Here is a 50,828-nt window from a genome sequence, read left to right on the forward strand (position 1 = left end):
GTACTGCAGTTCGAGCCTCGTTGACCAGATTTTATTTTATTTTCAATAATGCCAACCACAAGAGGGTTGCCGAATGGAGCGAGCACCTAGTTTCTCTAATATGCTAATGTACACATCCTTCAGTTCGTTTAATTTCCATTCTGGCTTCCAAGTTCCAACAAGAAGAGAAATCTAAAGAAATACACCGCCTTCAAGTTTTTCGCTAATTTACTACGTGCACGTGCATGTTACTTCCACCTTAAGTAAAATAAATTGGGTTTACGTAATAAAATATTATTTTTTAATATTATTATTATTTTAAAATTAAAAAAATTAAATTATTTATTATATTTTATATTAAAATTTTAAAAAATTATAATATTAAATTAAAATAAATTAAAATGAATTAATGATTTAAAAATACCATTAGAGTTCCAGTACTTCAATCGGAACGGTGTCTTAAAACCCACAACAAAATCAATAAAAAAATACCTAGTAAGATAATCCTCTTCAAGTTGTAAACCAGCAGTCAAAGATGGATCGACTCGAGATAATCATATTTCGGACATGACTAACTAATTAGACTAGTATATAATTAAAAAAGATAGAAAATATTCCATTAAAAAAAAAAAATATTCTTTTTCGAGTTTTGTTTCTTCACTTTTACAACGTATACAGCCAACAGGGACCTCGGAGACGGTGCTGCTTATCCTCTCTTGCCAACGTTTTTGTCGTGACTGTCCGCCTCGAAAACAACGCTGCTTTTTCTCTCACGCATGCACCGCGTCTACAAACGCCACCTGTTTGGACCATTTTCACTAATTTAAAGTAAACAGGCTTAACACTAAACATCCCGGTAAGTAGAAAATAATACTCTTTTCTGGAAGGAAAAATGTTGTAGGGTTACACAGATCATAAGGACAGTTTAGTCTTTCCAGTCTCATTAAAGAACACAGTTCAAATCGCACTCAATTGGCATCAAGCTCCTTCCTCATCTTGCCTATAAAAATCCAAGCAAACCCTATGCAATTCTCTCGCGTCAAGAAAATGGCTTCTCTCTCTCTGCGTTTTACCCTTTTTTTCACTGCCACATTTCTTATCTTGTGCATCTTCACCGAAGCTACACCTCACCACCCAGAGTTTATTTTAACCCTGGTCAACAACTGCCCTTTCACGGTCTGGCCTGCAATCCAGCCCAACTCCGGCCATGCCGTCCTCGAGCGCGGCGGCTTCGCGCTCAACACCCTGACCCACCACTCCTTCCCCGCCCCGGCCCAGCATTGGTCTGGCCGGATCTGGGCCCGCACTGGCTGCAGCTACAACCACGGCCACTTCTCGTGTGCCACCGGCGACTGCGGCGGTCGGCTCGAGTGCAACGGCCTAGGTGGAAGCTCCCCGGCCACCCTAGCTCAGTTCAGCCTCCACCACGGCCACAACGACCTTTCCTCCTACGCCGTCAGCCTCGTCGACGGCTTTAACGTCCCCATGACAGTGACCCCTCACGAGGGCAAGGGCCTGTGCCCCGTGGTCGGTTGTCGCGCCAACCTTCTCGCCACGTGCCCCGACAGGTTGCAGCTCCGTTCGCCACCGGGTCACGGTCCGGTGGTGGCATGTAAGAGTGGGTGCGAGGCGTTTGGGACGGACGAACTTTGCTGTAGGAACCACTACAACAGCCCGCAGACGTGTCGGGCATCGAGCTTCTCTGAGTTCTTCAAGCACGCATGTCCAGCTACGTTCACGTACGCACATGATAGCCCATCTCTCATGCACGAGTGCTCTTCGCCACGTGAGCTTAAGATCATCTTCTGCCACTAGACACCTAGATTATGCTGTCATCGCGTTGTCTTGCTTGGAAAAATAAGTTCAGTTTGGTTTCTTATTCTGCGTCTTTGACACTCTGCTGTGTCTTATGCTGTATGCGGCGTCCGTGGCCGCTTAGCTTTTAAGATTGGAATGGAAAATATTGTGCTCTTTCGGGTCTGTTTAATATTTGTTAATTAGTAGATCTACGTATTTTCCGTTCTCTTTTTTCATTTTTTGTTTATAACGTGAGGGAGTGAATGATATGGACCGACTAATAACTAGGGCATGCTCCATTACGAAGAAAGTGAGTTCATTCATATCCCCACGAGAATGAGGATGCATGATTGCTGACCAAAGTATACTTTAGGTGATTCAGCTATACAGCGAATTTACTTTACAATTTAAACGGAAATCTATTTCTGTGATTAAAATAATTTTTAAATTATTAAATAATTTTTATTATCCCTTAATAATTTGTAATCCCGAATTTTTATTTTTTTATTTTCTCTCGGTAGTTCCATGATTTGGTGAAAACATTGGATGCGTCCAAGTTCGAACGCAAGAACTCATTAGATAAAGACTGTTTGTCCGGTCACCATCACGAAAGAGATTGGGGAGTGCAGGAACGAATCTCTGAAGAATATCTCGTGGGAGCAGGAAACATTTTTGACAGTGTTCTACCGTACACAAATGATGCTGCAACTTTAAAAATAAGTAAAAAAGTGTCACCAGCATCTTCAGAATCACATCATTGTTATTACAATATTAAAAAAGTAAAAAAGAGAAATTATTAGTCAAATCTCCAAATAATAATATCTCTGGGAGAAAGTTTAAATTTTAATTTTTTTTGAGTTAAAATTTTTGTATTAAACTAATCAAATAGATATTTATGAAATTCTGAATTATAATAATTTAGGACTCTTATTTAAAATGATTAAATTAATATTTTATAATTTTTTCACCAACAACATATTTCTTTTAATATTAATAAAAAATATTAAATATAAATATATTTATAAAATATTTTTTTAAAATATTATTAAAATATATAATATTATATTATTATTATTTTAAGTTTAAAATGATTAGTCTAATATAAATTATCTTCTCTAAAAATTGACTATAATCAAAATTTTAAAATCTAGTCAAAATTTAGATTAGATCATTACTAATACTCTTACATAACTGATTCCTATCTAATAGAAAGGGGAGCCTTCGCGAACGTACAGCACTCGCCTCACTCTCTTCGCAGCAGGAGAGTAAGGACGGTAAAGTGAAAAAACTACGCTGGATTGGTTTCAAAAGGCATTTTACTTGTGTATGTGCGAGGTACAGACTGCAAAGCACCTATTGATTACATGCCAGTTCACTGTAGGGAATTCCCATGGCCTATAAACACTTCAAAGTTCCAGCAGATGCCAATCACAAGCTAAGATCAACTGCATCATACAACTCAAGCAGAAATTTTTTTTTTTTAATGAAAATTATGCTTTTATTACTCCTTTGAAGGAGGAAGAAATACAAGGAGGAACGTCTTTGATCAATCAAATCATCATTAACCCTAAGACATTTTTAGTTAAAGTATGAGCTACATTGTTGGAACCTCTTGGAACATGCTAGATAAACCAGTTATCCACCATTGAAAGGACTTTCCTTATATCATTAATTATCATTCTTGTACTGTTCCACCTCTCCTTAGATGCCTTAATTGCATTATCAACTTGCAATGAATCTCCTCCAATATGATATGCTTTATTAAGGGAGAAGAGAATGGGCCAAATTAAATTAGTCAAGACAGAGGCCCATGATTGTGCACAAAGCAAAAACATTACGGCAGCCATAGCAGAGAACACACATGCATGGCAGACAACGTGGAAGCACAGCAGAGACAAAATCCTCACAGCAGACACAGCTCATACAGCAGAAAAATTGTGAATCTTCTAGAATTGTAAATATAGGACAAGTGTCAAATAACCCTATGTAATTCTATTAACAGCAATACTTGTCTATATATATAGATTGTAAGTTCACGGAAGTTGACATGTGAAAAAACAGAGGAAATATTCATTCCAGCTTCTCTTGGATATTGTGTCAAGCAGTTGATATACATTCTGAAAATTTATTTCATTATGGTATCGAGAGCTAGTTAAGACCAACGTCCTTTTTTTTTTCTTTTTCCTTCCTCTTTACACAGCCATATGGCTTCTGCTGCATCTTCTTGTGAACGTCTTCTTCTGAATCGTCTTCCTTTACCTTCAAGATACAAAAACCATCTCCTAATCCCATTCCCACCATATTCAACTCTGCAAGTAATTTTGTCACTGTTAAACTTACAGTAGACAACTTCCTCTTATGGAAAGCACAGATGGTTCCCTTCTAAAGGGCCATCAGCTTTTTGATCATGTGGATGGTTCTACTCCCATACCTCCCACCATGATCAATGGCCAGCCAAACACTGAATACAATCAGTGGCTACTGTTGGACCAACGTATATTGTCTGCCATAAATTCATCTTTATCTGAACCTGTCCTTGCACAAGTCTTGGAGTGTGCTACAGCTCGAGAGGTCTGGGATACACTAACAACCTTGTTTGTATCTCAGTCCTCTGCTCACATTATGCAGACCCAGTACAAACTAGCCACTCTAAAAAAAGGTCCCGAGTCCATAACACAATATTTCAATAAAGCCAAAACTCTCTCCTCATTCTTGGGAGCGGCTGGGCAGCCATTATCATCTTCTGAGTTTTCGGTGTACTTGCTTGCAGGGCTTGGCACTGAGTATGATGTGCTTGTCACCTCCCTCACCACTCGTGTTGACCCTCTTTCACCACAACAGATTTATAGCTTTCTTTTAAATCATGAGTCTCGGCTACAACATCAAACCAACACTCTTCTCACTGGTCCTTCCTTTGCTGCCCATCTCACTACCTCCAAACAAACACCAACTTTTAATGGTTCTAATCATGGGAGAGGTGGTAGAGTTTTTAGAGGGAGACGTGGAGGAGGTAGGCAGAACTTTACCTCCTTCTCCACTCGCCCAAATAATCGTCCTCAGTGTCAAGTTTGTAACAAATATGGGCATACTGCCCTTTCATGCTATCAGAGGTTTAATCACAGTTATCAGTCAGCACCCCCTCCCTCTTTATCTGCAAACTTGACCACCATGGCTTCACCCACATCATATATTAATTCTTGGTTTCCCGACACTACTGCCACTCACCATTTTATACTTGATTTCAGCAACCTCATTTTGGATTCATCATCATATCAGGGCTCCGACCAAGTGAACATTGAAGATGGCTCAACCATGCCCATACAACACACTGGTTCAGCACAGCTTCATACCTCTTCTGGCAATTTTCTTCTTTCTAAACTCTTGCAAGTTCCCTCAATAACAAAAAATTTGCTATCTGTTCATCAGTTTTGTTCTGATAATTCTGTTTATTTTGAATTTTACTCTGATTGTTTTCTTGTGAAGGATTTACAAACTCGAGGGTTCTACTTCGGGGCACCACTAACAATGGTATGTATGTCTTACCTGCGAAGGCCAGTACTTCATCGTCACAATCTGTGTCTCCCCAAGCCTTCATTGGTGAACGAACCTCTTCCTTTCAATGGCATCTTCAGCTAGGACATCCATCTCAATGTATCACAAACTTTGTTATTCATAGTTTTAATTTACCCACTAGTTCAACCGCACCTACTCATCACTGTAATGCTTGTTTACAAGCTAAAACTCATGCACTTCCACACCTTTCAACTACTTCACGATCCATCAAACCGTTTGAGTTGCTATTTCTAGATGTGTGGGGTCCGGCCCTAACTTTATCCATAAATAGTTGTAGGTTCTATCTTTCTATTGTTGATGATCACACTAAATATATTTGACTTTTTCCTATTCAATCAAAATCAAATGTTTGTCACATTTTTATTGCCTTTTTGCGTTATGTGAGTAATTACTTTTCTTTAAATGTAATGGCTGCTCAATCCGACTGGGGCGGTGAATTCCGACCTCTTAAAAAAATTCTTCAATCTTTTGGTATTGTACATCGCATTACATGTCCCTATTCACATGAACAAAATGGAACTATTGAACGTCGTCACAGGCATATAGTGGAGACTAGCTTGTCACTTTTAGCTCAAGCTTCCATGCCTTCTCAATATTGGTTAGATGCGTTCCAAACATCTGTTTTTTTTATTAATAGGATGCCTACACCGGTTTTAAAAAATAAATCCCCTTTTCAAATGCTTTTTTAAAAAAATCCCGATTATAATTTTCTTCGCATCTTTGGCACTGCATGTTGGCCAAATTTACGACCTTATAATAAACACAAAATGGATCTTCGATCCACACTATGTGTGTTCATGGGCTATAGTCCTGATCACAACGGGTATAAGTGTCTTCATCTTCCATCAAGCCGGATCTACACATCTAGAGATGTCACCTTTAATGAAACTTAATTTCCATTTGAATTTCAGTCCAATATCTCAAGTCGTAACCAACTGACAATTTTACCTCACTTAAATTGCATTCCTTCCACACAACCTGGGCCCATTCCTCTACACTGTACCACACAAACAAACTTAAACACTCCTCATTTTGTTGAGCAAAACATTTCTTCTCAGCCCAACAACTTTAACACTCGGCCCATCCCTCCACAAATTATTCAAAGCCCAACTTCACCTCATACCCTTACATCGTCTTCACCTCCCAATTCAGAAACTTCTCCAAATTCAGACCTCCCTCAATCCCTAGATTTGAGTTCCCCTCGTTCTGCTGCACCTGCTCCCTTAGCGCCATCTCCTCCAATTATCTTGGCTCATACTCACAATCAGCATCACATGGTAACTCAAGCAAAGGTAAACATCCTCAAACCTCTCCTTCGCACAGATGGCACGATGCCATGGCCTACACGAAAATCTTCACTCTCACTCACAATTTTAGCACCTACACCAGTTCTTGATGAGCCCATCTCTTACACAGAGGCATTTAGGTTTCCTGAATGGCGAGAAGCCATGCAAACTGAATTTCATGCACTTCTTCACAACCACACGTGGGACTTAGTTCCCCCATCAGATTCATTCAATGTTTTGGGACCCAAATGGATCATCAAAACAAAATGGAATGCTAATGGTACTCTGGAAAGGCGTAAAGCACGCCTAGTAGCTAAAGGATTTCATCAACAAGCTGGGGTTGACTACAATTAGACTTTCTCTCCTGTAGTCAAACCGACCACAATTCGAATCATACTATCCTTAGCAGTTTCTTATAATTGGCCATTGCAGCAGTTAGATATACAAAATGCATTCTTAAATGGTGAACTGGAGGAAGCAGTCTATATGCAATAACCCCAAGGTTTTGTTCATCCTGATTTTCCTCTTCATGTGTGTAAACTAAAAAAGGCCATTTATGGCCTAAAACAGGCCCCTCGAGCCTGGTTTTCTAAACTGAGCACCAAGTTATTTTCCCTTGGTTTTCAAAAGTCAAAATCTGATACTTCACTCTTTATTTACTGTAATTCATCTCATATTATTTTTGTTTTGATATATGTGGATAACATTATTGTAACTGGTTCTAGCTTTCAATTAATTTGTGAGTTCATTTCTGACCTTGGCATGTCATTTCCTATTAAAGACTTAGGACACCTTCATTATTTCTTAGGAATTGAAATTTCTAGAAATAATCAAGGTTTGTACTTATGTCAATCCAAATATGTGTCAGATCTCCTCAAAAGAACAAATATGCATAATGCCAAATCAGTTTATTCTCTAATGTCCTCATCACTAAAACTTTCGGCCTTTGAAGGAAACTCTTTTGAGGATCCTCATCTCTACCGTAGTGTAGTTGGTAGCTTACAATATTTGTCTTTCACTCGTCCTGACATTTCTGCCGTCAACAAAGTTTGTCAATATATGCATAGTCCAAAAATTCCACATTGGCAACCTGTCAAACGTATTCTTAGATATCTTAAACAAATTCCCAATTTTGGACTTCATTTCTCTCCATCTTCAGAATTAACTCTTTCTGCTTTTTCTGATGCTGACTGGGCCGGTAGTCCTGATGATAGAAAATCCACTAGCGAGTTATGTGTCTTCTTTGGATCTCACCTTGTCTCGTGGGGCTCCAAAAAGTAACCCATGATTGCCCGATCTTCCACTGAAGTAGAGTATAAAGCAGTGGCTAATAGCACATGTGAAATCCTTTGGATTCAAAATCTTTTGATGGAGCTTGGAATTTTCTTGCAAAAACCACCAACACTGTGGTGTGATAACCTGGGTGCAACCTACTTGTCAGTAAATCCAGTTCTACATGCTCGCACCAAGCATGTGGAATTAGATTACTATTTTGTAAGGGATCGGGTGGTGCCAAAACTCTTACTGTTTCATTTGTTTCCAGCAAAGATTAGCTGGCTGATATTCTCACCAAACCATTGTCTACAGCTCGATTTATTTTTCTGCAATCAAGCCTCACTGTTTCACAGGTGCCGCTTGCATCGAGGAGGGCTATTAAGGAAGAAGAGAATGACCAAATTAAATTAGTCAAGATAGAGACCCATGATTGTGCACAAAGCAAAAACATCACAGCAGCCACAGCAGAGAACACACATGCACAGCAGACAATGTGGAAGCACAGCAGAGATAAAATCCTCACAGCAGACACAGCTCATACACAACAGAGAAATTGTGAATCTTCTAAAATTGTAAATATAGGACAGGTGTCAAATAACCCTATGTAATTCTATTAGCAGCAATACTTGTCTATACATATAGATTATAAGTTCACGGAAGTTGACATGTGAAAAAACAGAGGAAATATTCATTCCAGCTTCTCTTGGGTATTGTGTCAAGTAGTTGATATACATTCTGAAAATTTATTTCATTATGCTTTAACTCCAGTTTCGAGCAAAGAGTAGTAGCTTGTAAAGCACTGATGGATTCTGCAAGAAAAATATTTGGATATAGGAATCTTCTCATTCTATGAGTAGCCACCATGACTTCCTAGTTATGAACTACAACTCCTCACGTCAGCCCTACCAGAAAGATTGCATTATTCTGTTTAGCTCCTACAGCAGACTTTTTGGGATTTTGAAGATTATCATATGCTATGAGTTGGAATTACCTGGATAACTACCTTCATCAAGATTTCCTTACCAGCTTGAGATAAAAACTTTACTTTCTAATTACTGATTTTGCTCCTGACTTTGTCCAAACATTCTTGAAAGCTTTTAATCTTGATCAACCTAGGAGAACAGGTAATCCCAAGTATTTTTCATTTGAGAAAAAGGCTCGAATCCCTGCTATAGCCAGGATAATGTCTTGGACATCTTGCTTAGTGTTCCTGCTAAGAAAAATTGAAGTTTTTTCCTTGTTGAGCCTTTCATAGATATATATATATCCATCAATCTTATAAGTATACTCCACTCCAAAGGGTTAGCCTTGCAGAATAACAGATTGCTATCTACAAAAAATAAATGGTTAATAGAGATAGAGCCTCTTGTAGTTGGGATCCATGTAATGTGACCTCTTGAGTCGGCATTGTGAAGGATGGAGCTAAGTACTTCTGAGCAGATGATGAAAAGATAGGGTGATAGAGGGTCTTCCTGTTGAATACCTTTATAAGACTGAAATTTATTTTGCGGAACACCATTAATAAGGATAGAGTAGGATACAACACTAACACATTTCATTATGAGCTCTATCTATTTGTTATCAAATCCCATCTTTTTCATTTCTGCTTTAAAAAAACTCCATTCGATCCTGTTGTAAGCTTTACTCATTGTGTGCATAGTTTTACATGCCACGATTATGTTGTCTGAGATTAACCTTGCAGGACAAAAGTACTTTGATTTGGAGAAATGATCTTGAGAATGATAGATTTAAGCCAGTTTGCCAAAACTTTTGCCACTATTTTGTAAAGTACATTGCATAAGCTTATTGATTAGAAATCTTAGACTTCAATTGGTGTTTTCTTTTTGGGGATCAAAACAATGAAGGTGTCATTTAAATCTTCTGTCCAGCTTCTTGAATTAAGAACTTCCAATGTAGCTTCACAGACACTATGCCCCACTGTTCTTTAATGATCTTGGTAGAAACTAGCAAGAAATCCATCAGGTCCAGTGAACTCAGTGCATTCATCTCAAAAATAGATTTTTCAACCTCCTACATTATAAAAAACTTAGTGAGATTGGAATTCATCTGACTGGTTACTCTTGGTTGTACCAAGGACAAGGCTTCTTCAGTTCCATCTATATGAGTGTGGATGCAAACAAATCTGCGAAAAACTTCTGGAAAATCTCACTGATTTCCTCCTTCATGGTAGAAAAACCACCCATTCCATTCGAAATCATGGTGATTTTGTTGACTTTCTTTCTTTGGTTTGCACACGTGATAAATTGTGTTCCTATTCCCCTCTTGTAACCACCTCTATTTTGCCCTTTGCTTCCACCTTATGTCCTCTTCCTCTAGCCACACCCACACTTCCTTTTTCAGTTCTCTGGTAAGACCTTAAGAGCAACCATTTTGTGAACTCTACAAATGTTTAAGCTGCTCCATTTTTTTGTTTATTAACCCCTTTTGCTTTCCCAGTACTGTTTTGCTCCATGATTCCTAGTTGAGCTTACATATGTTCAAACCCTTGATGATGACTTCAAGTTTACTATAATAATCATAGATGGGCTCCCATGCATTTTTAATCACCTCTTGACAATCCTCCCTCTAGGACCAATTGACTTCATATATGAACAGCTTCCTTTTTGTCTTATGTCCCCAGTTTGGTTACATCAATTTATTAATAAAGGGCTATGGTGTGAGCTTTGATCAGCAAGAACATTCACCACAATACTGTTTGAAAAAAGAGAGTGCCATCCATTATTGCCCAACACTCTGTCCAATCTTTCCTTTGTGAAACTATTGCCTTCTCTATTGTTATACCATGTAAATTTTGCACTATGATAACCCATGTCGCTCAGTCTACAATATTCAATAGTTTCTCTGAACCTCTCCATCTGGAATTCATTAAAGTCCCTCATGGATAACCATGGTAACTGCACATCTTGTTTGAGCAACTTCAGTAAGCTCCACCCTTCATCTCTTCTTGCTGTCACAGGATGTCCAAAAAACCCTGTTAAGAACTAGTTATGATCTTCAACCGTATATGTTATCTCCAAAGTAATCTGCCTTTGAGAGAGAGAATTTAGAGCAACTGTGATGCTTGTTTTCCACAAAAATGCAATTCCACCACTTCACCCCTTACTGTCAACCACAAAACTAAAATCAAACCCCACTTTATTACAAATCTTCTCTACCTTTTCTCTATTACACTTAGTCTTAATAAGAAAGACCAGTGTAGATATAGAAAAAAAGAGAGACTTCACTCTTTGTGTAGCCATAATCATGGATACTATATGGTTTGGTCGAAACCAAAAAAATCCATCAAGACATTTTTTGGTGAAATACACAATAATATAATAAAAATTAAAATTAAAACAAAGTGAGTTTAGACTGAGGCACAGAAATATCGAATATCGCTCTCTTTAAGGATATTCAAGCCCTCTGTAGTGTACAAAGTCTCAAATTAACTGGTGTAGCAAAACTCCTTTTGACTTGACTCCTCTAGAATACAACAGTCCAACTGATCGTTATATAACTCAAACCTACTTTACACAAATGGTTGAGTCCAAAACTCCACTCAAAAGAACACCTCTCTTTTATCTGAAAAAATATCTCAAAAATACCCACGTACACACTATTATTATTATTGTCTAAAAGTATCACCCACACCGTACGAAAAAGAGAACTCATCTTATAAAGAAAGTTGCCCATCTTTCAAATGAAAACATAACCGTTTTTTCCAAGAGATCCGGCCACTAGTAATTCAAGAGAATTAATGCAGACTAAATAATGTTCAAACGATAAATTCATAACATCTAATAACTTAAAAAGTTTATAACTGTAGATTTTTCAAAAGGCTCGGCTTAAGCAATTGAATAATAAGACAAATATAATGAATAGTAAATGAGGATGCTTTTTATAACAGCCAACGTCAACCTTAAAACGTTTTAGAATTCTTTGTCGATTACCCACTTGAATGCCAAAAGATAATAGAAGGAAATACACGGTTATGACATCTTAAAAGAAACGTTATTGATCAATATTATTAAAAAAATACTAACAACATTCATCCAGGTGTCATGCAGTTGATCACTAGAGTTAAATACAGAACAGAAGAATTGTGTGGAGCACTGAAAGCTGAAGATATGGAAAAAGGAATTAGCTGGACCCCTGCAACGGACAAATGGAAAATCAACTATGATGCTACCATGAGAACAAAATACTCAGTCATTGCTGCAAGCACATATAATTGCTAAGTGGGCTGCGGATACCAATACTATAGGCTTGTATGAAGGAAATTGTATCCCTGACTCTTGTAAGATAGGTGGAAGTCTTTGATCCCCAAGAGTTAAAAAGTGAAATTGTAATATGTTTCTATTAACGATTGTCTTTTCTCAGCTAAAAAAAAAAAAAAAAAAGAGGCAATTAATAGCAAAATAAAAAGAAATGAAGAATTTTAGAAGGACACTCACATCAGTCCAATGGATTTAAGCCAGTTAGCGAATCCGGCCCAAAGGTCACAGACCAATGGTGTAAGGCTGAGTCAAAAGTTTCCTCTTATAGACTCGACAGCGTCACTCACATCAATCCATTCGACTCAGCTACAGGCCCATAAATTAAGAAAAATTTAATTGTAACGATTGTGTACATTAATACGCATATATTTTTAATATAATTAGTTAGAAAATAAATTTTATTAAAAATAATATTAATTTAAATTTAAAATATAAAAATAATAATATTAATATGCAGATTGTTACACAAAATTACTTGTACATAATAAAATCTGAACATATTTACTGCTACCATAACTCTAAAGCAAGAAAGAAAAAAGCATATTTTTAATATGTTTTCAATTTTAATTTGTTAAAAAATATATAATTTTAATTTTTTTTATAAATAAAATCTTAATAGTGTCCAATTGATATTAATATAAGAAACTCTACTGGTGTTCTGTGGCTTCGGGAGGGTGAATTTGGCATATGCCTGCGGATGCAAGTAGAAAATTTGGAACTGATATAACAGTAAGAGATTAATTAAACCAAATGTAGACCTTTACATGTTTTAATAGTTATAACATAACCTTAATAATTAAGCACAAACATTAATTGTTTGTTTTCGCAAATGAGATGAGATGAAAGTTGAATAAAATATTGTTAAAATATTTTTTTTTAATATTATTTTTATTTTGAGATTTGAAAAAGTTGAATTATTTATTTTATTTTATGTGAAAATTTGATAAAGTTGTAATGATTAGATGAGATGAATTAAAAATGATTGTGAAAAAAAAAGGTAGAAAATGTTGATTTTCTAGAGTACAAGAGTGCTTGAAAATATTGATTTTTAATTTAGAAAATAAGAAGACAAAAAATTGCATTTTCGTGTGTTTCCAAACTAGATAAATTAGGATCCTCTGTCTCCAATGTATCAAGATTATATTCATTAGATACTCAAATAGAATAGGGATCTTCTATGATCCCCTTTTGATTTATATATATATATATATATATATATATATATATATATGAGAAAGAATAATATTATATACAAGTTCTAAATAGACAAGTCATATGCAAACTCTTTGTAAAAAAATAAATCTCACTAAAAAACGATAGTTTTTTTATACACATTTTCAATGTGTGGTCCACGTTTTTACAAAGGCATGGGCAAAACTTGTTTATTTAGGACTTGTATAAATTATTTCTTTTTGTCAAAACAAAAAACAACCTTACTTAGGGTATGGCTCTTAAGATGAGACAGAAAATTCTCACATGATTTCATTTCATCTTATATTATCTTATCTTATTCCTGAACATAATTCAAATACAAAATTTTCAAACTAATCATTACAATTTTTTCAAACTACTCATTACAATTTTTTCAAATTTTTAAATAAAAAATAATTCTAACTTTTTCAAATCTCTAAACAAAAATAATATTATAAAACTATATTATTACAATATTTTAATTTTATAATATTTTTTATTTAATTTTTTCTCTCTCCTATCTCAAAATCTAAAAAATATTTAACTCAAATTATCTTACTACTATTTACAAATTATCTAATTATACACCAAATTTTTATCTCATATTATCTCCCTCTTCAAACATGAGACTACTATCGAGCAACGCTTAGGTGGTCCAAATTGAGTACAAAAGTGGCTGCAGTAGCAATCGCCCAACAAAGGCCATTCCTTGTCGGTGGTCTTTTTTATTTTTCCTATTATTTTTTATTTTTTATTTTTATATTTTGGATACATATTTCCAAATTCCAATATATAACTTGAGATTCAATTTAAAAAATAAATAATAGTTTTTTTAAAGTAAAATAAAGATTTTTCCCTCGAAAAGAAAAAGAGTTGGGCCTACAGCGAGGTTGGAGAACCTTTTCTTTTCTGTATATTCGTTATCATGAAGATACCCAAAAAAAAAAAAAAAAAAACAATATTCGTCATCATGAAAGCCAATGAAATCGAATCTAATAGATGAAAATATGAAATTTCATATGCATATTCATATAAACTAGAATCTATAAAGTATTTCTGTTGAATGTAAAGATTATGGGGGCATTGGGGGCTGAATCTAACACATGTTGCAGCCCTAAATTCACATTTGTTGTATCTACATAATGATTAATGTTTTTATTTTTGTGAAATCTCTTTATAATTATAAAGATTATTCTTTCTAAAAATACAATCAAATATGAGTAGTGTTAGATGCATGAATATTCATATATGAATTGTGTGTGAATTGACGTGGCATTGCCACATCACCCTAATTAATATTTATTGCGGACATTAAATGCTATAGTGTCATGTTCATCGGAGTTCTTGCACCAACCATTATTAATTAAATAGAGAAATAATATTTATAATTTTAGACTATGTAAGTCTTGCACTTTTGAAAAAGATGATTAAATTTGAAATCTACATATTTTTTTATTGGTAAACTCTACTTTTTTAAAGAAAAGTGTCAGATTTACACATTCTAAAATTATATTTAACATTACTCGATCAAATATTATTACTAATGTATTTGTCTTATGTTGAAAGGTTGGTTAATTACATCATTTAAATTGCTTAAGAAATTAATACCAAAATAATAATCTTACTAACAAATAATAATGATGACGACAATAATATATATATACGATGATTTAAGATTATTTAGATCTTGATTATTTCATACATATTACTTTATTGCTATTTTGTTTTGGTATGAACTATTTTTAGGTAAGAATAAGTTTTATACATGTTACATAAATCGTTATGTTATTTTAACATGATCTTTTTAAAGAAACACATGTTTTCAGTTCCGATTCTTTTTAAAATATCTGTAAATTATAATGAAATGATTTGAAAATAGTAATGAAATAGTTTGAATTAATATATTTTATTCGATTTTAGAAAATGAGGGATAAAATATTGAATAAAAATATTATAAAACTAAAAAATTATTTGAATACTATTTTTGTTTTAAAATTTGAAAAGATTATATTGCTTTTTTGTGTTTTGTTTATTATAAGTTTGAAAAAATTGTAATATTAAATAAAAAAATTAAAGATTTGAAATTTAAAAATGTTTTATATTCTAATGATGGTTGGAAAGAAAATATAAAAGAATACGTGAGAATAAATATATTCCCACCAAAATAGACGTAACTAGTAAGAAGAATAATATAAAAAATAGTCATACATGTTGTCTTTGTCCAACAAATTCTTTATCTTTCTTTCACTTTTTTTTTTTTTTTTTTTTTTTGGGGGGGCTTTTGGTCCCAAATTTGTATTCATAAAAATAACTCAAAGTTAACAATACATTTATCTCTTTCAAATATAATTTTCCATTAGATACAATTAATAAATTTTATCATGCTTAATTAATGTATATCTTAACATTATGAAAAGGAAAACATTATATACTACACATTTATCGCGTCGCATGGTTTCCATTAAAAAAAAATTAATCAATTTGCAATAGAAGTTTTGCAAATATCATTCTCCTTGGATCAAGTTTTATGACAATTCTTTTTCTCATTTTTTTTTTCATTTTTCATTTTTTTTAATGGAAAATCAGTTATGAAATCTATTTTTTATTCATACGGAAAAATAAAATAAAAAACTACATTCGGTCACTCATTGGGCACTCTTTTTTTATAGTCAAAGTAGTATTTACCTTTTGCAAATGGGTGCGGCTCCTATGCTGCCCCATGTTGACCGCTGGACGTACTGTCCAGTATAAAGTTTTTTTTTAATATATTTAAATATTTTTAAAAAATAAAAAAAATACTAATACACTTAAAATTACTAAATAAAAAAAAATTGACTAGCAGTCAAATGAAATAGACAAAATGGAGAGACAAAATAATTTTTTCCTTAGAATGAAAAGGGACGTAGCATTCATATTAACAAGTCTAGGGACGTTGCATTCATATAAACAAGTCTATGAAAAAGAAATATGAAAAATTATTCTCATCTGTCACTATTTATCATCTCACACTCTATATCTTATGAAAAATATTCATATACCTTGTAAAAAATATTTATATATCTCATGAAAAACATCCTTATATTATATGAAAAGTTACAAATATAGAGTCTACGACGTGAACCGTTGTTGATTTGTAACAAAAGTCAAGAAATATACATGTATGTGTGGCGATAATGGACTGGATCTAACCAGGAGGGAGGACACACCGACCCCGACCCCGACCCCGACCCCAACCCCAACTTATCTATAAATACAAAGCATGCCTCAACTGTACAACTCTCTCTTTCTCTGTGTCTTTTTGCCTCCCGCATACACAGAGCCTGATCAGGCTCCTCCCCCATCCTCTCTCTCTCTCTCTCTGAAGCCTTCTCTCTCTCATGGCTTCCCAAGCAAGCCTCCTCCTTCAAAAGCAGCTCAAAGGCATACAAATCTCAATAATCTCTTCCCCCCTCCCCTCTCTCTGCGTTTCGTAGAAAATTTAAATTTAGGTTTATTTTTATTTTTTGTGGGATTGGCTATGAGTGGTTGTGTGATTGATCTTTTTCCGTGGTGCAGATCTTTGCAAGAATCCTGTAGATGGGTTCTCCGCCGGCCTGGTCGATGAAACCAATATCTTTGAATGGAGTGTAACCATTATTGGACCTCCAGATACTCTTTAGTAAGTCATTTAAATTGTTTTCTAAGCATAAATTTCGTGTCTTTTTTGTCATGGGATCACTGATTGGGTTTTGAGGTTGAGCTATAATGAGTGAGGCGGTAAATTTTGGTTGTAGGATTAGATCGAGGCCTGGGATTGTTGTTTCGTGGAGACTTTGCCTATAAGTAGTTATTGGGGTTTGGAATTTGATTGAATTAATTGGGTCTTTGGTGATTGTGGATACTTTGATTTGACGTGTTTTCATATGGTTATAGGCCAGTTGATAACTTGACATGGGGTATCCATTTATCAATGCTTGGGAAAAGAAATTTTAGAAGGAAACTTGAGCAACTCTCAGCTTGTTCCTAGGCTACGAACTTCTGTTTAATTTTGTTTCTGATAATTCCTAATCGGCTGGTTTGGGTTTGGAATTGTTGAAAGTTTCATATTTTGAAGTTAACCTTTTGTTACACACGGGTTTGTTTAAAAAGATGAGGGCAAAGAGAGAGAGAAGAAGAATTTCTCATAGAAGCTAAAGAGTATTACCTTTTCCAGTTATAAAGGTTGATATTTTTCTTCTATTTGTCCCACGGCTTCTAAGTCCGGGGATGTATCAATTGCTGCTGTTTTTGGTTATTTAGTTGGTTACTTGGATAGCTTGCATAAGCCAATAACATTGGTAAAGGGTTTGGTTCCTTGAGTGTTGCGTTTGAAATATCTACCTAATGGTCCCAAAAACATAGATATCTACCAAATGTTTGCTATGTGGTTGAGTATTTTTTTTTCATATTGTGATTATTGTGTGCTCTATAATTGCAGTGAGGGCGGTTTTTTCAATGCCATTATGACGTTTCCATCCAACTACCCAAACAGCCCTCCGACAGTGAAGTTTACTTCAGAGATATGGCACCCTAATGGTTGGTTACTTAATGAAGTATAATCTGTTTGGTCTTTTTTATTTCGCTAGTGTCATGCTTCCTAATACTGATGGTTTGGTTTTCACCTATCAAAAAAATACTGATGCTGGTTTTAAAACTTTTTTCTTTTTTCTTTTTTGAAAAAAGAAACTGATTTTGGTTGCTGCATCAATTGCAGTATATCCTGATGGCCGTGTTTGCATATCAATCCTACATCCTCCTGGTGAGGACCCGAATGGCTATGAGCTTGCAAGTGAACGCTGGACACCGGTTCATACGGTATGTCATAAACACTTCAAACTATAGTGCTCTTGCTTTCTTTTTATAAAGTAGGTAAATCTGAGCTTGGAAGTCTAAGTTCTGGTTCAGGGAAGGTTGTGCTATGTTCATATTCTAAAGTAGTTGTTGAACTGTAGATTAAATTGCAAAATGTTTATAATATTTCTTTGCAAGTGCAAAATACTATTAAATATGATTGTGAGCATCGATGAGTGTGTGAATATACTGATGGCAGGTTGGTTTGGATACATTGAAGTATAAAAATAAAACTTGTGATGGTTCAATAAACTAATAAATTAATAGTGGTTCAGTGAACTAATATCTCTATTATAACTTACAAGAACTAAAGACTGAAGTAATTATTGTATTAAGCTTTAGTAGATTTCGTGTATACATATTATGTACTTGACAGGAAAGTGGTAGTTCTTGCTGGATTTACCATGCAATACAAGCATGATTATTGTTAATAATAATAAATGGAGGATCTCATAATGTAGAGCTATCTTGCAATGGATGGTGATCAAGTTCTATCTCCCCTTTATATAGCAGCAGATGTGATACATGCAAAAAGCTAGTGAATCATCTTAAATTCCTCATGTGAAGTATGGTTGAGCATTTGACCCAAAAGCCTGTGCCCCATACTCACTTTCAGACATTGAGTGTCGGTCATCATTATTGGCAGTGATCCACAAAATCTGACCTGAACAGTGTCCATTAAAACCTAAATACTTAAATCTATTTCCATTTTCCTTCCTCTGACCAGTTTGATAGTTCTTCACTTCCCCTAAATACTCAAATCCATTTTCCATTTTCCATTGAACTATTTTGTTGCTTGGTTTTAAAGGATCCGAGGCTTGCTTTGACTCTTATCCTGAATGCCCTAGGAACCAATTCAAGTCTTAGACCCGCCTGTTCAGGGTTCTGCCCTGGGATTTGATAGCAGACTAAAACAAACACCTAGATGCGTTTTAACCCAACCATTCCAGCTAATGCTTGCATACTTATTTCCCAAATACGTCATCACGCCTTCTTTGGGGAAAAAAGTTTACAACTTGTGGGCTTACTTCTAGTTCTTTGATTCAAACAATACCCATTTTTAAGACTAGATCTATCAACCACCACCTTGAAAGACAGTTTATATTTATATTTTTTCTTCCACCAAGTAGTTTATATTTATATTTTATATACCCTTGAAATATTATCCCAGGGTTCACCCTTGATTGAATGTATGGCAGAAGTTCTCACACTAGATATCTCTGGCTTGGTGCAAGTGATTGATCGATCTTTACTATAACCTTACACTTACAAATGTGTTCTCTCTTTCTTGGTTGCAGGTTGAAAGTATAGTTTTAAGTATAATATCAATGCTTTCCAGTCCTAATGATGAATCTCCCGCAAATGTGGAAGCTGCTGTGAGTGACTGTTAGCTATTATCTTTTATCTTAATATTGATTAAAGAACTTCTACTGTGGATATAGAATTGTTTTGACATGAACATATTTTAGTAGTAACCCCCACAGGGAGATCCATAATGTTGATAGCCTTGTGATAGATTACTTTAATCAGAAAGACAGTTAACAGATGAAGAACGTGCTAAAGCTTGTCATACTCATGAGGAAATTAATGGATCTTATAGGAATTCCCAGGCAAAGGGGGATTTATCTAGTGTTTTTTAAGCATCCGTTGAGGGAACTAAATTCTCTTAACTAGATTTTACCCAATGAATTATGAACATCATTTAGTGAATGAAGAAGAACACAAACAGGTTGATATCTTAATTTTAGTCATTCATATGGTGGCGCTTGTGTAGGTGGTAGAACTCATCAAAGAATACTGTGCTTGTGTGAGGATCTTGGGACAGTGGACATGTTGCAGATTACTCCGTTGACAATGATGAGTAAAATGCAATATGTGACTTTGTTCTCGGACACCCGGTGCCAACAAAAAAATGTAATATGTCATATAATCAGGGATCTACATGAGTCCAAGGCAACTGAGTGAAATTTGCTGATGATACTTGGAGAAGTACTCTTTTATGATGAATGTTTGAGAGAATGGAGGAAAATGTCTCAACAGATTTCTTCTCACTAAAAAAAGGTCCATGTAATCTGGTGGCAGAACATCAAGGAACATTATACTTCCGTGCAAAATCCAGAAACGTGGTGCCCGCCACCGTGTGGTGGGTTATTTCTCTGGTGTTGGCTAGTGCCGAAATGTTAATATGTACTGATTGCTGAGTATGAATTAATCTCATGCAGTAGTATTTACAAATGCTGATATCTAAGATGCCCTCAGGACTGCTTATTGCTGGCTCGTGTCGTAATGTTAATATGTACTGATTGCTGGGTATGAATTAATCATGTGCAATGGTATTTACAAATGCTGATGTCTAAGGTACCCTCAGGACTGCTTAATGTCTGGCTAATAAGTATAGGAAGCCAAGGTCTCAAGCACGTATGATTCGGTGCATTTGAAATAGCTTCCTTCTTATTCCTCTACTGATTTTCTGCTTTGATCCATCAAGTCCTTGTGTAATTTTGTTGACTATTTGTGATATGGTTGCTGTTCTTTTTTCTTCTTTCACGAAATTGACGTTTGATTTTCCTTTTTTCTCTTTTATGGCCGTTTATTGGTAAGTTAATGCTGCTCTTTTAATCTGCCCCTCCATACATGATTGGTAGAGCATTACTTTGGAATAGATACAGCCAAATCATTTATATTATTGTTGTCACATGTATTTTAATACTGTGAAGTTAATATGACAAACCCGTGCTCTATGATCTATGCTTTCATCTCTTATTGCAGAAAGAATGGAGAGATAGGAGAGATGATTTCAAGAAAAAGGTCAGCCGATGTGTAAGAAAATCACAAGAAATGTTATGATCCATTGTGCTATGCTCTTTTGTGCTAGTGAATGCCAGAGAGAGGTTTTAAGTTCTTGTGCTGGGGGGGACTGGTTCACTGGGCAATATGTTGGTTCTTTTAGCATGCTGCTGAAATTCTCACACCTATCTCTTATTTCGTTCATCGGCTTTCTCAGCATGGTCAATTGTATGACGTGGAACATCTATGTATTCAAAAGGCTTTGGTTAGTGGCGTTTGGTGACAAGCGGTCTTGTTGGGTACTTTATGTTATCTTTTTGTGTATCTTGGGATTAATCCTAGGAATCGATTTCGTTTCTTATCAAAATCTGGTATGTGTTTTTTTTATATTTTTTGTATTGCAAAACCAAAATGTGTAGACAAGCTAATAGAAATGATTTCGGATTCCTCCCTAATATTTGGATATTGAAGCTGCCTGTAATGCCTCTGTTCTGCACTTCCTATTTTCCATCTTCTTTCGAGTCATTTCCTTCATGGGTAATGATAATTTACACCTCATTTATTACTGTTTTATTATTCTTTATTTTATTTTCCCTTTTTATTCTTTGAATCTAGATTAAAAATCTCAGAGTATGACTTTTTTACATAATCTAGAAGAAAATAAATTAATTTATAAAATTTGTTCTTTGAGTCAATTTTTATAAAATTAAATTTATTTTTAATTAATTTACATGATTTTGTTAGTTGATTTAATTTATTTTGAAAGAGCAAAGTAGGGGTGCTACCCACCCCTCAAGGGGCAGGGCCACCCCTTCCCTGCACCCCTGCCCCTAGGATGCGGGGTCGGGGTGCAGAGAGCTCCGCCTCCGTCTACTTAAAAAAATATTACATTTTAATTAATTTAAAAGTTATTTCTAAGTCTAAAAGTAATTAAAAATATATTTTTAGATCTAAATTATAAATTTAAATTTTTTAAATATGATTATAATTTAAAAACTATATAATTTTTAAATTTGTTAGTACATATTTTGTGTAAATTGTAGTATATTAATTTTTAAGCTATGTAGTTTTTAAATTTACCAGTGCATATTTTGTGAGCAAGTTTAACAAATTGTAATATATATTTATATATACATAATTTGTAAAATATAAATATATATTTATGTTTATATATATAGCTGGGGTAGGGCATGGGCGGAGCGGATTTGCCCACCCTGCCATGCGGGGGCTGGGCTGGGCGGGGCGGCCTGCTGCCCACCCCTAGAGCAAAGAGGGAAAAGAAAAAAACAACAATAAAAGAGAGATAAGAGTATCATTATATCCGAAATTTCACAACGTGCCGACTGGCCAAATGGTCACACCGAGCGCCCTTTCTTTTTATAATTTAGGATCTAAATTTATCCGAATTATCCTCATAACACCAAATTTAATGTGTTTACTGAGTGCGAGGAAGTTGCCATCACCTAGAATTCGATGGCTGGCTGAAATATAGTCCCTGGCCGAGATTGACGCATTCTCAAACAATTGCGCGCATGAGTACCCTACCCTACCAAGTACGTACCATGTGTCTCGTATAGAAAACAGCACGTATTATAACATAAGACATGAAATATATCGAAACATGCATGACAACATATGAAGAAACACGAAATTACATGCATTTGATCCCACAAAAAAGATCAATCCCTCCCCAAAATTAAACTCAGTCTTGTTTGGGTGGGTTCACGTAGCTCCCCATCCTCACCACGATCCCGTCCATATCACGCACATAACCAACTTTCTGGCCCCATTCTTTTGTCTCCGGCTCGCTCACCGGCATCGCACCATTCTCCACCGCCCTCTGTCCCAATCCACATTAAGTCACAACAACAGTAGTACCAAAATTTTCTTGTAAATTATTTCAATCTTATACAATATATAATCTTATACAATATATATAATTAATGAAGCTGATTTGTGGCATACACATATATATATATATACCTTGTAGGCAGCATCGACATCTGGGTAGGCAAAGCAAACCTCAACCGGCTGTCTCTGGCCACTGGACCTGGCGGTCTGCACAGCACCGGTTAGGTCATCGGTCTCGTGCTGGTGCAGCGGTGTAAACGCTATGGTGGTCTGTCCGCTCTCTAGCTCTCCCCACCTACAACTCATGCAGAAATATTAAACCATAACACATTCATTCATCTACAATATTTTTGGATCGATCCTGCCAGCTTATATATATATATCATATACTATCGGTTTAGATTTGACTTGTAAAATATACCTGTGAGATTCGTCTAAACGACGAACACTGTGGCCGAAGGCTTTGGCGTAGAATGCCACCGACTTGGCCACGTCCTTCACGTATACGACTGTGTAGGCAAATGCTGGGCTTAGGTTAGACGCCATTGTTGTTGATCACCTGGTTCATGAGCAGCATGGTCATATGTTGACAGCTTTTTATTCCTTGAGTTTCTGATGGATTTTACACGTGGCAACCGTTTGTAGAAACTCAAACATACACGTGGAGCTCATGCGTACTGTGACCAGATCCTTGCTGTCCATCTGTCATTGGTGCATGCATGCTTGGTTCACTTGGTCCAAATAGAGTTCAGATTTTCCCAATTTTCACGTGACACGTCCAAAATGTAATCAAGTTTTTTTTTAATGTACTAGTAATTTCCCAATTTTCTATATTGTCAAGAGATGATAAATTTTCTAAATTACAAAAATGCAAAAGACATGATAAATTATAATCGATCTACTTTATCCTTAAAACTCGTCTATGAATTAGATAAATGAAAGGCTGGCCGTGACGTGGTGATCATATATATGATTTCAAAAGAAGAGGTGCATTAAAAGAGAGAAGAGATAGTTTCATGGTAAAATGACAATTTTGATCATTTGATGATGATATTGTAAAAATAATAATAATAATAGTAGTAGTAATTTGATGGGGATAAAATGGCTTTTAATTTATAAAATTAATATCTATATCAGGATGATTTCATTAATTACGGATGAATATAAAAGCTAACGATTGCATAGTTTTATGCTGTGAAGTATCATGACTGAACCTCATATCTACATTCATTAAGATTTGCTTAAGTTTTTCGCTCGAACATTTTTACTATTGGAGAGGTTTTTTTCCCTCTAAGCAAGCATATTTTATAGAAAATAAGAAAGTATATGTATAGATCAAGTTAACTGATTGTTCTAGGTGGATCTTTTCCACTGTGACAATTTAATAAACATTGCGGAATTTTAATAATGGGTATGCACGCTACCAAACACATTGTTTGATGCGGCCCACTTCACCAATTAGTGTGCCCATCGATTCTTATGCCGATGAATTTTCTGTGTAGTCCGGCTTTGAAATGATTTCAGAAGGCTTGAAATGTCACTAAGAATATTGAGGATGGACAAGTTCGGAGATTTGGAGGGATTTGTGATTGTAGAAGTTACCTTGACTGTCTCCTTCAATGATGATTTGTGTTATATGATGTTGAATTGCCTCCTTTATTGCTAGCTTTGCTGCCATGGCTTCTCCAAAGTTTGGATTAATAGAATCCATATATTGTTTTTTTGCAAAAATGATTTCCTCTGAATTTAATCTACAAATGGCAGTTGCAGTAGATCTATTTTTTCTGATAGCTACATCATAGGAGAGTGAAAATTGCCCTGCAGGGAGAGGGAACCATTCAAGTAGTTTGTTGTTTACTTGTATCTTTGTATTCCACATACATTGATGTTTTGTTAAGATCTTGATCACCAATTGGATAAAAGGGATGGGGGGTTGACAAGGAAGATGATGGGTGACTTGATTTCTTAAGAACCACATGGAGTTCATTAATGTGATAATAGCAAAGAGTTTGAAACTATGGAACATATCTTTCTACGGGTGAGTAGCGAGGGCTTGCCCCCTACCCCGCCCCTGTCTACCCTGCCCCTGCATGGGCAGGTGGGCTACCCCACACTGCCCATGTGGGGGTGGGGGCCCTCCCCTCGCATGAAGGACCCTTAGCGAGGCGAGGGGCGGGTTGACCCCAGCGGGGCTCCGCCCCAAACCCCAATCCGCACCCTCCCAAATTTATAATAAAAAATATTATTTTTTTATATTTATATAAATAATTTATATAATTATATATTGCATATAAATATATACAATTTGTTAAAAATTTGAATTCAAGTTAATGGATTGTCTTAGCCTCCTAGGCCAACCTTTATATAGAAGGTCAAGGCAATACAATAGTCATCCTTAAGCAATGTGGGACTTAACAGTAAGTCTCACATTACTTAAGAATGATTATTATATTACATTAACCTCCTATATAAAGATTGGTCTAAGAGACCAAGGCAATCCAAAATAAAACTCCAATAAGTTTATATTTTTTGAATAAAATTTATAATTATATATATTATAATTTGAGTCTAAAAAAAATTTAAACCCAAAAAAAATTATAGACTTAGTGAATCATTGGGTTGAGCAGAGGGTAAGGCGGGGTGCGGTTTCAACCCACCCCCGCTACCGAGAGCGGGGCTGTCCCACACTATGCGGGTAGCACCCCTATATCTTTCTTAGAATTGAAAAGTTTGGAGGGATCTAAGATCATTTTTAACCAAATTTCAATTGGTCATGCAGTAAATAATTAGATGCTTATAGGCCAATGGGAGTTTCTCCAAAGGATTTGGGAGTGAGTACACCTCAAAAATAGGTGATCAATGGTTTCCTCTTCTGATTGGCATATGGGACAAAGTGCTTCATTTTCTAAGAGGGATAAAGTCGATTTTAGTTTGGATCTAGTTGGAAGTATATTTGAGATTACCTTCCATAGAAAGAGCTTGAGTCTGTCTTGGATTTAATGTTCCAAAGTTTTTTCCAATCTGATTTTGTGAATGGAGAAAGATGAAAATCTTGGTTAGTCTACTGAGAAATGATGTAGTCATAGGATGACTTTACAGGAAATTTGTCTAAGGGGTGATTTACCCAGATTGATTTTTCTGTCATATGAGGATGATTAGTTTGAGGTAAAGAGATTTTAACAATTTCTCTAGCGCTTTCAGGCTTGAGCAAAGTTGTAATGTGTATATCATTCCATCTACGGGGTTGTTCCAACATCAAGGAGGAAACAATTATTTCAGGATCCATTTGGTGGAGTCTTACATTTGGTAATGGTCTGAAATATTGGAGTGAAGGTATCCAAGGATCCGTCCAGACTTTTATGTTAAATCTATTGACAATTTGGAAGCAAAGATTTGCTTAGATAAAGGGTTTGGATTTCAACACACTCTTCCAAAACTAAGAGTCAGAAATTTTTTGAAAGAATTCTAAAAAGAATGAGGCTTTTTAAGTACGTTGAAGAGAGGAATTGACGGTAGAGGCTTGGTTTTTTTAAAGTTAGATTTCATCCAATTTTGGAAGTAAGAGCTGCATTGAAGTTAGAGAATAGTCTAATACCCAGACCACCTTTGGATTTTGGTAGCTAAATGGAGTGCCATGCTTTTGGAGTGAAGTTGTACTTCTTATTGGGCTGAAATCCCCACCAAAAATTTTTAATATGAGAGTTTTAGTTTTTTACAAATTGATTTGGGGATACTTAGAGATGACATTGTGTAAGAGGGGATAGAACTTGCAACAAACTCGATCAATGTGGTACTCCCTGCTTGGGAGAGTAATTTAGAATGCCAACTAGATAGTTTGGTTTGGATTTTCTCAACGAGATTAGCAAACATGATGTTCTTGGATCTACTAAATATGAGGGGAAGACCAAGGTGTTTGATTAGGGAATTAATGGCATTGAAGGGAAGAATGAGAGTTATAGTTGAGACAATATGGGGATTGGTATTGACACCAAATTGGATTATGGGCTAGATACTGTAAATTTTTTGTCCAAACCAATTTCAATAAGTATCAAGACAGCTGGATATTGAGAGTGCTGATTGGGGGGGGGGGGGGTAGCTCTACTAAAAATGATCAAGTCATCTGAAATAACATTTGAGATATGATGGAGTCATCTTTGTTAACTCTAATGCTTTAATAAAGGTTTACATTTTCATCTCTAGGGATTAATATGGACAATACCTCACTGCCTAAAATGAAGAGAAATGGTGAGAGGGGATCCTTTTGTCTTAGCCCTGTAGTTGGTTTGATAAAACCATGAGGAGAGCCATTGATAAGAATGAAATATGACATTGTTGAAATGCATTCAAAAATCCAATTAATCCAAATTTGACTTAAGCCCAAGCATTTTAAAATAGCAAGGATAAAAGGTCATTCCATTGAATCAAAAGTTTTTTCAATGTCAATCTTTATAGCCATAGTCCAGCTTTACCTTTTTTTATTTTCATGTATGAGAAAATTTCTTAGGCAATAATGATATTTTCTTGGATGGTATGACCCAGGACAAAATCAGTTTGGAATGGAGAGATGATAGAAGGTAGTAATACCTTGAGTAGATCAGCCAAAATTTTGGAAATGATTTTGCAGCAAACATTTGCAAAGCTAATGGGCTTGTTGAATTGATGGACAAAAATTGGAGAGTGGGTCTTTGGAATCAATGCTATATGAGTGTGATTCATTTCCTTAAGAAGACAGCCATGTTGAAAGAAGTTTTTCATTGTAACAATCATATCAAGTTGGACTACTTCCCAGTAGAATTTATAAAAAATACCAATGAAGCCATCTAGGCTAGGTGTTTTTGAGGATGGTGTATTTTGGTGGCAAGACTGATTTCATAAGCATATGGGATTGAAGTTAGAAAATCATTTTCTGATTGAAAATTTTTTTAAGGGAAAAAAGATTTTCTAGGTCAATAGGGAAGTTTGGATTTGAAGTAGTATAAATCCTCTTGAAGTGATCAATGAATGAATTTTGAATAATGCTAGGATCAGAAGACCACATACCTTGGCCGATATTCAGGTTGTCAATCGTATTGCTGCTTCATTTGATTGTTGTAGACAAGTGAAAGAACTTTGTATTCAAATCAGTAGTGGTAAGCCAAGTAAGACAAGATTTCTATTTCCAAAGTAGCTCCTCCTTTTTTAAAAGTTCATTGAGATTTTCTTGTAACTACTCTTCAAGGTTCCTGTTAAAAGGGAGATGTGGAAAGGATTGAATATTGATGAGAGCTTTATTGAGAGATTTGATATTTGATTGAATGTGACCAAAGCTCTCCTTATTCCAACTTTTTAGAGCATTTTTTGTAGCCCTAAATTTTTTTGTAGAGGATAAAGGCAGGGGTGCTTAGATTCTGTTGGAGCCAAGCTTTTTTAACAATTTCAACACTGGAAAGGTCTTGTTTCCAAAATTCCTCAAACTTGAAAGGTTTTTTCAAGTTTAAACAACCAGAATTTGATAAAGGAAGGGGTGAATTATCTGAGAAGGCCATTGAAAGGTTCGAGATTGTTTGCTATACCTCTGTCTAGGTGTTCCCGAGTGTTGGCTAGACCATTTCTTCTATTTGTCCGAGTGAATTGGGGACCAGAAGTACCTAAGTCAATAAGACCATTTTGCTCCATTAATAGATTAAGACCATTGGGTTAGAGGAGCAAGCCAAGGGGCGTCCACCTCTTTTTTCATATTGGTTTACTATAGAGTTAAAATCTCTCATGTCTATCCATAGTCTTGGAAAGGAGTTGATCATCATACTTAATAGATTCTAAAAATTAGATTTGTGTTTATTCTGAGTTAGGTAGTACACAAAAGTCAATAACCATGAAGTTTGCACTGGATCCGAGTACACCAAAAGAGCAATCACATTGCGAAAAATATTTACAATTTTCACATCCAAACCAAGTTTCCACATGAAAATTAAATCTCCCCATTTTCTATATGGGGAATATGTACATGGAAATGAAAACCTAACCTATTTACAACATCTTGAGTATTTACATATGTCAAAAGTGTTTCCGCAAAAAAGACTCCATCAAGGTGATGAGTCCTGATGTTTACCCTCAAACTACGCATTGCATGGGGTCGGGCTATGCCCTTGCAATTTCATGAGACGAGCTTCATTGCTTGAGGGCGGTAGCTTATGGCCTGCCACATTGACCTCTGGTGCAATGGGAAAAAATTAGATAGTAAGGATCGAGGGCTTATCTTTAGAAGGATAGATGTCATGCTTTGGATATGAATTTTACCTTGATTTATTTAAATGTGGACATGATTTGCAGATGAGTTTGGTTTTTTTATACAAGATGAATGCCGACAAGTGAGTATTTTCTTTAAGAGATGAGGATTCTGTAGAATGGGAAGGGGGGTTGATGGACTGGTGGTTTTTATCCTTTGAGGTTGGTTTGATAAGATATGAAATGAAGGTACAATGGATGGGTCATCTTCTATAGTTTTTGAAATATTCATCTTCTGTGGGGTAGTTGGAGGTTTGGTATATTGGAGATGGGGGGATGGGGTAGGGACACTTGCAGAGATTTAGTGTGAGAGGATGAAGATAGGTGGGTTTCAAAGGGGATGGTCGACATGGGGAATGGATTTGGGTTGGGCCAGATTCTGCAGGGCTTAGTGAGAGAACTATTTTTCCAAATGAGCTCACTAAAAGAGAGATTTTATGTTTGTGATGTGATAGTTAAGTTGGGCCTAAAAGTTGGTCAAATTGGGTTATAATGGATTTACAAAGAGAGGGTCCAAATTTGGGTTGGTTCGAATGAGAGGATTTTGAATTAAAGGGATAGAAAAATGAAGCTTGCATTAATTGGGAGTCAGGGGATGAGATCAGGGTTGGGATTTAGAAAGGATCTCTCATAAGGATTTTGATGGGCCAAGTGTATGGTTAGATTTGGGTGAGTAGGTAGAGTGGGGGGACAACATGTTTTCTGGAGTGCAAGCTGGTGGGCTTGAGGGTAAGGGCAGAGGGACAAATGGAGTGAGTTGATTTGTGTTTAATGTTGGTGTCTCTGCAAGATTTTTTGGCAGTAAAGAGCCATGTGGCTTCTGAGAAGTTACTGTAAGGCTACCTTGCATGCATGGTTACTGTAAGGCTACCTTGCATGCATGGTTACTGTAAGGCTACCTTGCATGCATGGTGTTTCGTGAATGATTGCTACAGTTTCTGAGCTGGGGCTATCAAGGATGAAGGGGGGGTTTGGGGTTGCAGAAATTTGGTTGTGGGCTCCAAGAGCTAGATGTAAACTCCATTTTCTGTTTTCCTTTGCGAGAAGGGAAGGCATCGTTGGTAACTTGAAAGATATTTTCTTTTGAACTGGTAAAATGATGGAGAGGAAGATAATTTTCTATTTGAGTAGAGTATGGAGGGGAACGAGTCGTGGAGGGAATATCAGTGGTAAATGTGTTCCTTTGATTTGAGACTTAGTTCGTAACTGGTTTGGATTCTCTACCCTCATCCATGGACCAAAGTGAAATTATTCAGATGACCTTTCGGAGAATGTGCATTGATGATAGGTATGACCAAGACGTCCACAAAAGTAACAAAAGTCAGATAAACATTCATATTTGAAAGATATTTTGGCTGGAGACTAGTTTGGGTGAGGAAGATTGAAACCTTCTTGCAAAGTGCCGATATTTTAACCTTTATTTTGATCCTAAGGAATTTCTTTGGTGAGGCACTTAAGTTGGAAGAGTAATCAACACATTTAGAATAATCTAACTCAATGATGTTTCCCATAACTTTTCATATCTTTGTGGCATTTTCAGAGGACATCAATTCTAGGGGAGGCCATGGATTTGGAGCCAAAAAGCAGTGTGTTCAAGGTTAAATTCAAAAAGGCTTTGTCCTGGGTGCCAACGTTAGAGAATCATACAGAAACCTCGAAAGTTCCATGAACTTGAGAAAGGATATGGTCTTTGTCGTTGACCATTGGGAAAGTAAAGAGGAATGTATTGCAATCTGTCATCTATTGAAATTCCAATAGTAAAACTCCAAATTGCTTTGATAATAGTGTAAAATGTGTATTTGTTAAGAGGACGAGAGGAGATTAGATGACCTACCAATGCATAGTTTGAGGTGTGAGCAACAGCTTCAGTAACGAGATCTAGGTTTAAATCATTCGAAGAAAGCTTATGTGAGTGAGATTAGGTTGTCAACATCTGGAGGAGGAGGTTCCATGATAGGGAAGGTCTGGATAGGTGGGGGAGGGGAAAGTAGGGAGAAAATATCATATTGAGGATCACATTTGAGATTGGAGTGAGGACGAATGGGACGAACCTTTCGAGAAGGTTTAGGAGAGCTCACGGGAGAGCTGGACAGCTGGACAACACCTATACCTTTCTTTTCTAATCTTTTTATTTGAGGAAAATTGAAATAACATGATCTAGATCCCATTATATTTATATAAAAACCATATTAGTCAATATTAGGGGTGTAACCGGTTCGGTCCGGTCCAGTTTTGGACAAAATCTAGAACCGAACCGGTATGTACCGGTTTTTCATTTTTCAAAACCAATTACGCCCCGGCTACCCTCCTAAACCGGTACATCCGGTTTTACAAATTTCCGGTCCGGTCCGGTCCCCTTTTTTGATTTTTTTAAAATGTAAAAAATATATAATAAATTATTACTTCTTATAATAAAATGTTATTAATAATTTAATATATATATATATATTACGTTTAAAGCATATGATCAATTAAATTTTCATCTTTAAGATTAAACTTTTATTTTATAAATTATAATAAAATTATCTTATATATAATTATATTAATAACATATATTCAAAAAAATTACAAATGTTCATATTTAAGATTAACATTTTATGTTATAATTTATAAATTATAATATGAAATTATTTCATATATGATATATAATTATATATTATATATAAAAATTTAATATGTAATTATATATTATATATAAAACTTATATATATAAATATTTTGTATAATATATAAAATTAATTTTTATATATGTATTTTTTCCAACCGGTCCGGTTCGGTCCGGTTTGATTTCGGAAACTACGGAACCGAAACCGGACCGGTTCTGACTGGTTTTCATAATACAGGAATCGGTTCCGGACCGGACCGGTTCAAAACCGGACCAACCGGTTCGGTCCGGTTCGGTTTTCCGGTTTTCCAGTTTAAATTTACACCCCTAGTCAATATTTTTAATAAATAAAGTAAATGAATTCTCCTAAGCCAACCAAAATATAAATTAATTATAAAAACAAAATTTATATAAAAGAATTATTAGTTGTCTACCCATTGTAGGGCAAATTTCAACGACATTTGATCGGATTGTAGTTGGCCTTTAGAACAATGTTTTGAATACTGTTTCGGTGACCGTTTCAATCGAGGCATTGGAATGAAATATTTAGTACGAGTACTATTTCAAATACCTTTTAAGAATAGTCTATATATAAATAAATTATATATATAAACTATATTTCAAAATAACAACAATATAAGAAAAAACTTAATAATATTTTTCAATACAAGTTATCAATAATTTTAATAAAATCAATTCAATCAACTACCAAGTTACATATGCTTGATAGTTCACATTAATAGAATCAATTCAATCAAATAGCAAGTTACAACTACCAATCTAGCGTATTTTTAATGACCCATCTAGTATTTAATTTTTAAATTTAATGATCCATATAGATTCTGAAATGTGAATATAATTTGAAAAAATAAAAAAGTAAATCACCCCTTTTGAGCCTAATAGAAATGGTAGAGAGAGAGAGAGAGTCTGAGTAGTCGCAGTTTTGAAAAAATTAAAAAGCGAATAAGTCCCTCCTTTTGATTTAATCTTTACGGAAATCCTTTGTCAACAAGTTTATTTACAAAATTGCTATCCACTAATATCACGATTCACGTTATTGGGTTTTAGATACCGGCTGAAATTCAAATACCAATTGAAACATCGAAAACCAGCCGATATCGTCTGAAACGGCCGGTATTTGACCCGGTATGAAATGCAGACTTCCTCCATGCCAGTTATTGTTCCGGTACGATATATTTTAGTCGTACCAGCCCATATGGTACGATTTTTAAAACTTTGCTTTAAAATAACAGATTGATAACGATTACTCTAATCATCTTTCAAGATGAACTACTGATAGAAGGTAGATGCCACGCCAAGCGACATCTAGAGTAGTGAAGAGTTAATCTTAAAAATATCATCAAGCATAAACACTAAAATTTCTTAGTCTAGATAATCATATATGATGTTTTTTTTTTAAATGTATTTTTTATATAACATCTTGCCACTAGGAAATATGAAGTCTTTATACCACATTTTCTCCAATATTCTACCTTTTAGCTTTAGAATTTTTTTTCACAAATCTTACTTTTTAAAAAAAAAAAAACCCTAAAATTATATCAGTATTAATCGTGAACAGCATAGGTCTGAGCACCGAACAACATAGGGTTGAGTACAGACAATGTCGAAATCGAAGTGCCCTACCTCCGACTCTGACTCTGACTTTGTCGGAAGACTCCGACTCCGATTCACATAGCCTTCGATCCGACTCCGACTCCGACTTGTCGGAATGGAGTCGGATTTAAACTTTTCTATTGGGCTTTTTTTCTTAACCTATTTAAAATTTCAATTTAACAATTTTTGGATCTCACTAATCGATTTGGCTTCCAAATTTCAATTTTTTTTAAAAAATATTTTTTCAAATTTAAAATTTATTAAAACATAACCAACATTGAAAAAATAAATCATTATACAAATTAATGTTATTATACATTAGTATTATATGTTATTATATATATTAATGTTTATATATTAGTATTACATGTTATTATACATTAATTATTATACATTACTAGCATATGTTATTATACTTTAGTTATTATACATAATACATTAGTATTAAATGTTATTATACATTAGTTATTAAATAATTAGTATTACATGTTAATTGTTATTATACATTAGTATTTATACATTAGTTATTATTATACATTAGTGTTACATGATAGTAACAGTTAATAGTATAGTGCTTACATATGTTAAACTATTATTAGTCAATTTAGTATGTTTATATTATAGAATTTAACTAATTATATAAGTTATAGATAATTAATATATAAAAAATATATATAATTTTATAAAATATGTAAAATATTAATATCGAAATCAAAGTCAAAGTCGGATTCGACACATGGCTAGCTCCAACTCTTAACTTTTTTAGTGAAAATAATTCCGATTCTGCACCGAATGGAGTCAGATTTTGAATTTTTGTTCAACAGCATATACCCAACCAATTTTGCGGTGAATTTTCTATCGCACACGTGTAAAGAAGGCAAGTTGTTGTCAATAGCTTGAATGTCACGTGATAGGGCCCTCCATTTGTCTCCGCCACGCCAGTTCTCATTTTTCCACCATTACCGACGCGATGGAACTGGAGAAAACGAAGAGGAACGAAGGCTTCCGTAATTCTAATTCGTCGAAAAATCAATACCGTAGAGACTTTTTGGCCGCTTCCTTCTGAACCTCAAAGTCCCAAATGTGCCGAAGCCCCAGCTCCTGTGATCTTCCCTCGAGCTCTTTGTCGAAGTTAGGATCCAGAACGTGACTCTCAGATTTCCGGGTCTTTGTTTTAGTTTTAGTTTTGAATTCTGTTTTCTGGTTTAAATTGTGCATATTTGAAGAACTTGCCCCCATTCACTACCATTATTCTTTATTTTGGTTTGAACCATGCTTGCAATTGTGCGACCGTTGATATGTTTGAAGATGTTATCTCGCAAATTAGCATCACATTTGGAACTTAAAAAATATGATGTCAGAAATTAGCATCTTCATTCGAACCTTTGTGATTAAAACATGGCTGATCGAAATAGCGGCTTTATCACTCTGCTCGTGTTTTTTTTTTCGCGATGTTGTATGTGAAATTGTGAATACACTTCGAATAATTCTAGTAGATATTTCGACTTCGTGACGACATATTTGGCTGTGCGATGATTTAAGGCTTCTGATCATGTAAGGCTTCGAATGGTATCGGAATAGTTTACGGCTTTCTATAATTATTTTGTTTAAATCAAACGATACGTACAAATTTGGATGTGTTTCCGTGTAATTTGGAAGCTCATAGAAACAAGTAATTTGCTTTGAATATCAATTTCTGAAGTACATGGGAGCCATATGAAATGCTTGTCTAAACAAGAATTCCTCCAAAGACGAATTCTAATAAATACAATTATCGATGACAGTTTGACTTTTTGTCGCTGAGTTGAGTATTTATTCTTACTCAGTTAGTTTCAGTGAGGTACACTACCGAGAAGATACTTTCTGGTATGGTTTAAAGGATGATATATATCAAGTTCTTTTGGTGACATCTACAAACTTAGTATGTGCATGATTGGTTGATGCCAATGGGTCATTCAGAAGATTGCCTGAAATAACAACAGGTCGAAACAGTAGATTCAAACCTTTTAGCTTATGGTTCTTTCTCGTGTCTGCCCCTCATTTGAGTTGGGAGTGCAAAAGTTACCGCTCTGTTAGGATTTCTGTCTGATTGGTTCTTATGTAGATGCTAATAAGACAGTAGTTTCATATTAGACAGTGGCGCATTTTCAGATGCTTTGAAGGTGATGTTGCACTTAATACTATTCCTTCACGATATGCTGCTGCTTCTGTTCATTTGTTCTCTCTCAGTAAGTGATGAAAATTAGCTATCATGTTGCTAATTCTGCTTTGATGGTGAACAATGAGAACAAAAGTTCTGATTGAATGTGAGTGACGAGAATTCATTCGCATCTAGTGCTTTTCCGTGTATATTATTGATATTTGATCTATTGGAATTCTCTTTCATTTTATTTTTCGAGGATACTTAATAAAAAAAAAACCCACTGGTACGGCTCTTTGTTAATTTTATTTCTGCTTTAATATTAATAATCTGTAGCATGAAAAAATGTGTAATACCAAACAGATGCTGAACAATATATTTTGAGAAGTAAACTTTCTATTCTGGATATTGAATGTGTTTCCACCGTACATGAAGATGATTGAGGGCCTACTGTATATGTAAACCATTATGCATTTGCTGATTTTCTCTGTACTTTTTGCAAGTTGGCAATTGTACGTGCTAACTAATTAAGATTAATGGCATGGGAATTAGCATTCTGAGATGTGCTCTGCAGATTACTAACATCATTTTTAAACTCACTCTTTTTTATGGATCCAGGAGTCCAGCAGTTTAAGCAAATGTACAGGTTACCTGTTCTTGTCCTTCTGACTAATCACCGGTGAACTCAGAACGCGAGCGCTTACCAAATATTGTCAATGGGAGACTCATTGAATAGTTCCAGGTTAAGCAGAGGCTCTGAAGCAACAAGTGTCACCACTGCAAAAAAGGTGTCTAAAAGAAGTTTAGTGGCTTCTTGCCCTAAAGCTTCTTCTCCAAATACTTTTAGCCGCATAGCTCTGGGAAGCCATGGTATATTTGCAAGAGGTGCAGTCAGCCACACCGCGTTGTTTTTACTCAAAGTTGCTGCTTTAGAGACGTTAAGAAGGTTCTCAAAGGCTAAATGTCCATTTGCATGGCGTGGTCTTCAGACTTTGCAAATGCTATGCTATCCACCATTTAAGTGGATTCAAAGATGGGCTCCATTCAAGGGTTTGGTGGAAGGCATGCAGGTTTTTTTTTACAAATTTATGAAAGGTCTAATCATAATTGAGTCACTCTTTACCAATAACTTCACATGTAACATACAGCACACATCCTCTGCATCCTATATATCATGGACAGATTTACATATCAAGGCAAGTCAATAAAGGAAAATCTGTTGATTTGAGCAGTTCTCAAGCGTATATATATAGGCATTGATATGTTTGTCTGTGATTTTTCCTCTCGTTCTTCTTTTCCCTATATGTCATTTACAAGTTAGTTTATTTTTCCGTACCAATAAGCTCTATCCCAAATGTTACCCCCCTCTCCCCCCCCCCCCCCCCCCCCCCCCCAGCGCACATAAATTAAGGTGATGTGTGAGATTTTGGGTTCAAGACCCACCAGGAACACGTTGCCAAAAAGAAAAGAGAAAAAGGAAAATGCAATTTTCCTCCAACTAGCATACGTTCCACATTTGGCACTCTCAAACTACCAAAAACGGATAAATAACACACGCACAATGCTGAACATTAAGATGTATGAAGTTTAGGTGAAAATAGGTCACATATAGACAAAAGAATATTACTAGTGATTGTGAGTCTCAACAGAGGCTGAGCATTTTAACTTCTTAGATTGAGGGTGCAAGTGCCACTTTTGATCGTTCGGACTGTAAAGTGTATAACAATGGTTAGTTAGAGGGTGTACAATGTATTTTTCAAAAAAACAAAAACACAATATAGTTATAGGGGCACAACCAACCACTCGCAAAATGTGTGAAAATAAAAATACCCAAACCACAGAAAGAAGCTTCTCCACTTTCTATTCACAATCTTCAAAGTTTCATGCATTTCGTTCACACGTGTTAAAATTACAGAAAAACTGATAGGAAATTAAGCCTAACATATACAGAAATCTCAATTTTATGCTCCGTCCATTTTCCTTTAAAACATTAACATTTTTACTTGGATGGTTCATATCAAATTTAACTGATAGTGTGGTCCTTTACGGTTGTCAACACTTATAAAAATATTTATTGTTTCACATAACTCATATTATGATTTTTTTATTTTTTTGATAAGTTTGTTCTTTCTCTTTGGAATAGTGGGACTGAAAGTACCGCTGTTGCTTTTTCAGATTGCAAGACTTGTAAATAGTAGAATACATCTCCTGCAATTTTATACATGGCCTAAATTATCGTATTTCTTTGGTTGAAGTGGTCAAGGGAAATTATGTGTTATCTTTTTTTTAAATGGCAAATGCCTTTCTGTTTATCTTCTTTTCCAAATTATTTAAAGTTTCCATTCTTTGGCTCGTTTAATATTAAGCATATCCTTGCTTAAAGGTACTGTCAAGGCCTATTCTAGTCCTTTCAATTGCAACAGCTTTCTCTGATGAAGCAGAGTGTAGCAGTGGAACCTCAGATGATGTCAGTGATTCTCATACACATTCAGAACTAGGTTCGGAGCTGTCCACTGTACAGTCTAATATGGATACAAGGTATATGAGTAATCAAGATGCTTATAAGTTTGAACTTTAATTTTTTATAGAGGCCTTATATATTTTTGGAGAAACCTAAAATTGAATGTTGATCTTAGACATCAGCCAAATTTGGTTGATTTGTATTGCAAAATTCTAATGATGTTTCCTACAGAAATATTTTTGATATGGTAGCTTGAGTGACAACACACTTTATGCATTATTTTTTACTATGAAGTTGTCTTGCTCACATTGAGAATGGTTTATTCCATTGTCAAATTTTGGGAAATTATTGAAATCTCTTGCTCTTGGGAAATTAGGATTTCAATTTTGAATTCAGAAAATTTAAATTGCGGTCCAACTGTAATGTATAGGTTAGGTGTGATTGGAATCAAAGATTGAACCTAGAGCAGGCTGACCTGGTTTGGTTTTTAGATACTACCCTAGTTCCAAACATTTGGTTCAACTTGGTGATACATTACTTGCTATAGGGTAAGACACATGATTCCATAGAAAGATCGGGAGCATTCTTTCTTTTTTCTTTTAAATAAGAAGTATCCAAACATTTCAAATATAGAAAGATTTGGCCGTGAGCATTGTTCTTGTCTTTTGTCAGATCTAGAAACCATACAAAGCTTGCTGATCATTTTGTTATGGGACTTAACAAGGCAATCTGTTTGGGTCATTATATCTAAATAACCAATTGGTTTTCTTCACTGTTCATGTTCAGTGGCATTGGGTATACCTAGTGTTGAATACTTTTGCATGGATTCCATTTTTTATTCATTTTTATTTGTTTACTTGTGAGATTGTGTTAGTAACTACTTGTTTTGGAAGTATTTGTGACCAGTCTGTACATGATGTATGTGTACTCTTCATATTTATTTTTCCAAGTTGCTTACTTTTATAGCTTTCAGTGTGATACCCAGGACTTCTGATGAATCTCCTGAAAGTCTGGCATCTGAAAACTGGTTGATACAACTGCATAACGAGCTGAAAAATCAAGGGATTTGTTTGCCAGAAAGGTGATTGAATGATTATTGTGTATTTACAATTCTCAAGTGACGTGCATGATATATATATATATATATATATATATATATATATCAAGCAGCTAAGATCCAATTAATATTGTAGATTTTTTTTTTCTCAAAATATGTTACTTTGTAGTTTGTTGCAATCTCCTATTATGCTACTCTTATATATATATATATATATATATATATATATTAGTCTATTAGCCCAACAACTTTTTAACGTCTTGCATGTTAGTGTGGTTGTTCCTTTTTTGTATTTGCTTCTCTTGCATATTATGATCTTGTTGAACGGCCAAGATGCTTGAATATGACCAAAATACAACAAGTTTATACTTGCTCTTTACTCATAGGTGTTGCTTCCTTTTTTTTTTTTTTTGTCACATACCTCATCCTTACTTATCCACAGATGTTTAGAATCTATATCTTTGCCAGAATCATGAAGTTCTCATAAACTTGATGGCTGCATTCCATCATCTTGCTTTTAATAAGTATATAAGATAGTTCCAAGGGCAATTAATTGTTCAGGTGAGCTTATAATGCTATTTTATTCCCGTAATATGGTAGTTTTAATCTAAAAATCTCATATGCATCAGGACTTTGAGGTGACGGAATCTTTTAGTACTAGTCTGGAGAAATAGCTTGTTGTTTTTTTAGTTTGCGTATTTATGTTTGGATAGCTTGGTTTCTCTTGTGCAGCGGACCATGACATACTAGTGTTTATGCAGAATTAATGAAGATGAGCTCCATAGATTTTACACTGCTACTAATGGTGACTTTACATGCTTGCTCTCGTCAATTAAGAAGACAATCCATTGGAGAGAGACCTACAGAATTCTTTCAGCACAAGAACTTGAGATTTGGTCAGATATGGTTTTCTGGCATGGATTTGATGTGAAGCACCGACCTTGCCTCATCGTGCGGCTTGGACTCGCTACCGTCACCCTGTCCTCTCATGACAAACCTCGCTTCGCTCAAGCAGTTAGTATGTTTATTTTCCCTCACTGGTAAATTTTTGGGTTACAATATACATATGTGAAAAATAATGATATATCCACATCAAATTACATAGTAACTCACAAGCCTTGTTTGGTACGTGCATACGAATTGTCTCTCTATCCAACTTGTGGCCATTGTTTTCAAGCCTCTTGCTATGCATAGTCCACATCTTTGATCTGTCATTGGTGGAAATTGTTTTTGTCTTGGGCAGCTCGAGCCCAGCAACCAGCTTCCTTCAGTACCACTTTTGATGGTGGCGAAATCTGGTCTGTGAATAACCATAGACTTGTTGATCAATTATACGCCATTATTAAAAACATTGTTGGCATGGTACATCTGAGCTTGATCGTAATTAGTCCTTAATGCGGTAAACTGGTAATTCTCTGTATAATACTTATATTTTTTTCCCATGCACTTTCCTGCTATCAATGGAACAACAAGGAACTCGACTGAAGACAGCAAAATGTCTTCACCATCATTTTGGTTTTTAGTCTTGGAAGGAATTCGTTACTTTTAAGTCTCACAGTGCACATTATTATATTCTCTTTTATCGTATTTGTCCAATCAGTTTTTCATGTGGTATTATCACTCATTCAATGGTTGCAACTACAGTATCTCAGGTAGAGCACGGAGTCTTGCATTTGGTTGATGCAGAAGATTCACAAATAACAGTTTTGGTGGATTGTGACGGGTTATCTCCTTTGAAAGTTCCAATGCAAATGATGAGATCCTGTTCTTCCCTTCTGCAAGATCACTTCCCAAACCGTCTTGGGTGTTTGTTTGTTATATGTCTTCCTCCAGTTGTTCGTGTTCTTGCTCAAACTTTTATTCAGGTAAGCTTGTTTCTCTGATCGGTTCAAGTGTTTGAGATTCTTTCTCTTTGGTTTCTTTTTCTTGTATGATGTTTTGCTTTCCATTTCTTCAATAAAGAATCTGATGGCAGAAAAGCTGCTCTGTTTAATATAAGAATATGAATCTGTTGCTCATTCAGGTTCTGAAGCCCATCACTCGAAAAAAGCTGAGGATTGAAGGGGAGATGTACAAGAAGGTACTCTCAGAGCACCTTGGAATACTTCCATCTTATCTTGGTGGTAAGTGCTCGTGCACAAAATGTTCAACCGTAAGCATCTGTCTCGCACAGCAGCTTCCTATGGATAGGATGAATAATATTGAGCCTGTTGCAGTTGTGAGCGATGGTGAGGATCTACCTCTACACCACCCAGAGAATGAAATTGATGCTCATCTGAATGGTAACTATGACCAGGTTTTGAGAACTGCCATGATAAGCATCCTCATGTTGTGGGCTTTTATTGCTGTTATGGCTGGGTTATGGGATCCTGAAAGCCGTCCTTCTTTGCCTCATTAAGATAAGACTTCTAGCGTGAACCGGCCCTTTTCATCTCTCTTTACATGAGTTTTACTATTATTTATGTTAGTGTGTGTGCGTCTGTGTGAATTGATAACACTTGCTATTTGTAAGATATTGATTGGCATCCTAAATCATTAAGTAATTTAAGTCTCGGGTGAAATGGTAATGTTTCTGTTAAACGGGTAATTTTTCTATAGCTATTAACCATTAGTACTACTTATGTTTTTTTTTTCCCCCTCCAAGCAAGCAAATTCATAGATAAACTAAGTGGTTACATAATACAAGATTCAATGGGTGGGAGTCTCCAACAATTATCCCAAATCAAACAAATGCAATAGCAGTGGAATAAAAAAAAAAAAAAAAAAGTAGAATTTGGAGCCAAAAATTGGCTTCCACACATTTTCCACTAAGAGGAAGCCACTTGAAGCGGTTTTTTGTATAGTCTGATAAACATACTATTAGATTGCGCCTAAAAGTCGTAGTGAAACGGTGTGTGCTGCAGCTTGTTTGTCTGGACTGGCTGTAGGATTCTTCCATGACCATTTTGTCTTGATCTTCGGCATAGGACCTTCACTGTCTATGGTGGTGCATGTGATTCATGCGCCACTCTAGGAAATAAGGCAGTGATCGGATCTTAGAGATCTGAAGCCGCTAATCCCAGTGGTTCCGTGCGTGACGGCAATAGGCTATGTTAAAATTCCAAGAAAAGTGGCCTCGGGACAAGCCTTGACACTGTCTTTGGAAGGCAAGGGCATCACCATGGCCTGCTTACACCCATGCTTTGGCCCGTGCCGTGACACGCACGGGACGCCCAGCATGCATACATGTATTGGCCTGCACGTTGACACGCACGGGGGGCCCAGCATGCAGGCCAGTGAGGCTAGCAGCTGTGTGCGGCCTGGCATGTGCAAGCCCATGCGCATGCCCAGGTGCATAGCCCTGCACCAAGCGACCATGTGCACAGCACTGCGCGCGCGCCTACACACACCACTACGTGTGCCCCTGTGCGCTCACCCACACTCAGCCCTACCCGCGCGCCTGCGCGCGCCCCTGCAGGTGCCCCATGCCAGCGAGGTTAGTGACATGCCTTTGCAGGCATGTCATCCAGCGCACAGCTCTAGCCCTTGCCTTGCAGGCTAAGCCAGTGGCATGCCCATTAGGCATGCCATCCAGCGCATGGCTCCAGCCCATGCCTTGCAACCCAACGCCCAGGCTACCAACCTAGGCCATACAGCACGCACACATGGTTCACCATCAGCAGGCCTTGCATGGCACCAGGCCATGCCCATCAGTAGGCTCGTGCATGGCACCATGCCATGCCCGTCAACAAGCCATGTGGTGCCATCGAGCCATGGACCAACCCGAAAACCACCATGCACCATCCTAGCCCACCATGGGCTCATGCATGCCACGGCCAACTTGGTCCATGCCACTATGTTATTTTTATTTATTTATTTATTTATTTATTTCAATGGACCTATTGAGGGTTTCCAAATTGTAACTCTTATAAATAGGACCCTTAGTCTTTTCTTTTACATCTTTTGACAATTTCCTTTTGGACAGTTTTGTTTTTGAGATCAATAATTTCGATGCTTAGCACTTGGGCTCTTTGGGGTGCAATTCGTAAATCCCCAATGAGAGGATCACACTTTGCAATTCGTGAATAAGTGTGATCCGGTTTATCAATCTTATGAGTATTTTCCATTCATTATCTTGTCTTCCATTTTCTATCCATTGTTCTTATTAATTTGTGAATATTGTTATTGAAGTGTTCTTGAGATTGTTTGTGTTCATCTTATGTGCAATGTCGTGGCCCCCAAATATCCTCATTTGATCCCTCCAAACACTTAGTGTCGCCCACTATAGTATTTGCCCTAATCCACATTCCATCAATAGCCTTGCCGCCACTTCCATCAAACCCTAGCCCACAACTTACTTCCATACTCGGCACTACCACTTTTGCCCTTTTTCCATTCCCTTGTGCCCTAGCCGAAACCCTCCATTCTCCATAAGGAAACATTTTCCTTTTAGGAGTCTTGACCTTCCCAATTCAAATCCCTTGATTTAAGGAATTGAACATCATCTTCAATCCTTTAAATCTCTCATCCCTTAAATCACTTAAGTCAATTTTGACTTTCCCAATTAGCTCCACCAAATCCTCTAAGATTCCTATCACATAGGAATATTCCCATAATTCCCTCCAAACCCCATTTTCGGCAACCCTAGTTGCCTTGTCACCCAAAACCCTAGCCACCATTTCCCTTGGGCGACAACCCTAATCCCCTTAGCCAATTTCGGCAACCTCAATTGCACCATACCCGAAACCCTAGCCTCACTACCAAATTCCAACCCTAGCCCCACCTATTCGGCGCCACACTCAAGGAACAAACCCTAGCCGTCCATCTGGAATTGCAAGCCTAAACACCTAGCCTACCCAACTCCACCATCACACCATCATCGAAACACCTACCTTTGTTGAAGGCCAAGCAAGTTGGCAAGGATCACTAGGTCACCATCATCACCAAGGCGAGCTCGTGGACTTAGTGTTTAGGGACAAGACCGAAGTCCCTAACAAGGCTCTCTCTAGCGCGGCGAAGTTTCACGCAGTATGAGTTGTGCGTGAGACCCATGCACCGCTCTGTTGAGCAATTTTTTTTTACTGTCTGACAGATCAGCGGCTGGAGAGTTTGTTGGTGAGGCGCGTGGTGGTCGTAGGTGGCCGGTAGGCAGTAGATCTACGCATCTTAGTGCTACGGATGGAAAACGACAAAAAAATAGTAAAAAACTCTATAGACAACTCAAAAGGAGGGAGGGAGGAGCCGAAGCTCCAACCCCCATCTGGGCGGAGGAAATGGAAGGATGCCGACAGTTGGGTAGAGAGAAAAGGACCTTTGGAGAGAGAAAAAAAAAAAGTTACAGTTTTTCACAGTACTAATTATGTTTTATTGTCGAAGTATAATTTTTGCTGTAAAATATATATATATATATTTATAAATATTACTTGGTGTATGAAAAAAACAGTACATCCATTTTCTTATGAGATAGTAAAATTATTTACAGATTAAAACCATTCAAATACAAATAGTGGAGATGGGCATATTCGGAATGGATGAAAAATTAAGTTGTATAATCTCGACGTTTAGAACTTGATGAAGATGCAAATTTCAAGTATTTGATAACATGTATAAGTGTTTTCATATAACACTCTTAGGGTATGTTTGGATGTCAAACTTATCTCAAATTAATTATTGATAGAACTTACTATTTTTTAATTTTTCATAAAAAGTAAAATAGTACGTCTCAACCTATTCTATACATTCAAATGCATATTTTAACTTATTTTATACATTTAAATACATCTGATCAATAGGATCTACATTCAAATACTATTTACAAATCAACACAAATCATCTCAATCACCTACTCAAACACAACTTAGTAATTGTAGGGTGAAAAATGTATTTTATTTCCACCAATGCATGTAATTGGGGCGACAAACACTAAAGAATATGTGGTATAGAAAGATAAAGATCCATGAACTGTACTCTTTTTTTTCCTTTCCCATCCCCATTATTCTCGTTATCATTCTCTTTTCTTTACATCTTCCTTTTGTTTTGGAGGCTCGACCTAATTCATGGATAGAGAATGAGTGGGGGGACTCATGGTATTAATTACGCACAGTACCCGACAAAATTGCTAATCTGGTGTAAGAAAATCATCCAATATCCATGGCTATGCTTTTTGAGGTTTAATAATATGTCTGCATACTTTAAGGAAAGGAAATGGGACCTTTTTAGTGACTTTAGTTGCATTCATCCAAACTCTTGGGTAAAATTCATCAACTGATCCATTGCATATGGATCCATATCTTAAGCTGATCTCTAAGAAAATTCCAATATAGACGATTAGCTTGTATTTAAAATTCAGCTGGGACCAGTACTTTTTTCCTTTCCACGCACCGATTTTTTTAGTGCTTTTTCCTTTTTCCTTGTGGGTTAATTTTTAAGTGTTAAAACATCATGTACTGGTGACGGTCATGAGATGGTGCATGTACAGCTAGGGCTGACTAGATGGGAGGATATAAAAAGGTACTTGAGTTTTGTTAAAAACTCTAATTTATTTAATTACATGTTTCTGTTTAATCAATATAGTTTAGAAACTTATCAAATCTTTACATATCTCCATTTTTTAATATAGATTTAAAACTTGAGATATTTTTGTACATATACATGTTTAAAACGCTCATGTGTTTGTCGATATGTCTCAAGATTAATAATCCATGCACGGTGTCATCTTTGGATTAAGTTATATTTTTTAATGAACTTTTCTAAAAGCTCATATCCAACTTTTTGAAAGTGTCCCAAGATATATATATTAGAGTAATATTACCAGCAGTCGTGGAGTGCGTAAGTACCGTGCAGATGTTTTGAAAAAGAGTGAGGTCTAATATTAAAAAATTATTAATTTTTCATGTAGATCTCATATTTATTCATTTTTTTCAAAATAATTGCACGACACTTGCACACTCACAACTGCAACTATTATTTCTTAGATATTATATTCCGACAAATTTATATATGCCACTTTCTCGCATAGAATCCCACTATACTTGATGGCCATAGAAGGGGAAATGGGTGTCATTGCTTTTGATCTTTCACTTACATCTCCCGTACTGCATGCATGTTATATATTTGAGCTTTTATGATGTGCACATTTAATTGATCAGTACGTACATGATAATTAAAACGGGCCTGCATTGACAGTACTACATGCATCTTGAGATGAATGGCATCTGCATGTGTTTTTCCTCTTTTAACTTTCTGGCTAGATCATATAAACTATTTTATAAATTGTGAGAGCATCAGCCAAGCACCATGAGTTGTAGAAAAATAAAGAATAAATAGAAGTGGAATTTTGATAAGATGGTGACACTCCTGTGAGGGTATTTGTCCCACAAGTTGGTAATGAACAAATGGAATTAAGTGCTCTTATTTGTGCATCAATGACCCCTATTTATAGGTCATCATGCACCGGTTGGTAAAGGGCACATCCATTGGTTAACCAATGGTAACTCAAAGGTCGCAACTTTAAGAAGTGACACTTCCTATTGGTAAAGAGCACAACCATTGGTAAACCAATGGTAACCCAAAGGTCACAACCTTAAGAAGTAACACAATCTTTTGACTAAATCAAAAGGTTGTGTCTATTGACACTTCCTTAAACATCACTCATCATGGGAACCATCACCATGTTAGAGGGTATCATTCCAATGAGTACATCGTTTGGTGATCACACCCCTTAGAATAACATTTGTCACTTGATCACACAAAACGATAATGATTCAATTGAGTATTTTACCTTAGTACCAATATAAGTTTTCCACTACTAAACTCTCATTTGCTACTCTTGCCGATCGGCATCAGAGCATGACAAGCCTCTACGTGCACACTTTTTTGTCATTACCTTATCTGATCGCACCTTTTACCATATGTGCTCTCACTAATCACATATTAGGGGTGACTTCATTTCCCTAAAAAGAAAAATTTAGTGAACAGCATCAATTTTCCTTAACTGGATCAATTGATCCATATCTCGTGATTGGATCAATTATTCATTCCCCTGTCATAATTGACGACTTCAGCCTAATACATAACACATATATCGACCTGCGCTGAATTTTCGTTAAGTACTTCCTTTAGAGGCTATTCCTGAGGTTTTCTCTAATCACCTTATCAACGACTTTGCAAATGATTAACCATTTACTTGGGTAATCAAATCACATTTCACTAAAACTTTAGTGAATGGCACTGAATTTTCGTTAAGTACTTACTCACCTGAGTCTTTCCTTAATCACCTTATCAGCGACTTTACCATGATCAACCTTTTACTTGGTTAATCAACTTGTACTGAAATTTCGTCAAGTACTCACCCTAAAGCCATTCTTGAGGTTTTTCTTGATCACCTTATCAGTGACTTTACTAATGACCAAAATTTTCATTTGAGTATTACCATAACTCCAATTTTCTACGCGTCCCCAGAATTTGCTGAGTTATGCATGTCGACCATGAGATTGCTTCACCTATGTTTCTCTCAATACCATTCTAGTCACATGTTCTCTAAATTTCTCCAGAAATAAACATTTGGTCATTGGATCTGCTACCATTTCGGTCGAGAAAATAAAATTAACCTTGATCTCACTTATTTCCACTATATCTAAAATATAGTGATAATGCACATCAATGTGTTTTCTCTTGGAACTCTGTGTTCCACTTTTTATCAAAGAAATGACAGACTGATTATCACAAAACACATTGATTGGTTCTGTGGATGTACCCAAATTCAAGTTTTCAACAAAGCGTTTTATCCACACAGTATTACGCAGTACTACAAGCAATATACTCTGCTTCCATAGTAGACTTAGCAACACAGTCTTGTTTCTTACTTAACCAAGAAACTGTTGTTCCACCAAATAGAAATATATATCCAATTATAGATTTTCTATCATCTACATCACTTCCAAAATCAGCATCACTATAGCCAATTAATTCTAGATCACTGTTTCTAAAGCATAATTTTAAATTTTTGGTATCTTGTAAATATCTTAATATACGCTTCACTACTTGCCAATATTCTTTACCTGGATTGAATTGAAATCTGCTTACCAATCCTACTGAATGACAAATATCTGGTCTAGTACTTGTCATTGCATACATGAGGCTTCCACAGCTTGAGCATATGAAACTTTAAGCATTTCACTTATTTCCTCCTCATCTTTTGGGCACATACTTTTATTTAAAGTATGAACTTTGCAAACAGTCGTACTTAAAGATTTACAATTTTCCCTACCAAATCTTTTAAGCATTTTTTCTAGATATTTTTCTTGATCTAAATACAATAGATTTGAATTTCTATCTCTAGAAATTCTTATACCAAGAACATAAGCAGCTTCACCCATATCTTTCATTTCAAATTTATATTTCAAGAATTCTTTTGTTTCATGCATTATATCTAGACAATTACCTACCAGTAATATATCATCAACATACAATGATAATAATGTTAATTTATTATCATTTTTCCATATGTATACACAATTATCTAGTGGACTCATTTCATATCTCATTTCCAAAATGGCTTGGTGAAATTTCAAGTACCACTGTCTTGAAAATTGTTTAAGTCCATACAGTGACTTCTTCAACCTGTAGACTTTCTCTTCATGTCCTTTAATTTGGAATCATTCTGGTTGAATCATAAAGATATCCTCTTTTAATTCACCATTGAGAAAAGCAGTTTTTACATCTAACTGATATAATTTCAAATTCATCCTGTCAACAATAGACATGATGATCCTTACAGATGTGAACTTCGCCACAGGCGAATATGTATCCACAAAGTCTACACCTGGTTGTTGAGTATATCCCTTGGCCACTAAACTTGCTTTGTACATTTCTAAATTACCATCAACTTTAAATTTTCTTCTGAAAACCCATTTACAACCAATAGCTTTTCTGTCTTTTGGAAAATCTGTTAACTCTCAAATATTATTTTTGTTTATTGATTCTATTTCATCTTTCATGGCCTCAAGCCATTTATCTAAATCAATACTATTGACTCCTCAGAAAAATTTTCAAGATCATTATCTAAATTTTCAAAACTGGTATTTAGTGCATAATGATCTTGAAATAATATTGATGGTCTTCTGGATCTTTTACTTCCACTGTCTCCAACATCAATACCTGAAAATTGATTTTCATCTGACTTTCTTTTATTTTTATTATTCTAGATTTGAATAATATCAGAATTTTCATTGTCAGACTCTGTGGAGATCTGTTGATTCTCTAAATCAATTAATAAATCTATCTGATCAACAGGAGTAATAAAGTTCGTATTTTCCAAGAAAATGACATCCCTACTTTCTATCAATCCTCTTTCAGAATGATAAAATCTGTAGCCACTTCCATTTTCTACATACCCAATAAACCTGCATTCCTAGGTTTTACTTTTTAATTTATCCTTTAGTGGTCTTGGGATAAGCACTTGTGCCTTACAACCCCACACTTTGAGCTTACTTAAGTCTGGTTTATGTCTCGCCCATAACTTGTAAGGTGTAAGAGATTTCGCTTTAGTTTCAACTCTATTCAATATATATATAGCAGTCGATAATGCTTCACCCGAAAAACGTATTGGTACATCAACATATGTCATCATCGATCGCACCATATCCAATAGTGTTATATTTCTCCTTTGTACAATGTCATTCTGTTGAGGTCTATATGGCATAGTATAAATGTGTCTTATACCATTCAATTTGCAGAAATTATCTAAAACTTCAAATTCTTCTCTTCTATCACTATTCAAACTTTTAATGGGTCTATCCAACTAGGTTTCTATTTCTAATTTAAATTCTTTAAATTTCTCAATTGCTTCAGATTTATGCTTGAGTAAGTAAATATGCTCATATCTTGAATAATCATCAGTAAAAGTAATAAAGTACTACATTCCTTTATGGGTTTTTGTTTTAAAAGGTTCACAAACATCAGAATGTATAATTTTTAGTAAATCTGTAGATTTCCAACCTTTTGAAAAAGATTTACTACTCATTTTTTCTTTGATACATGGTTCACATATATCAAAATTATCTGAGTTTATTTGTGGTATTAATCCACTTTTACACATTCTGATCATTTTATTTTTATTTATATGGCCTAATCTTAAATGTCATAAATATGTACAATCTGTAGACATATTCAAATACTCAGAAATAGGTATTTTATTAATATCAATATTCAGTAGATACATATTATGATCCTTCACGCCTTTCACTGATACATTACCCTTACTTATTACAACGGTTCCAGACTTAAACTCAAATGTGTAGCCTTTTTTATCTAGTACAGGCACTGATACTAAATTCCTACGAATACTAGGTATATATAAAACATCACTAAGTAAAATAACGGAACCATTCACTTTGAATTTACATGTACATTGCCCCAAAACATCGCAATATGTATTGTTGCCCATATATACTTTGTGCTCTCCTGTTTGTTTATCTTCAAGTTTGACAAACATGTCTTTGTTTCTGCATATATGCTTGTTACTACAGAGTTAACCCACCATGAATCTGACACTGGTTCCACTAGCATTACTTATGAGACTGTCATTATAATTTTCTTACTTTCTTGTACTTTTCCTTTATTAGGATATTGTGATTTGTAATGCTCATTCTTTCCACACTTAAAACAGTTTCCAGAAAATAGTTTATTTTGTTTTCTTTTTAACCATTTCTTTTTCTTAAACTATTTTAGCTTCATCTTGTTCTGTGTAGAACACTTGTCCTGAGCCATCAATAAATTGGATGACTCACTATCTTTATTCATTCTCTTCATCATTTCTCCTTC

At 35.6% G+C, this 50,828-nt stretch overlaps 4 protein-coding genes across 7 annotated transcripts; 3 read left to right on the forward strand and 1 right to left on the reverse strand.

Moving 5' to 3' along the window:
• Positions 1-924: 924 nt before the first annotated feature.
• On the forward strand, positions 925-1,959 carry LOC121239747 (osmotin-like protein). Its single transcript, XM_041137053.1, has one exon. It carries the CDS (start codon positions 1,003-1,005, stop codon positions 1,792-1,794), a length of 792 nt encoding a protein of 263 aa, XP_040992987.1. The 5' UTR covers positions 925-1,002; the 3' UTR covers positions 1,795-1,959.
• Positions 1,960-16,643: 14,684 nt separating this feature from the next.
• Positions 16,644-21,489, forward strand: LOC121239198 (ubiquitin-conjugating enzyme E2 7). Of its 2 annotated transcripts, XR_005935257.1 has the most exons (7): positions 16,644-16,798; positions 16,934-17,036; positions 17,835-17,932; positions 18,111-18,211; positions 19,546-19,623; positions 20,022-20,390; positions 21,017-21,203. XR_005935257.1 is itself a non-coding variant. In XM_041136357.1 (6 exons), the coding sequence occupies exons 1-6, from the start codon at positions 16,756-16,758 to the stop codon at positions 21,092-21,094; spliced, it is 501 nt and encodes a 166-aa protein (XP_040992291.1). In that variant the 5' UTR covers positions 16,644-16,755; the 3' UTR covers positions 21,095-21,489. The 2 variants fall into 2 exon arrangements, 1 of the variants encoding a protein (XP_040992291.1); XM_041136357.1 differs by lacking the exon at positions 20,022-20,390 and having other exon boundaries at positions 21,017-21,489.
• A 1,117-nt stretch (positions 21,490-22,606) lies between these two features.
• LOC121239573 (uncharacterized protein Mb0911c) lies at positions 22,607-23,466 on the reverse strand. The gene is made up of 3 exons (XM_041136839.1): positions 23,307-23,466; positions 23,018-23,180; positions 22,607-22,874 (listed from the first exon to the last, which is right to left on the reverse strand). The coding sequence occupies exons 1-3, from the start codon at positions 23,429-23,431 to the stop codon at positions 22,737-22,739; spliced, it is 426 nt and encodes a 141-aa protein (XP_040992773.1). The 5' UTR covers positions 23,432-23,466; the 3' UTR covers positions 22,607-22,736.
• Positions 23,467-34,253: 10,787 nt separating this feature from the next.
• On the forward strand, positions 34,254-41,606 carry LOC121239355. 3 transcript variants are annotated; one of them, XM_041136597.1, is made up of 7 exons: positions 34,254-34,533; positions 36,127-36,578; positions 37,892-38,046; positions 38,943-39,050; positions 39,788-40,044; positions 40,671-40,891; positions 41,050-41,606. In XM_041136597.1, exons 2-7 carry the CDS (start codon positions 36,225-36,227, stop codon positions 41,422-41,424), a joined length of 1,470 nt encoding a protein of 489 aa, XP_040992531.1. In that variant the 5' UTR covers positions 34,254-34,533; positions 36,127-36,224; the 3' UTR covers positions 41,425-41,606. The 3 variants fall into 3 exon arrangements, with proteins under 3 accessions (XP_040992531.1, XP_040992532.1, XP_040992530.1); XM_041136598.1 differs by having other exon boundaries at positions 34,254-34,514; XM_041136596.1 differs by having other exon boundaries at positions 34,257-34,499.
• Positions 41,607-50,828: the final 9,222 nt, after the last annotated feature.

This window comes from Juglans microcarpa x Juglans regia, chromosome 7D (genome assembly GCF_004785595.1).
Source record: "Juglans microcarpa x Juglans regia isolate MS1-56 chromosome 7D, Jm3101_v1.0, whole genome shotgun sequence".
Classification (NCBI taxonomy): Eukaryota; Viridiplantae; Streptophyta; class Magnoliopsida; order Fagales; family Juglandaceae; genus Juglans; species Juglans microcarpa x Juglans regia.

Excerpts from the sequence above, each read along its gene's own strand:
- LOC121239198 (XM_041136357.1), top strand. The coding sequence starts at position 16,756 with ATGGCTTCCCAAGCAAGCCTCCTCCTTCAAAAGCAGCTCAAAG. Across the intron at positions 16,799-16,933 it reads CCTTCAAAAGCAGCTCAAAG|ATCTTTGCAAGAATCCTGTA; the intron begins GCATACAAATCT and ends TCCGTGGTGCAG. Across the intron at positions 19,624-21,016 it reads CCGCAAATGTGGAAGCTGCT|AAAGAATGGAGAGATAGGAG; the intron begins GTGAGTGACTGT and ends CTCTTATTGCAG.
- LOC121239747 (XM_041137053.1), top strand. The coding sequence starts at position 1,003 with ATGCAATTCTCTCGCGTCAAGAAAATGGCTTCTCTCTCTCTGCGTTTT.
- LOC121239573 (XM_041136839.1), bottom strand. The coding sequence starts at position 23,431 with ATGGCGTCTAACCTAAGCCCAGCATTTGCCTACACAGTCGTATACGTG. Across the intron at positions 23,181-23,306 it reads CGTTTAGACGAATCTCACAG|GTGGGGAGAGCTAGAGAGCG; the intron begins GTATATTTTACA and ends CATGAGTTGTAG. Across the intron at positions 22,875-23,017 it reads ATGTCGATGCTGCCTACAAG|AGGGCGGTGGAGAATGGTGC; the intron begins GTATATATATAT and ends GGATTGGGACAG.
- LOC121239355 (XM_041136597.1), top strand. The coding sequence starts at position 36,225 with ATGGGAGACTCATTGAATAGTTCCAGGTTAAGCAGAGGCTCTGAAGCA. Across the intron at positions 36,579-37,891 it reads GTTTGGTGGAAGGCATGCAG|GTACTGTCAAGGCCTATTCT; the intron begins GTTTTTTTTTAC and ends CCTTGCTTAAAG. Across the intron at positions 40,045-40,670 it reads TCGCTTCGCTCAAGCAGTTA|TATCTCAGGTAGAGCACGGA; the intron begins GTATGTTTATTT and ends TTGCAACTACAG.